At 34.9% G+C, this 71,421-nt stretch overlaps 7 protein-coding genes, 1 long non-coding RNA gene, 1 other non-coding gene and 1 pseudogene across 12 annotated transcripts; 5 read left to right on the top strand and 5 right to left on the bottom strand.

Moving 5' to 3' along the window:
• Positions 1-3,898: 3,898 nt before the first annotated feature.
• On the top strand, positions 3,899-5,498 carry LOC144560004 (uncharacterized). The gene is made up of 3 exons (XR_013513298.1): positions 3,899-4,363; positions 4,594-4,696; positions 5,177-5,498. It is a non-coding gene; the product is annotated as an uncharacterized LOC144560004 (long non-coding RNA).
• A 10,935-nt stretch (positions 5,499-16,433) lies between these two features.
• Positions 16,434-17,874, bottom strand: LOC144559522 (peroxidase P7-like). The gene is made up of 3 exons (XM_078308573.1): positions 17,543-17,874; positions 17,261-17,452; positions 16,434-17,165 (listed from the first exon to the last, which is right to left on the bottom strand). The coding sequence occupies exons 1-3, from the start codon at positions 17,750-17,752 to the stop codon at positions 16,614-16,616; spliced, it is 954 nt and encodes a 317-aa protein (XP_078164699.1). The 5' UTR covers positions 17,753-17,874; the 3' UTR covers positions 16,434-16,613.
• A 28,569-nt stretch (positions 17,875-46,443) lies between these two features.
• On the top strand, positions 46,444-47,533 carry LOC144559350 (enoyl-CoA delta isomerase 1, peroxisomal-like). Its single transcript, XM_078308368.1, has 2 exons — positions 46,444-47,053; positions 47,268-47,533. Exons 1-2 carry the CDS (start codon positions 46,507-46,509, stop codon positions 47,414-47,416), a joined length of 696 nt encoding a protein of 231 aa, XP_078164494.1. The 5' UTR covers positions 46,444-46,506; the 3' UTR covers positions 47,417-47,533.
• A 698-nt stretch (positions 47,534-48,231) lies between these two features.
• On the top strand, positions 48,232-49,378 carry LOC144559427 (enoyl-CoA delta isomerase 1, peroxisomal-like; annotated as a pseudogene). Its single transcript, XR_013513137.1, has 2 exons — positions 48,232-48,804; positions 49,121-49,378. The product of XR_013513137.1 is annotated as an enoyl-CoA delta isomerase 1, peroxisomal-like (transcript).
• Positions 49,379-51,154: 1,776 nt separating this feature from the next.
• LOC144559277 (large ribosomal subunit protein uL5) lies at positions 51,155-53,416 on the bottom strand. The gene is made up of 5 exons (XM_078308294.1): positions 53,259-53,416; positions 53,058-53,165; positions 52,668-52,710; positions 52,141-52,336; positions 51,155-51,676 (listed from the first exon to the last, which is right to left on the bottom strand). Exons 1-5 carry the CDS (start codon positions 53,259-53,261, stop codon positions 51,478-51,480), a joined length of 549 nt encoding a protein of 182 aa, XP_078164420.1. The 5' UTR covers positions 53,262-53,416; the 3' UTR covers positions 51,155-51,477.
• Positions 53,417-53,432: 16 nt separating this feature from the next.
• Positions 53,433-53,505, bottom strand: TRNAE-CUC (transfer RNA glutamic acid (anticodon CUC)). The gene has a single exon. It is a non-coding gene; the product is annotated as a tRNA-Glu (tRNA).
• Positions 53,506-54,945: 1,440 nt separating this feature from the next.
• LOC144559426 (uncharacterized) lies at positions 54,946-59,519 on the bottom strand. Of its 3 annotated transcripts, none has more exons than XM_078308446.1 (4): positions 59,301-59,519; positions 58,718-58,984; positions 58,170-58,238; positions 54,946-56,211 (listed from the first exon to the last, which is right to left on the bottom strand). In XM_078308446.1, the coding sequence occupies exons 1-4, from the start codon at positions 59,413-59,415 to the stop codon at positions 55,142-55,144; spliced, it is 1,521 nt and encodes a 506-aa protein (XP_078164572.1). In that variant the 5' UTR covers positions 59,416-59,519; the 3' UTR covers positions 54,946-55,141. The 3 variants fall into 3 exon arrangements, with proteins under 3 accessions (XP_078164572.1, XP_078164573.1, XP_078164574.1); XM_078308447.1 differs by having other exon boundaries at positions 58,718-59,000; positions 59,301-59,516; XM_078308448.1 differs by lacking the exon at positions 58,170-58,238 and having other exon boundaries at positions 59,301-59,518.
• A 2,365-nt stretch (positions 59,520-61,884) lies between these two features.
• LOC144559953 (putative invertase inhibitor) lies at positions 61,885-62,442 on the top strand. Its single transcript, XM_078309120.1, has one exon. The coding sequence runs from the start codon at positions 61,885-61,887 to the stop codon at positions 62,440-62,442; it is 558 nt and encodes a 185-aa protein (XP_078165246.1).
• Positions 62,443-63,151: 709 nt separating this feature from the next.
• DOT4 (Pentatricopeptide repeat (PPR) superfamily protein) lies at positions 63,152-66,198 on the top strand. The gene has a single exon (XM_078308323.1). The coding sequence runs from the start codon at positions 63,228-63,230 to the stop codon at positions 65,841-65,843; it is 2,616 nt and encodes an 871-aa protein (XP_078164449.1). The 5' UTR covers positions 63,152-63,227; the 3' UTR covers positions 65,844-66,198.
• A 1,637-nt stretch (positions 66,199-67,835) lies between these two features.
• On the bottom strand, positions 67,836-70,538 carry LOC144559311 (G-type lectin S-receptor-like serine/threonine-protein kinase SD2-5). Its single transcript, XM_078308322.1, has one exon. The coding sequence runs from the start codon at positions 70,514-70,516 to the stop codon at positions 68,057-68,059; it is 2,460 nt and encodes an 819-aa protein (XP_078164448.1). The 5' UTR covers positions 70,517-70,538; the 3' UTR covers positions 67,836-68,056.
• Between the last annotated feature and the right edge of the window lie 883 nt (positions 70,539-71,421).

Genomic DNA, 71,421 nt, shown 5'->3' with positions numbered 1-71,421 from the left:
TATTAATTCACATAAAAATAAAATTAAATGTGATAAATTTTTATTAGCACGTAGGGAAAATAACATAGATTACATCTAACGGTTTTATTTTAACTTTTAAGTTTTAAATTTTAAGTTATTAGAGTTTTTAAAAATAGAGGCATGCATGGTGGAGGTATTTGAACCCTCCTCTTCTTTCAAATAGCCCAAATGTTTTCGAATTCGTCTGCATTAACTCAAAAAAGAATCTTTTGAATTAATGAACCTGGACCGTCCAATCTGCTTTAAAATTCGTGAGTACTAATATTAAAGGATTGCTGAATTATAGTATCGCAGTATGTTACAAACCCCTTGTAAATCTATAGTATCGCAGTATAAATATAGATATATATCGATCTAAAATCTAAATCCATCCCGATCCTTACTGGAGATTAACTTAATTTTGATGTCAGGTTAGATGCCAGAGAGCAGACAACACAGTAATGATGAATGATGATATTGTTATTAAATGGCGAGGGTCCCCACATGTTAGGAATTAATTATCACATTAATTAAATCAGTAATTAATTAATTAATTTGTATGGGTAGTTACGAACGAGAGCCGCCGACGCTAACGACATATATATATATCGAGAATCATAAACTATGACTTCCTTCACATGTAATAAACACATTAAATAATAAAGCACAGCATAGATTATAATCGAGCATGCATGTACTGTGCGGTTCTTATCTTTAATTAAAATGGAAAGTAAATCGGTGTTTAGATCTGGATCTGCCTACTTATGGTTGTGTTAGTTAATTTCAATTAGTAAAGTTAATTATAATGAATTCACTAATGTATAAATATTTATATTGTGTCCAAATTACACTTTTTTCTATCCGGTCCGTTCGATCTGGATCCATATCATCCCAGATATCTGACTCAACACAATTGAAACAGACGGCCCAGATTTACTCTCAGACTCTCAGCCAATATATGCTTGCTCGGGATGGCACAGGGGCAGTATTATTTGTGCTTTGAGATACGTGCCAAATTAAAAAGAGCAATTTTGGACCGTCCGATTCAATTGTACTCAGTCCGATAACCTGAGGAGATGTGAATTCGTTCAATTTAAACTGCTTCGTGCTATCAATATTTAGTATTCAAAATTTTACTACTACTACTTTTACTCAAACAAAAAAACTTACTCAAATTTTTTTTACTACTATATTTATTTTTATAATTTTTTATTTTGTAAGGTCGTTTTTGATACGCAATCTTTTTTTACTATTTTAAGATAAGCTAAAATGAAGGAAAATAGTACTAATATTATAAAAATGGTAAATGTTTTGTATGCAATAAAATTTGGATATGTAAATCATATTGAAATACTTAAATCCAGCGGTCAGTTATAAAAAAAAAATTCAAATTATTAATTTTTGGCCGAGATACAAATATTTAATTATGCATTACCCTAACTAATTTGACTAGAAAAAATCACATGACACGAGGCCAAAATCTGTATCTAGACTACATTCAAAGTATGATAGTGTGTGCTCGCTTCCTTATTTGACTTTGGTTTTTAAAACAAATGTTTATTTAACGGTCTATTCTTTTGCTTCTCTTAATTTTCTTTATTTTTCATGATAGTTTCATCGGTTGTCTAATTTATATTTCGACTCTTGTTCTACAACATTTTTCCATAATATTGTAAGAAAAATATACTACTTTAAACTTTTTTATAAAAGTTATGAAAAACTGAAATTAATTGTTTGCGTAGTGTTATTTCGTTAGTTTGCTCTTTCTTTTAATTTACCTTTGTATCTCGATTCTCAGGTATAGTAACCAATTTTGCTAGTCATATGTTCTGTGTAATTTTTTTTCTGCGATTCTTGAAAGCGTAGGTCCGGCTAGAGTAGAAAAATCGTACCGTTGTGTTGTATTGTGCTGTATCGTATCTTGCCATGTTGTAACAAATATGTTGTGATTTTAATCTTGTACCGTATCGTGTCGTGATTAAGTTAATTTTTTACGTGATGTGTTGTGTTGTGACCAAAATATCAGTTACGGTATGTGAATGGTCACGTCATGTGAGTCATGTTGTGTCCAAACGTGCAAGACTCGTGTGACCATTCGATTATAATTTAAGTTAATTTATTCAATATTTACTATTTGATCAATATCTAATGATCATAATTACACGTGACTTGCGTGATCACGTGCCGTGTCATGCTGTGACTAGATCTTTCACATGTTGTACCGTGCCAAAGTTTCAAAAGATAGTCACGGAACGCGAATGATCACATCATAGGACACACGAATCACGACATATAACTGACAAGCGTATCGTGTCATTCCATATCGTATCCGTACCATTCCATTTCGTACCGTAACCATACCATTCTATAATGGTGCTGGCTCCGTCATACTATTTTTTCTACTCTTGGTCCGACAACGGCGAAAGTGGAGATTTTCTAAATAATGTTTCTTAATCAAAACTAACAAATAAAAGAATTGATTTCATAATTTAATTACAAATCAATCGTTCATTTGGGAATTATGCCAGCCATAGCCCCAAAACGCAATAAAACTAGCTTTGTCCAAGGCCCACAAAAAGTTACATCTGTTGTGTCAGCCCATTATAGACCCAATACAGAATTTTCCTAAATAACTAATAAAAATGACATCTGCAGCATGTCTTTCGATCAAAACAAAAGCAATGAACCGATGATTTGACAATTCTTTACTTAACCAATTTTAAAAATAAATTTGAAATTCAATATTTTGTCTATGAAAAATTATGATATTGAAGCCATTGAAGCTATGGCAACTCAGAAACCTAAACAACTTCCACGGAACCCACAAAATTATGGATATTGACCCATCAATCAATCCCTCATTGTTGCCACCATTTTTCTCCTTTCTTAGCTCTGCTGCCATTTTTTTTGGAATCATCTATTTTTTTGGTCCACCATGTAGTATGATTGGTCCCCGCAGATATTTATGATGCGAGTACATTTGAGAGATTTGATTAGAGAGACATAAAAATTGTTAATCTCATATGTATAAATATTTCCGTACATAGATAAAAATACTTCATTACATAAAATTAATATTGTAGAATAAAAAAATTAGTACTGGAGTATTTGCATCCCCCCTTAAATAGTTGTGATAGTTATGATGCATATACAATGCGGATAATGTAGCGCGAGTATCTCTCTATAAATAAGCCCTATTTGCTATAAGAGCAAGGCCTCAGCAAAAACTAAAACGGGCCGAGATTGGAAGGCCTTTACAGGCCGAGCAAAACTAAAATATTATATCCAGCTTTTCGATTTCATAATTTTAATTACTGCGTGAACTATTTTAAGATTTTGGGATCACTCACAAGTCAAACATGTTATATAGGGCAAAATTATTGTGTCACATGAGTTCTTTAGTGGTCCAGAAGTTGTCTCGTTGCGTCGTTTCATTTCTCAATAATTTAATACATTCCGGCTATTTCCGACTTGAACCGACAAAAAACAGAGTCCAAATTCTCTTTTAAAGGGTGGAATTTTAAAATTTAAATAGAAGCTATGGAATATAACAAAATAACAATATCATCAAAAGGTGTACAATAATTCATTCAATAGTATATTTCATGCATCTTTTAATGCATTGTAGAATGAAGTAGACCCTACAGATTGATATATTCTAGGGTGGCAATCAGCTGGCTCGTCACGAGCTAAGTTCATTAGTGGAGAATGTACTTTTAGTATCGGCACATCAGTGTTGGACAAGACAAAAACATGATACAAATATATATCAGGAACGGACAAACTTATAAACGACCGTTCCTGATTTTTTTTCTCTTAATTAGCCACTCCTCTCCTCCTCTCCTTATTTTGTCTCCTCCATATTTTCCAACTCCCGTCTGGGATTTTTTCATCTCCTGCGCAGTCAATCTCGCTTCCCCTCTTTCAGCACCCTCGTTATTCCTTTCTTTCTTTGAAATCCGTTTCTTTAACCCTAGCCGCTTCTCTTTAGACCCTAATTGCACATGCCAAAACTCGTCAAATCCTTTAGATCCTTCGTAGCCATGAGACCACTTGATGACAACAAGACGACGCTAGTGTTCGAAAAGCTGTTCAAGTTTGTTGGACCGATAGATCTCGTCAAAACTCGTCAAGTTTGTCACCATGAGACCACTTGACAATGAGACAAGAAAAAAAAACCGTCTGATTTCTTTGGTGATTTTCAGGTTCTAATGATTGTTTTTTCGTGTTTAATTTGTATGATTATGTTTCTTCAATTGATAGTTTGTAACTAATATATTTTCTGTTGAGGGCACTCGAGAAATCAAAAGAAAAGGGTGAGACGGATGGCGATTCAGAATTAAATGAAGTTCTTGCTTCTTAGGTAATATTTATTTTTTGAGATAGATTTCTCATAGAATAAGTGGTCTTGTTAGTTCTATCATTAATTGTTTTATTATTCCTAAAGTTCTACTCTTTTCCTCAATTTACGCTTATGAGTTGATTGTATAGACCTTAAATTAATTGGTTTGTGTTGAATTGATCGAGCACCAAGTTTATAAGATAACCCTCTTGTATGACAAATTTTCAAAATCACTGGATTCAAATTTGCAGGGTGCTAGTTATAAAATTGTTGCGAGCTTTGAGGGAAATTTTCCAAACATAATCAAGCAGCTTTTCCTCTTGACCGCCACTTTGAGCTCAACAATGTCAAAGGGTACAAATGTTTCCTTTATATTTTTAAGACAACTTTAAATTAGCTTTCTAAATCTTCTAATTAATTCATTCCCAAATGTTTACTTAGTGCAATTTATTCCTACAAAAATAGAAAAATAATTCATTCCCAAATTCCCTAAAATATGTCTAGTACATAAGCAGTTTTGTGCAAGGAAGAAGTTTGCACTGGGCTTATTTCAGAAAAATAATACACAAGTAGTGTTGTAGGCATGAGGAGATGTAAATAACTTTTTTTTTAAAAAATAATACCAACGTTAAAGGATTTTGCCTTTAACCTTCAGAAAAAAAAAAAAAATTGGCATATTCTATTATGTGACACAAAGTGTTTGTTGAATTGTCCATTTTTAATTTGTCTATAGAGATCTAACAAAAGTAATCTACACAAGTTTCATATCAGCATTAAGATTAGATTATTCCATTATTTTCTTATTTTTATAATTTTCTATTTGACTTTGTACAGGTTATGGGAGAAAGAACAATAGAATAAATTGGAAGCAAGTAAGCATAAATTGTTTTATCTCTGAATTACTACTTCTATGTTTCATATTATTTAAGATTTCTATGATGATTGGCAAGAGGAGCTGTACCAAAAGGTATATGCATACATATATTTTGTCTGCTTCAATTTTATTTGATAGAGAGATAACTGTATTTGGAAATATATTGTATGCCCTTGTATACCCTTGAACTTATTTAATTTTGTAGGATATGTTAGAGGAAAAAAAGTAAAACAATTTAGAATATGTTATTTTGTAATAATTTAGAATTATTGTAATTTGGTGAAATGCACTTGTTGAATTTTAAGTATGTGTTATTTTGTAATAATTTAGGATGTGTTATTTTGTTACATTTCATATTTCATATATTATTGCTTGTTTCATATAGGCCAGTGCAAAAAAGAAAAAAGCAACATGAAAGGTTGTTTATTAAAAAAAAACCGTTCCTATAAAAAAAAAAAAAGAACAACAAGAACGGTTGTTTAATAAAGAACCGTTCCTGATTGTATAAACAGGAACGACTGTTTAAATGACCGTTCTTGTTTGTACAATCAAGAAAGGCTATTGAACCATTCTTGATTAGAGGTACAATCAATAACCGCTGGGTCAAGAACGGACATAGGTCCGTTCCTGTTATGTGTTTTTGACTGTTCCTAATTGCTGGTTCTCGACTAGTGGTTCGACTTGAATTCGTTACAAGCTGGCTCGTCCGAGTCACGAGCAAGCTAACTTTAGGAGTTCAAGGTGAAATCTCTGCTTGAAATCGTCACGAGTTGGATCGAACTAGCTTGCGAGCTGACGAGCTCGCTCACGGGGTCTGGCTGGATCTTGGTTTAAGAAGAAAATAAATTCCACAAATGTTTTGGACCGAGCTGAACAGTATAAAATGCACACAAATTCATACAAATTCACAAATTACTGTCTAACTGAGCTAGCTCGCGAGCTAGTGAGCAAACTAGACTCTAGCTTGAACTCGTTAATTTTGGACGGCGCTAATAGTGAACTGACCCATTAACAGCTTTATCCAATAATCGAACTATTAGCAAGCGAGTCAAATGCAAATCACGAGCTACGTGTTTTTTTGCCGCCTCCTAATTCTGATAATATCTAATGATTAATATAATCTAACAACTAAAATTACTTGCATGACGTAGGATCCACAAACAAACACTCCAAATAGGCGATTGAATAATGAAAAAGTGTGTTGCTGGTCCACAGGTGACACGTGAAGAGTATGTACAAATAAATTGTACAAAAGAGAGATCAGTGCTACCAGTTGGTTGGTAGAACATGGAGAGATCAAGAATACTTACATGGTAAATGCCGAAAAACAAGTTTGGAGTCATGGAGACAGACAATATCTTCATACTAAAAGCCAAATAATTAATATTGTCATACTCGTATTTGGCGTTCTTTAATTTATAATATCATTTTTATGCTCATTAAACTTATTTGTAGTACTAACGGAGATTAAAGAACAGACTGGTAACAATTAATTAAGAGGCAGGCTTTATTTTAAATTTTGTTAAGGCCAATCTAAACATTTTTATGTGCGTGGCAGATCTGTACTCAACATTTATAGATAGCTGATTTTTATATTATTTAACTTTTATCATTTTTTGGATTATAGGACAAAGCGAAATTGAACCGTTCAAGATTATCAAAATTATGATTTTCTCACATATTATAAAATAGTTGAAATTTTCAAAATAATAATATTTGATTTTCTACAAAATTTTGGGATTTAGAACCTTTTTAGCAGCTCAGATCGGCTTCAAAATCAGGAACTGTAACACTGGCAGATCTAGAGGTGTCAATGGCACCTTTTTTATCTATTTATCCGACCTATATCGTATCCGATAAAATGGGCACGGGTGAGATTTTTTTTTAATAAACTTATCAGGTATGTGTACCGGTAATTTTTTTTTTCATTATCGAAATGGAAAAAGGTACAGATAAAGTCTATTTCGTACATGTTACTTGATCAGGTAATTACAAAAAAAATTATATATGTTATATATATTAATAAGCATTGAAAATAGTACTTTAATTGGTTTATTTGCGCTTAGTGTGATTAGAATTTTTTTTCAATAAAGTATTATACATGTGTGAAATTAATGTATATATTTTATTGTTTTATTTAATAAATAATAAAAATAATTATTATATTAGTATTATACATTATTTATCTGCTACCATTTTGTTATGCGACAACTATAACGGATAAGAGTAAGATATGGGTAATATAATTTATAGCATATAATAAGGGTAAGGTACGGATAAGAACAATTTCCAACGGGTATGAATATGAAAATGCTTCCATCCGATATCCGTTGACATTCCTAGGCAGATCAGTATTGTGCATAGTACCGTATAATTTATCGGAAATAATTAAGGGCTATTATGGATTAATCTTTAATTTTTAATATCCAGCCGGTCCCTCCAATTATATGCTAGCTAGGTACAAATTTATTTATTTTTCTCCAAATATTGGCTTGCTAAAATATATAACACGCAAATAACAAGTCAATAATTCACTAATAGTGCAACAAATTAATGAAGTAGTTCATTGGTCTCAATTGGGTGGGTGAGCAAGAGTCCACTAATTTCAACTGAGAATTTAATATTGGAGAGATGATTTTGATATGTATTTTTAATGCCTAATAGCATTTTTATTTAAAAAGAAAATAGTTTGCTCTAATTATATATACCCGGCAAACATTTTGGATTTGCTCAATAATTGAAATGCTTCATCCATATATAATTTCATATATATACTTGAGAATCAATTTTTGGTTTAGTGACAAAAGATAATGTTGTATGTTTAGAAAGTCGCAGATTCATAATTCAAATAGATATTATTTGTGAATATTAAATAGTTAAATAGCTTGACCTCCAACCTTTATTTTAAAAAATATATATATATATATATATAGTTATATATATAGCTCTACAAATGAAATTCGGATCCCATAAATAACTCTTTTTTTTGAAATTGCCAGGCAAAGGCTGCCAGGGTTTGTATTTAATAATCATAAAACACGGGTTACAACTTAAAAGGCCAAGGCTCGGTTACTTTGCTACCACGGCATGCAAAATTATGCACATGTCTCAGCAAAGCACACTCTAACTAGCATCCATTACAGCCAACAAAAGGAAAACAAAACATGCGAAATTTATGTTTGAGCTGTTGACTTCTTTCCTTTTAGCAACTTCCACAGAGATGCTTCTCTGATCACCCATTCTGCCACCATGTCTGCCGATGCCTTTTTTCCATCGAAGATCTGTGAGTTCCTTTGCCTCCAAATAGACCAGAAAGTTGATGCAAAGAGCCTCTGCCAATGTGTCAATACTGACGGCCTATTTTCAAATCTTTTAGCCGATTCCCTCCAAGTTTCCTTGACTGTATTTCTACGAAAGAGAATCTGATAGCCAGTCAGCCATTCCACTCTGCTCCAAACTCTTCTTGCATAGGGGCAGTTGAGATACAACTGTTCTGCCGATTCTGTTTGCTGTAACTGACAGAGCACACAACTTAAATCTTGACAATTGAACTTTCGTCTGGCCATCACCTCCTTGGTCAACAGTTTGTTTTTAAGGAGCAGATACCCAAAAATCTTGACAGACGGGGGTATTGTGTATTTCCAAATTGAGGCAAATTCCCATCTTACCTTTCCCACTCTAACCAAGACCTTGTAGGCTGATGCCGCGCTGTATTGAGCATTTGCTTGTAAAGTCCAGATTAAATTGTCCGGTTGTTCATTCAGTGTTGGAAATTGTAGTGGTAAGATGGTGTTTGACTGCATGGCTTGACTGAGGGACCACGCATGATTGGATTGTCTCGCCCCCGTCTCAGCCATAGTTGAAGGCCCCCAGTTGTCATACCAGAAGGAAATGGAATCTCCATTGCCTACAATCCAAGCGGTGGCTGATGAGAAAATGTGTTTTATAGCAATGAGTTGGGTCCAAAAAAAGGATCCCCTTTTCGACCACAGTAATGGTCCCTGCGAATGCGCACCCTGCCATCTAATTACTGTGACCATTGATGCCCACATAGAGTCACGTTCCTTGTAACATTTCCACCACCAACGAAGTAGCAATGAAATGTTCCTGAATTGCAAGTCAGGCAACCCCATACCACCATCCTGTTTCGGCCTACAGACCATCTCCCAGTTGCATAAGGATATTGCCCGGGTTGTGTTATGTGACTTTCCCCACAGAAATATACGCCTTGCCTTGTCAATTCTGGTAATAACCCATTTTGGCAGCAAGAAGCAGATCATCCAGTATGTGGGGATGGTTGATAGCACAGATTGAACTAATTCTAGGCGACCACCTCTGCTCAATAGTTTTGATTGCCATGTCGCCAACCTGTTTTCAATTCTTTCAACCAGGGGAAGGTACATCTCCTTTGTAGGCTTGCGCACCGTGAGTGGCATGCCTAGATAAGTTACCGGGAAGTCAGTTTCCGTGCATCCCATGATTGCTCTGACCCAACTTCTATCTTCCAGGTTGATATTCAAAGGTATGAATGTGCTCTTATTGAAGTTGACTTGTAGACCTGAAGCTTTGGTGAATAGCCTCAAGGTTAATTTAAAGGAGATCAAGGTGGTTATGTCTGCCCCAGCAATAACGGCCGTGTCATCGGGGTATTGCAAAGCAATAATCGAATCCTCAATCTTGTTTGATAAGGGGATCTGCAGGATCGTATTGGTTGCTTGCACCATACGTTGGTATACATCAGCCGCCACAATAAAGAGCATGGGTGAGAGGGGGTCTCCCTGTCGGAGCCCCCTCCTGTGTATGAATTTCTGACCCATTTCTCCGTTGATACAAATGCTTGAAGTCGAAGTTGACCAGATTGTTAACATCCACTGCAACCATTTTTCTGGGAAATTCCTTGCCCTCATGACCCGAATTAAGAAGTCCCATTCAACCGAGTCAAAAGCTTTCTTGAAATCTATTTTAGCAAAAATTGCCGGTTTCCCTTTCCCAACAATATGGTGCAACAATTCTCTGGTTGTGACAAAGTTTTCAGAAATTTGGCGGCCATGCACGAATGCCGTTTGGTTTGTTGAAATCAGTTCCGGCAAGAATGCTCTTAGCCTGTTGGATAATATCTTGGATATTAGCTTAGGGATAAGGTTGAGCACGCTTATGGGTCTGAAGTCAGAGGTGTTTTTTGGGGAATCAATTTTGGGTATCAGAACAATCGTGGCTTCATTGTAAGGTTTCAGGTTGAGTGTGTTGGCATGGAACATATGCAACATTTGAATAACATCATGCTTGATTTCCTCCCAATAAATCTTCATGAATTCATTTGGGAGGCCGTCGGGACCCGAAGCCTTGTTGTTGGCTAGTTGTTTAACCGCACCTTCAATTTCAACCAGTGTGAATTGGTCCTGTAGACCATGAAGGCATGGGTTGATCGGGTATAGTGATTCCACCTTAAAAGGAAGCACTGCTGTGCATGTTCCCAGCACCTCTTCCATGGATGTTGAGAAAATTTCTCTGATCCGATTACCATCCATCACCACTTCTCCATTGTACTCTATCTCTGACACAAAGTTCCTTCTAGGCCTAGATGATGCAAAGGAGTGAAAAAACTTTGTATTACGATCACCTTGTGTCACCCACCGACATCTTGAGCGTTGCTTCCATTTGAGTTCAATGTTAGATGCAAGATCATATGCTCTTTCCCTGATTTTTAGTCTCAAACTGAACTCATGACGGAGTAGAGGTCTGTGCTCTTCTATACGGTCAAAAAATAATATGGACTGCTTGCAATACTCCAGCTGGCTTTCAGCGTTGCCAAACTCCTGCGAGTTCCACAACTTTAGGGCTCTATGTAACAGGTGGGTCTTGTCGTGAAACCCCCTTATCGGATCTTCCTGGGGTTGACCGTGAGACCACAAGTTCTGAACCATGGCCTTTGGCTGTCGATATTTGAACCAGAAAAGTTCAAGTTTGAATCGCTTCCTTTGTTGTTCTCTGCCTTTGCATGTTAATAGCAAAGGTGCATGGTCCGACACAATGACCTCCTTTGCTTCTAACGTGATTATTGGGTATGCGGCTGACCAATCCGGTGAAGCAAGGATCCTATCCAGTTTGGTGAAAATTGGGTTTGGGCGTTTACTTGACCAAGTAAACGATCTGTTGCGTAAAGGGAATTCAATAATGCCTAGGTCTGAGATTAGCCTGTTGAACAATTCCATCAGTTGGAAGTTGTAGCTGCCAGTGGACCTATCTGTTATCCACCTTGTAAGGTTGAAGTCCCCAGCAAGGAGCCATGGTTGACCAGCAATGCTGGCTGTGTGTCGTAGCTCTTCAACAAACATTGGTTTTTGGTTATCATCTATGGGACCGTAGGCATTGGTGATCCACAAAAGGTTACCCGATTGGATATGTAGCAATTGCACAGTTACGGAATGTCTGGTTGACCATGATCGGATTAGTCCGAACGACTTCTTCCAAGCTATAATTGTACCACCTGCCGAATGGATAGCAAGGTTATATGCAACATCCAAAGAAAAAAAAGAAGGCAAAAAACGAACAACGTAATTAAAATCCAATTTGTTGCATTTTGTTTCTTGTAAAAGAACTACATGACATCTTGCGTTTTTTATGACATTGCGAACAATATTGCACTTGTCATCTCCACCCATCCCTCTAACATTCCAAGAAAGTAATTTAAATTGTTTGTATAACATTGATAACTAATAAGACATCTACTTCGCAACATCAGCGGAGACCGGACTTAATCCGAGTCCTCCTCAGACCCAAGGTCGTCCGAGTCGACACTGAGGTCCAGCCTCTCTGGGTCCTGACTTATGCCTTCCATTAGATCAAGGTCCACATCTTTCCCTTTACGGGCCTGTTCCATGTTGGTTTGGCGCATAGAATTGTCTTCCCGTAGGGTTGCTAAAACCTCATCAAGTTTGAAGCCACAGCCTGCTCCAATCTCAGCACACAGCCCATATTGGACACTCACCTCATAAAACCCTTCTGAATTAAGGTGAACTTCAGCCCGCCTACTTATGGTCTTGTCCTTGATCACTTTGGGCTTGGACTGATTCTGAGTGGCCCTTTTTTTGAAGGTGACTTGTCTTATTGGGCCTTTGTTAGGCTTTTGCTGGGCCCGTTTCCCTGCGGCAATTAGGTCTCTCTTATTCTGTATTGGAACCGAGGCATGACATGACTTCCTTTTGGAAGTTTCTGGCCTGTCATTTTGTGTGAGGTGTCCCATTTCAGATGTACGGTTGGTCTGACTTCTGACCTCTGCACTCTGAGCGTCCGAACCTTCTCGTACGGAGGTTTCAGAACCTTCTCGTACGGAGGATCCCATAAATAACTCAATGTTTCAGTTTGAATTTCGATCGTCAGATCACAACAGTTCAAATCCAAACTAAATTTTTGAGTTACTCTAGGGATTCACCAAAGGCGGAGGTAAAGAGAAATTATGGAGTCAATTCATCTCTATTTTTGTTTAAATTTTTTATATTTATATATAATTTTATATATAATTTAGAGTAAAACGTTAAGAAACTATAAAATGGCTCTCTTTCTATACAAAAAAAAATTATTTGATAGACATCATATATATTTAACCTCCATAGTTCAAAAGTCTGATTCCGTAACTGATCCGAACCCTCCAGATGGGTGTAAAGTAATTGTCCAGGTCCACAAATTCATTAAAGAGTCCTAAAAATATCAATCGTGCTATCAGCCTATCTGGATCGGCTATATGAAACAATTGATCCTAATAACTATCTAGATCGGTTTTCTTAAAAAAATCGATCTTAAAAACTATTCAGATCGGTTTTTCTAAACAACCGATCCTAATAAATGAACTATTATAATCGGTTGTTTGTTAGAACCGATCCAGATACTATCAGGATCGGTTTTTACAAACAACCGATCTCATTAATTAGGATCGGTTGTTTGTAAAAACCGATCCTAATACTATCAGGATCGGTTGTTTCGAAATAATTGATCCTTATTTTCATTCCGCGCCTCTCATTTTCAACTTAGCGAAAATCAAACCCGCCTCTCAACTCCTCCGTCTCTCTCTCTGTCTCAGTCTCTCCCTCTTCTAAGGTTCTTATTTTCATTTCGTGCCTCTCATTTTCAACTTAGCAAAAATCAAATCCGCCTCTCAACTCCTCTGTCTCTCTCTCTGTCTCCGGCGCCTCTCAACTTAGCGATCTCTATCTCTTTCTATGTTGATCATGTCAAAAAAAGGCGAAGAAGATGAAAACTGACAAGGATGTGCCATCCATCTCTTCCAAGTTCATGGAATGAGATGAATGATGATGCCCCGGCTTATGCCCTTAAATTATACTTAAGGTACATACTGTTTATTTCCTCAAATCTCTTATGTACATTTGAGCATCTTTTGTATTTTTAATTTACACTAAATTGCAGTATTACAATTCGTGGTTTCAATTTATTTATTTATTTTTTCATTTGAGCAAGGCCTTTTGAGATTATTCCATCGGCGATGAAGAGGTACACTTTGAGGTATGCTAGCTAGGTTTTCCTTGTCTTTCAATTTAAATAATACATGTATCGAAGATGCACAAGCAAGCAATTAATGATATAAATATTTGTTCAGATTTTGAAATTTGCACTAGTGGAGACGATAAAAGAGGGAGTGCCATACATGTGGCTGAATTTTATTTTGCTATTGGACCAAATTTCTTCAACTATTGTATTTTTTTTGTGTTTCATGAATTTTATTTTGTGTTCTGAATTGGTTTTGAGCTCCAATAAATCAATGGTAAATAAAAAATATATTTTATGTTGGCTAGGAAATATATAGGGAAGCTGGCCAAATAAAAAAAAATTTAGATCCAATATAACATCAGGATCGGTAATTTAACCGATCCAAATTAGTGTAGTATCAGTATCGCCTTCATCAAAATCGGTTGTATTCCGATACTAATATGCGTATATAACCGATACTGATTCCATATTTTCCACTAGAGTATTTTGATCCGATTATTTAATTAATTAATAAACGAGATGCATGATCGGATTAAAACAGCAGCAGCCTCCGTTTTTACGAAAACAGCAAAACTTAGACACCCTTGAAAATGTCAGTAGATTATTTTAAGAGTGAGTCTATGGTACTATGCATATTACGATTTGTTACCGTGCTACGGTTCTATATTCGAGTTTTAAAATCCTAATGGTCAATCCGAACCGTTCATCTTGTTCTCCATATTAATATGTGTCTGGAGACCAAATTTTACATTTTTTGAAATTTTTTTACTATTTTTTTAGATTTATTGAAAATCACTGTTTTTGGATGGTCCAGAATTTTCAGATCAAGTGATTTTCTAAATATCTAAAAAAATAGTAAAAAATTTTCAAAAAATATAAAATTTGGTCTCCAAACACATATTAATATGGAGAACAAGATGAACGGTTCAAATCAACCGTTAGGATTTGAAAACTCGAATATAGAACCGTAGCACCGTAACAACCCGTGATATGCATAGTACCATAGACTCACTCTTATTTTAAATGCAATTATGCCATTACCATTTGTAATTGGTTGCAAGTTGCAACAGCATCTTTCCATTGATCATATCTGTTATTCCTTCTGTCATTCCATTGATCATTTTTTTTTTTTTTTTTTTGAGATACTGATCATAGTAGCTATCAGTTTAGGAATTCCATTGATCATAATTAATGGAATCCGCTACTATATATGGATCATTATTTCTTTAAGAGACATTAGCTTTTAATTATTTTGCAATTATTTAATTGGCGCCTGACCCCGTCTACTATATATGGATTTTAATTTAATTTATGAGGTAATTCTAGCATAAATTTAACTTTCATGATATACATTTAATATATTAGAAAATAAATAAGAAATATGTGTCCGTATTTTTCAGTAATTAAATCGAACGTGTAATTAATGTCTATATATTTCATGTATGGATGACCAATTAATGTTAAATATTCTTAAAGTTGATGGCCGATCACATCCACAATTTAATTTATTTAATTTGAATAATATATTTCAAGAAAATAAATACATGTACGATAAAAAAAAAAAGTTGGATTCGAGATGGAATTATCCTTATTTAAATTGTAAACTAATTAAAGGATTACTTTCAAATTTTCAAATACAGTATTTCACTTGTGTTATCTAAGTTATATATACCAATATTGACTATATAATTTATCGTATTTGTCAAAGATTTAAATAGTGTTTATCGCGCTATAACAGAACAGCTAAAAAAATAACGCTATGTCCATATACGTCGTTATATAGTACGCTATAGCGCTGATAGTATGTACTATAACTTTTATTGTTCAAAAACACTATAGCACCGCTATAGTACACTATTTAGAATGCTGGTATTTGCTTTATTAACTAAATATTCATAACGAGAAATTAAATCCAATTGCAAATGCGACATGTTACGTTAATAAGGTTTGGAGCACAATAATTTCAAAGCTACTCATTACAAATGTGAGCTTGCTTCAGACAAAAGTTTAACCAATAATAAACGAGTCTACTTTAATTAGATGACAAGCTGTAAGCCTACGCTTAATGTCGGCACCAGATTAATATTCTTCTTCGTAGAGAAAAATCATAAAACAAAAGTTGCAGCAAAATTACAAAGTGTGTTATCCAATCTTATTTTTGAAGAGGAGGGTTCAAATGCCTCCATGTTTTTGTGCCTCCATCATGCCTCCATCTCTCTCTATCATTTTCAAAGTTCAAACAGTCGATCCGAACCGCTCAACCTAACCTCCATACTAAAATATGTTTGGAGACCAAATTTTATATTTTTAGGAATTTTTTTACTATTTTTTTAGATATGTACAAAAATACTGTTTTTAGATGGTTCAGATTTACTGATTTTGTACCTATCTAAAAAAATAGTAAAAAAATTCCTAAAAATATAAAATTTGGTCTCCAAACATATTTTAGTATGGAGGTTAGGTTGAGCAGTTCGGATCGACTGTTTGAACTTTGAAAATGATGGAAAAAGATGGAGGCATGATGGAGGCACAAAAACATGGAGGCATTTGAACCCTCCTCATTTTTGAAATACCGGGCAGTGGCTGCCAGGTTGTGTGTTATCCAATCTTGTCTCACTCAATTCCAAACCACATTTTATAGGTTCTCCTGTAGTGTAGACCTTGGTTCATAAGATCCACCTCTCTCTCCACTTTCTTTCAACATGAAAATTATAATTACAATTACAATTACAATTGTTCATTAATAACGTCGAGGGAAGAAGATTACAATTCAAGCCTTAATTGCTATTTAATTATGTTTATTCACTTGTCATATGCCAAATTACATGCATATTCTTATTCATTGATTCTAATGGAACATAACATAACAAATGGACCTTAATTTCAAATGCAATCTTAATTTATCTTCCGGCAGTTTAGTCTAATCTCGCCATTTGTACCGGTTAACGGACTAATATTCCCCATTTTAACCATCGCATTCACGAAATCAGAAATGAATGTCGAAGCACTCGTGCTGTAAGTCGAAACAAGCGAATCTTGAGACCCGCCATTAAAGAGCTCTTGGTCGGAATGAAACAACCCGCGTTGCCCCACTAGATTTTGGTAGTAAGCATTGTCAAATCTAGTCGGGGTTTGTACGTCGATCGGTGCAAGATTGTTATCGCCACCGGATTGGGGGCATGTTTGCTTGCGTGTTGCTGCAAAAGCTGCATTTATGTTTGTGTCGCTGTAGATGTGGCTTCTGAAGGTGGTGCACCGTGCTTGTCCGATGGTGTGGGCCCCGGAGAGAGCCGTCATGTCCTTTGCTGTCAAACCCTTGTTACCAAACATGGTGATCAAGGTTTGAAGGCTAGAGCTTGGGCCAGGAAGGTTGTTGTTGGCTGCACTCTGGCTAGCTGTTTTTGCATCCCTTCGGCCGAGCAAGACTGTCCAAGTGGGACCACCAAGCTGCAATTTTGATTTCAATTATTGTTCTTGATAAGTGGTTTTGTGCTTCTGTGCTTCTTGCACATTGTTGAAATAATATTACAATTTTGATTTACCAAGTTAACACCATCACGTGCAGCGAGAGCGAGAATGTCGGCGCATGAAACCTTTGCCGGGCAAGACGCTTCAACTTGGCTCTTGATAGTATCAATGACGTTGAACCCACGTACGGAGTTTGCATTTGGGCCCGCATTCTTCTCTCCGGTGAAAGTTGAAGTATCATCCAGCAAGATTGAGCCGTCGCAACCCTATAAATAATTAGATAATGAAAGAAGGAACATTAGCAAAAATTCACACCTAAAACAAAAAAGTGAGGAATAATAAACAAAAATTATTACATTAACGAAGCAATCATGGAAGAATAAACGAAGAATAGAAGCGCCCATTCTCGCCTCCTGAGCGACTGCCCGAGCCATGGCAGATCGCACAATTGTTTGCAAATTGGGGCATGTAGTGCTATAAAATGTTGAGGATAATTGCCCATTAGCACCTAAAGCTATAATTGAAAGAGCCAAAAAGCAGAAAAGAGTATTAGAAGAAGAAGCCATGTCAGCAAGAACAAGAGCACTGTATAAGATATTACTAGGTTGTTCTCTGTGTTGTATGATTTGGTTTGCTAGCTATAAGTGGAGAACCCTTTATATAGTAATCTCGTTGCTTGCATAGTTGCATGGCGCATGTGGGATATATATTTGTATAAGTTGAATGAGAAGGAAGGGTCAAGGGGCTGTATTTTGCTGACCGGATAATGCTTAGTTTAATTTATAACAGAAAAATAGTTGTTGCATGTGAATTTGCCATCGATAGTGATAAGAAAGAGAGGAGAGGGGCCAGAGGAGTGATAAAATGGATGGATGAATAATTATGGATAAAAAGGCGAGATGATTGCTCAAATTTAAAACGGGATGCTTGCTAACTAATTGATGCTGACTGCGCAACATGTCTCGAGACCGATGTCTTGCTATGTATGCTGTGGCTCTCTTATTTGATGGGTGACATTAATTAAAAGAGGAGGGTTCAAATGCCTCCATGTTTTTGTGCCTCCATCATGCCTTCATCTCTCTCCCAGGGGCGGATTCACTGTAGCACAGGGGGGGTCAGCTGCCCCCCGCTGGATTTTCAAAAATAGTGCTAAAAATCTACTTTTCGGACCTCTGCCCCTCCCTGGATTTCAAATTGCCCCCCATAGCCCATTCTGGAATTCTAATAGACGGAACGGAGCCCATATAAACTCTGAGCGAAACAAATTAGCATAGCCCAAATAGGCGCTGATCCCAAATAGCGAAAATTAGTTGAACCAAAATTCCCTATAAATGTTGAATTGTTGATTTTTTTCAAGTAATTTTGGATTTTTATTATATTGATTGGTATTTTTTTTTGTTATGTTGAATTGTACCCGATAAGCTATTGGATTTGAACCCGATAAGTTATTTGCATCCGATTATTGCCCCGCCCTGACAAAAATCCTGCGTCCGCCCCTGCTCTCTCCATCATTTTCAAAGTTCAAACAGTCGATCCGAACCGCTCAATCTAACCTCCATACTAAAATATGTTTAGAGACCAAATTTTATATTTTTAGGAATTTTTTTACTATTTTTTTAGATAGGTACAAAATCAGTAAATCTGAACCATCTAAAAACAGAATTTTTGTACCTATCTAAAAAAATAGTAAAAAAATTCCTAAAAATATAAAATTTGGTCTCCAAACATATTTTAGAATGGAGGTTAGGTTGAGCGGTTCAAATCGACTGTTTGAACTTTGAAAATGATGGAGAGAGATGGAGGCATGATGGAGGCACAAAAACATGGAGGCATTTGAACCCTCCTCTATATATATATATATATATATATATATATATATATATATATAGGGCACGACTAAATTCCTACCGGCAGCATTTCAGCGAAGGTGCTGCCGGGGAAATTTCATAATTTGTGATGTACAAATAACAAATCCAAACCGTTAGATGTTTAATCTATACTATAATATACTTGGAGACCAAATTTTACATTTTTTGGAATTTTTTTACTATTTATTAAGCTGGTTTGAAAACCGCTGATTTCAATGCTGCAGAAATTTACTGAAATCAGCGGTTTTCAAACCAGCTTTATAAATAGTAAACAAATTCCAAAAAATGTAAAATTTGGTCTCCAAGTAGATTATAATATAGATTAAACATCTAACGGTTTGGATTTGTTGTTTGGACATCACAAAATAAAAAAAAGGGGTGGCAGCACCTCCGGCTAAAATGCTGCCGGCAGCAAATTAGCCGGACCCTATATATATATATATATAGAGGTTGGCTAAGATCAAAGTGGTAGTTCCTGAGCTTTGGTTCTACCAATTCGTTTTTTAATTTTCAAAGTTCAAAACATAGATCCGAACCGTTCAAGTTGTTCTCCATATTAAATTGTGCTAGGAGACCAAATTTTTTATTTTTCTGAATTTTTTTACTATTTATTAAGCCACTTTGAAAACAGCTGATCCAACGGTGGCTTCTGATTTTACTGTTTTGTTAAGCCAACGTTGGATCAGCTGTTTTCAAAGTTGCTTAATAAATAGTAAAAAAATTCAGAAAAATAAAAAATTTGGTCTCCTAGCACAATTTAATATGGAGAACAACTTGAACGGTTCGGATCGACGTTTTGAACTTTGAAAATTAAAAAACGAATTGGTAGAACCAAAGCTCAGGAACTACAACTTTGATCTTAGCCAACCTCTATATATATATATTTTTTCTCTCTATATAAAATTTCTAATAGCATAGTCAAAAAAAAAATTTCAACTGTTCCTTTTAATTTTGTAGTTTTTTTTTCTTTCTTTCTAAATTTATCAACTAAAAATCTTGAATTAAATTTCTCCAGCCTTGCTGTCATGCAATGAGAGTTCCAATTCCCAAGCATACAATAGGAAATGATGCTACTTATTTACATATAATGATTTAAATTAAAGTTTTAAAAAGCGCACTATAGCGTTTTCAGATCATAAAACCTATGACGTTATCTGCGCTATTCCGCACTATAACAACACTATATAAACATATTTCTATTTTTTTAACCATTTCGCTATAAACAATAAACGCTATTTAAACATTTGATCTAAATATATTAGCCAAGTCTTCCTCTGACTCTATATTTATGGGGAAAAACCTCTGTCTGTTTATTTTACTAATGTACCAGCACAATTATATTTTTAATTAATTACTAGAAGGCGCTTACCGTTTTTATAGCTGTGATCTAATTAAGGAAGTTTTCGTAAAAGAATTGGCAAAAGCACCTTTCAGTAGAAACTGTACATTAAATGAGTTGGTTTTGAAATATTATATATCTACTTGCCATTAGATAGCATCTAATAAGCACATGTCGATCTCTCTATCGCTCATGACTTTTCGTATAAAAACAAACTCTATAAACTATAATAAGCCAGCCATAGTGTATTAATAATACCCTTAACGGGTTACCCGTGCCCTGCCCGCCCGTACCCGATGCCCGGGGTACCCGTGCCCGAGCCCGGGTATAGGTCGGGTACGCGGGTACGGGCAAAAAACGGACCGGACCGGTTTTTTTGGACAAATACCCGATCATACCCTACCCGACTATACCCGTACCCGACCATACCCGTACCCGACCATACCCGTACCCGACTTTACCCTACCCGGATACCCTCCTACCCTTACCCGTACCCGTACCCGTACCCTTATACCCGACCCACTTTAATTCAAATTCAAACCCAAAATTTGATTTTCCCCCCACCCGGTTCAAAAAAAAAAAGAAAAAAAAAGAAAAAACAGAAAAAAGAAAACAGAAAAAGAAAAAAAAACAGAAAAAAGAAAGAAAAAAAACAGAAAAAAAAAAAACGGACCGGACCGGACCCCCCGTATCCGGACCGCCCTGCTCGTCAAGGGTACAACGGGCACGGGTATAGAACGGGCAGGGTACGGTTTTTGAAAAATATACCCAAGATACCCGTGCCCGTACCCTAGTACCCGTCATACCCGTACCCGAGGCGTACCCGTACCCGTGCCCGGATATGCCCGGACCGCCCGTGCCCGCCCGACCGTTAATACACTAGCCAGCCAGAACGAAACCAAGATTGCTTTTAATATTATTCTATTACTTTATATTCCTCAATATCTTAATATTCAATTATTATTTTTATAAATGTTGGAGTACAACTGTACAAGCCACACTATTATTTAATATCACGAGAAACTTTTCTGTTTGGATTTCGCATCTGCATGTACTTAATATTCAATTATTATTTTTCAATAATTGTTATTGCTAGATAATTTCTTTGAAGTTATTATCATCAGTTGTAACATGCTAGCTGTAAGTTTCTTTATGTAAAAGTCGGAGGTCAACCACCCAATTATTTAATATCGATAAAAAATTGTTTTTTTCGAATTTCGAACACACAATCCTCACACAAAACCAGTGTTTTAAAAATCGGTTTAGTTGGCTAAATATTCGTATTCGGTTGGAATCCGAATAGAAAGTAAGTATTTGGTCCAATATTCGGTTTCGAATATTCGGCCACATATTATCTATTCTGAATAGAGACTAAGAATCCGAATAAGTTATAATTTAATTTATTTAAGTTTTAACTTATGTTTTATTTATGCTTATTTGTAGTTTTGTAATTTGTACCGTGGGTTGTTAACTTGTTATAACTTACGTTATGTTTTATTTATGTTTATTTGTAATGTTTATCTATATTTATTAGAGTTAATTTCTATGATTTTTCATTTGAAAATCCGAATATGCGGCCGCATACCGTATATGCGGTATGCGGTGGCTTTTCGAATGCTGAATAAGAACCGATTATTAAAACACTGCACAGAACACATAGAGCATTGTATTTGTTACTAATTCAAATACCGGTTCTCAAAATTTACAAGTTAATTTATACAATAATAACGGAATGCATATAAAAAATAGCAATAATGCAATTTTAGTATGGAGGTTAGACTGAGCGGTTCGGATTTACTGATTTTGTACCTATCTAAAAAAATAGTAAAAAAATTCCTAAAAATATAAAATTTGGTCTCTAAACATATTTTAGTATGGAAGTTAGATTGAGCGGTTCGGATCGACTGTTTGAACTTTGAAAATGATGGAGAGAGATGGAGGCATGATGGAGGCACAAAAACATGGAGGCATTTGAACCCCCCTCATATATATATAGAGTAGAACTAGGGTGCTCCTAAGCTCACCAAAGTTTTGGTGAGCTTAACTCTAAAACTCATCAAATCGATTTCAAACGACGAATCCGAACCGTTGAAACCCGCCTACCTTACGTGTGATGCATCTATATGTAAAATTTTTAAACATTTGAATTAATTTAGTATAAAGTCAAGCGGTCAAAATTAAAAGATTAATAAATTAATTTTAGTGCATTCATTTTTTGAACGTTTTTGACCGCTTGACTTTATACTAAATTAATTTGAATGTTTAAAAATTTTACATGTAGATGCATCACACGTAAGGTAGGTGGGTTTCAACGGTTCGGATTCATCATTTGAAATCGATTTGATGAGTTTTAGAGTTAAGCTCACCAAAACTTTGGTGAGCTTAAGAGCACCCTAGTTCTACTCATATATATATATTATAAGAATCACTAATCCAGCAATTAAAATTAATTGTTAAAAAACAGTTATGAAAATTTTAGGAATTAATCTGTTGCATTGGTGCAATTAAATTAAAAAATTTTCTATGTCCACTTCAGCACATCTTTTTTTTATTATTATTATAAAGAGAGCACAGGAAAGATTTTGAACCAATCAATCATTGAACAAACATTTTCTTATAAAACAAATTTGTTAATTTAGCAATTGTAATAAATTACAGCATTTATGTTAGCAATTAACACATTAAATTAGCAATCTTAAAACAAATACCGTTATAGATGCTCTACGAATCTCAGATAATACATCATTTAAATATTATTAAATGTTGCGTTATTAGAAGTTCCTTTATAGTTTATATATTTTTTTTTATATATTAAATGTTGCATTATCAGAAGTTCCTTTATAGTTTATATATATATTTTTCATATGTTAAATGTTGCGTTATCAGAAGTTCCTTTATAGTTTATATATTTTTTCTCTATATAAAATTTCTAATCTCGAATGGTTTTTCTGAATTTAGAGTTTCATATTTGGGCCACTTCAAGTATCATAATCTCGGGCCATGAATTAATAAATTATATTAGGATTATACGGCCGTTCACGTTTTAAATTTTAAATCCAAACAGGGACCAAAGGAAAGGACAAAAGAGCCCATGCCATAACCGTAAAATTAGTTCAAATTTGTCTGGTCATATATTTTTAATTGCAACCTGATACCTTGGCAATATTTTCAATAGTAGAGATGTAGATGTACCATTTTTTTTAATTAAATACAGCTCATGAGTATGATATATACTAGTTATATGTAGGTTTTACACAATTTATAATTAAATACAGCTCATGAATATGATATATACTAGTTATCTGTAGGCTTTAGTATTTTCCGAAATTCTTTTAGTTACCACCTCAATAATTCAAAATTAAACACTCATCACTCTAGCTAAACTTCAAAATTGAATTTTTACCACCCACTTTAGTCCAGTTTACGCACCAATTTGGACAGGTGGGCTCTCTGGGCTTGTGCATCAAGAAATTTTTTTTTTTTGGCACGTCAGCTGGACTTGTGTACTAATATATATATATATATAGTGTGGCTAATTTGTTACCGGAAGCACTTCGACCGAAGTGCTTCCGGGGCTATATTAGCATATGTGATATTCAAACAACAAATCCAAACCGTTAGATGTTTAATCTATATTAAAATCTACTTGGAGACCAAATTTTATATTTTTTGGAATTTTTTACTATTTATTAAGATGGTTTGAAAGTTGTTATTTTTTATGGTGCAGAATTTTAATAAAAACAGCGATTTTCAAACTATCTTAATAAATAGTAAAAAAATTCCAAAAAATGTAAAATTTGGTCTCCAAGTAGATTTTAATATAGATTAAACATCTAACGGTTTGGATTTGTTGTTTGAACATCACATATGCTAATATAGTCCCGGAAGCACCTCGGTCGAAGTGTTTCTGGTAGCAAATTAGCCACACTATATATATATATATATAGAGTACGGCTAACGCGCTTCCTCTAGCATATGGGCCGAAATGTTTCCAGTGGAAATTTGAAATTTCAAAATCCAAAAAGTCGATATGAACCATTCATCTCCTTCTCCATATTAATATCTGCTTGGAGACCAAATTTTACATTTTTCTGAAATTTTTTACTATTTATTAAGCCACTTTGAAAATCACTGATCCAATGGTTTTACTGTTATGTTAAGCCACCGTTGGATCAGCGATTTTCAAAGTGGCTTAATAAATAGTAAAAAATTTCAGAAAAATGTAAAATTTGGTCTCCAAGCAGATATTAATATGGAGAAGGAGATGAACGGTTCAGATCGACTTTTTGGATTTTGAAATTTCAAATTTCCACCGGAAGCATTTCGGCCCATATGCTAGAGGAAGCGCGTTAGCCGTACTCATATATATATATATATTAAGGCTACTATGCTTTGCAAATTGAAGTGGATATTTTAATTTGCACTCATATTTCTAGTTTCGAAGTTCAAAACATCGATCCGAACCGTTCAAGTTGATATCCATATTAATATGTGCTTGGAGACCAAATTTACTATTTTTTGAAAAAAATTTACTATTTTTTTAGAATTTTTGAAAATCACTGTTTTTGATGGTCCAGAATTTTCTGAAAAACACTAATTTTGAAAATTTCTAAAAAATATCCAAAAAATATAAAATTTGGTCTCCAAGCACAATTTAATATAGATATCAACTTGAACGGTTCGGATCGACATTTTGAACTTTGAAACTAGAGATATGAGCGCAAATTAAAACACCCACTTTAATTTGCAAAGCATGGTAGCCTTACTCTCTCTCTCTCTCTATATATATATATATATATATATATATAGTTGGGTTATGGTGAGCTGCGAAGTAAGGATCTTGTTTTACTTCACACTCATATCTCCGTTTTCAAAGACCAAACGGTCAATCTGAACCGCTCAACACGATATCTATATTGAAATGTGCTTGGAGACTAAATTTTACATTTTTTGGAAATTTTTACTATTTGTTTAGAATATTTTAAAATCATTGTTTTTTATAGTCTAAAATCTGTCCAAAAACAACGGTTTTCTATCTATCTAAAACAATAGTAAAAAATTTCCAAAAATTTAAAATTTAATCTCCGAGCATATTTCAATATGGATATCGTGTTGAGCACTTCGGATCAACTGTTTGGTCTTTGAAAATGGAGATATGAGCGTGAAGTAAAACAAGATCATTGCTTCGTAACTCACCATAGCCCCCCCCCTCTCTCTCTCTCTCTCTCTCTCTCTCTCTCTCTCTATATATATATATATATAGGGATGGGCTACGGTGAGCCATGGAGTAAAACACGTTGGTGCTCCATGGCACTATATTTTTATTTTGAAAATCCAAACAACCGATACGAACCGCTCAACGGGATCTCCATATTGAAATGTGCTTGGAGACCAAATTTTATATTTTTTGGAATTTGTTTACTATTTATTAAGCATTTTTGAAAATTGCTGATCCGATGGTTCGAAAATTTTTACTGTTTTTACTATTCACAGCAAAACAGCAATTTTAAAAAATGCTTAATAAATAGTAAAAAAATTACAAAAAATGTAAACTTTAGTCTCCAAGCACATTTCAATATAGAGATCACATCTAACGGTTCAGATCGGTCGTTTGGATTTTTAAAATGAAAATACGGCGTGAAGTACCAACCCGTTTTACTCCATGGCTCACCGTAGCCCATCCCTATATATATATGTAGAGTGATGCTTCTATGGACATAAGGACCTATTTGTAAAATGAACATATTTTTATTTTCAAAGTTCAAACAGTCGATCCGAACCGTTCATCTTGTTCTCCATATTAATATGTGCTTGGAGACCAAATTTTATATTTTTCTGAATTTGTTTACTATTTATTAAGATGGGTACAAAAAAATATCAAATTCAGACCATTGAATTTGGTACCCATCTTAATAAATAGTAAAAAAATTCATAAAAATGTAAAATTTGGTCTCCAAGCACATTTTAATATGGAGAACAAGATGAACGGTTCGGATCGACTGTTTGAACTTTGAAAATAAAAATATGTTCATTTTACAAATAGGTCCTTATGTCCATAGAAGCCTTTGCCATATATGTATATGTTTATAAGTTCAAAACGTTTTTTCCTAGCTCCCGGAACAAACGACTTGATTTTTCAATTTTCAAAGTCCAAACAGTCAATCCAAACCGTTAGATGTTCTTGGAGACCAAATTTTACATTTTTTTTTTGGAATTTTTTTACTCTTTATTAAGATGGTTTGAAAATCATTATTTTTCAATGGTGAATATGAAAACTAAAAAATAAATGAATACTTGATTTTATTGTTTAATATCACTATTATCCGAATATAAATTAATCGAATTTGTACATGTTGGCTCTGGCATGGCCTAATATTCTTTTCCCATTCACACCAAAAGGCCGAAGTCCACAAACTTAGGTAGTTAAAACAAACCTTGATTGCTCACATAAGCCGAATTTATTAATTGTAGCTTGTACATATTCGCTAAGAAAACTACATGCACAAAGACTTTGTTTGAAAAATGCTTCAACCTTGCGCTTACTAAAAGTGCATTTCTTTGAACTGATAGCTTCAGTGTTTTGTTGTGACTTGTGAGTAAAGGATAGAGGTTTGCTAAACCCCTAACGGGTGGAGCCCGTTTTGCCCGGCCCGTACCCGTTACCCGTGGTACCCGTACCCGTTGCCCGGGTACAAACGGGTAGACGGGTAGACGGGTACGGGTAATAAACGGACCGGACACCCCTATTTTGAAATAAACCCATTGTACCCGTACCCGTCTACCCGCCAACCCGTACCCGCCTACCCGTACCCCTATACCCGCCTACCCGTACCCGTACCCCTTTACCCGTACCCGTATCCCTTTACCCGGTTGCCCGTACCCGTTACCCGTTACCCGTACCCGTTATCCGTTACCCGTACCCGATCCGTACCGCAAAATTCAAATTTTTTTGAATTTTCCGCCGGTTCAAGACGGGGCCCGGGCCAGGTCAAATCAAACCCGGCCGGACCCACCCGGGTCACCTCAACCGGTGGTTTTTTTTTTTTTTTTTTTTTTTTTTTTTTTTTTTTAATTTCAAATTTTATTCCCTCTCCAATTTTTTTCTTTAAATACACCCCTCTAATCCTCTTCCTCTCCACACTCAAATTTTCAATCTCTCAAACTCAATCTCAAATTCTCATTTTTCATTATTCTAAAATTTTAAATTTATTGTTTGAAAAACATATGGTTGTAATTTAATTCATTTTACAAATACGCAAACGGAATTAGAGGTTCGCTAAACCCGTGACGAAATTACGAAGGTATCGAAATTACAAAGTTGTGCACCTCCCGCAAGATTTCTCCGCGAAATTTAAAGGTTAGATTTATTTTATGTTAGATTAATTTATTTATGTAGAGTAATTTAAAATTTCATATTAGATTAATTAATTTTTGTAGAGTAATTTATTGTTGTAGATAAATGTATAATTTAAATTGAATGTTAGATTTAGTTTATGTTAGATTTGTTACATTTATTTAATTTATGTTAGATTTGTTAGATTTATTGAATGTTACATTTATTTAATTTATGTTAGATTTATTAGATGTGATTATGTGAACTTGTGAAATAATTAGATTTATTTTGAATATGTTAGATTTTATTTTTGAAATTCGGATTTATTTTTAATAGGTTAAAAAAATATGTTAGATTCATTTTTGTGAATATGTGAAATATTTTGAATATGTTAGATTTATTTTATGTTAGATTAATTGATTTTTGTAGAGTAATTTAAAATTTCATATTAGATTTATTGTTGTAGATAAATGTATAATTTAAATTGAATGTTAGATTTACTTTATGTTAGATTTGTTACATTTATTTAATTTATGTTAGATTTGTTAGATTTATTGAATGTTACATTTATTTAATTTATGTTAGATTTATTAGATGTGATTATGTGAACTTGTGAAATAATTAGATTTATTTTGAATATGTTAGATTTTATTTTTGAAATTCGGATTTATTTTTAATAGGTTAAAAAAATATGTTAGATTCATTTTTGTGAATATGTGAAATATTTTGAATATGTTAGATTTATTTTATGTTAGATTAATTGATTTTTGTAGAGTAATTTAAAATTTCATATTAGATTTATTGTTGTAGATAAATGTATAATTTAAATTGAATGTTAGATTTACTTTATGTTAGATTTGTTACATTTATTTAATTTATGTTAGATTTATTAGATGTGATTATGTGAACTTGTGAAATAATTAGATTTATTTTGAATATGTTAGATTTTATTTTTGAAATTCGGATTTATTTTTTATAGGTTAAAAAAATATGTTAGATTCATTTTTGTGAATATGTGAAATATTTTGAATATGTTAGATTTATTTTTGAAAATGATAGATTTATTTTGAATAAGTTATATTTTTTGAATATGTTAAGTAATTGTATTTATTTTTGAATATGTTAGATTTTTTTTAAAATAGATTAGATTTTATTTTTGTTTTTTCCGGATTTTTTTAATTTTATTTTTTTCTGTTTTTTTTAAAAGAAGTTGTATTTGAAATTCATTATATAACTAGGTTAGATTTATTTGTTGAATATGGTAAGTAATTGTATTTATTTTTGAATATGTTATATTTATTTTTAAATAGATTATATTTTTTTTCTGTTTTTTCCAGATTTTTTTAATTTTATTTTTTTCTGTTTTTTTTAAAAATAAGTTGTATTTGAAATTCATTTTATAACTAGGTTAGATTTATTTGTTGAATATGGTAAGTAATTGTATTTATTTTTGAATATGTTATATTTATTTTTAAATAGATTATATTTTTTTCTGTTTTTTTTTCTGTTTTTTCCAGATTTTTTTAATTTTATTTTTTTCTGTTTTTTTTAAAAGAAGTTGTATTTGAAATTCATTATATAACTAGGTTAGATTTATTTGTTGAATATGGTAAGTAATTGTATTTATTTTTGAATATGTTATATTTATTTTTAAATAGATTATATTTTTTTCTGTTTTTTTTTCTGTTTTTTCCAGATTTTTTTAATTTTATTTTTTTCTGTTTTTTTTAAAAGAAGTTGTATTTGAAATTCATTATATAACTAGGTTAGATTTATTTGTTGAATATGGTAAGTAATTGTATTTATTTTTGAATATGTTATATTTATTTTTAAATAGATTATATTTTTTTTTCTGTTTTTTCCAGATTTTTTTAATTTTATTTTTTTCTGTTTTTTTTTAAAATAAGTTGTATTTGAAATTCATTTTATAACTAGGTTAGATTTATTTGTTGAATATGGTAAGTAATTGTATTTATTTTTGAATATGTTATATTTATTTTTAAATAGATTATATTTTTTTCTGTTTTTTCCGGATTTTTTTAATTTTATTTTTTTCTGTTTTTTTTTAAAAGAAGTTGTATTTGAAATTCATTATATAACTAGGTTAGATTTATTTGTTGAATATGGTAAGTAATTGTATTTATTTTTGAATATGTTATATTTATTTTTAAATAGATTATATTTTTTTTTCTGTTTTTTCCAGATTTTTTTAATTTTTTTTTTTTCTGTTTTTTTTTAAAATAAGTTGTATTTGAAATTCATTTTATAACTAGGTTAGATTTATTTGTTGAATATGGTAAGTAATTGTATTTATTTTTGAATATGTTATATTTATTTTTAAATAGATTATATTTTTTTCTGTTTTTTCCGGATTTTTTTAATTTTATTTTTTTCTGTTTTTTTTTAAAAGAAGTTGTATTTGAAATTCATTATATAACTAGGTTAGATTTATTTGTTGAATATGGTAAGTAATTGTATTTATTTTTGAATATGTTATATTTATTTTTAAATAGTATATTTTTTTCTGTTTTTTCCAGATTTTTTTAATTTTATTTTTTTCTGTTTTTTTTAAAAGAAGTTGTATTTGAAATTCATTATATAACTAGGTTAGATTTATTTGTTGAATATGGTAAGTAATTGTATTTATTTTTGAATATGTTATATTTATTTTTAAATAGATTATATTTTTTTTCTGTTTTTTTTTTTAAATAAGTTGTATTTGAAATTCATTATATAACTAGGTTAGATTTATTTGTTGAATATGGTAAGTAATAAACCTTATTTTTGTGAATAGGTTTACATTTTTTAAAAATGTCATCTCATCGTGATTCGGTGCAAGAAGATATCGCGAGAATGTCGGCCGATATTTTTGGTCCCGAAATACCAACTACAAATTATCCACAAGATTATCCACAAGGACCACAACCTTATTTTGATAGTTCCTCTCAAATGCCGCCACCTAATTATCCACAACCTCCCCAAAATTATCAAAGAAGAGACCAAATGCTACAAACAAATTATCAACTCAACCCCCAAACGGGTGCACCGTATTATACTTCAAATGATCCAAACATATTCATTCCACAAGAATCACATCAACTACCACCACCGTATGCATATGGAGGCACTTCTTCTGTTGCATCGTCGAGTCAACTCAACCCCCCTATTTCAGGTACTCCTTCGACAAGTGTCACTGAAATTCAAGAAGAAACTCTCGCTCCTCCTCCGCCAATTGTCCCCCGCCCCCCACAACAACCAGCAGCAAAGAAGGCTAGAAGACCTCCCGAATACAACCAATATTGGTTTGAATGGTATGATGTGACCAAAGATGACGACGGTTACATGAAAACTCTTTATTGTAAGGTAGACCATTGCAAGAAACCTTATTTTGTTTATAAACAAGCTAGTGGTATGAGTAGCTTTAAAAGACATGTTGATGTGCATATTAGAAAGGGTGAAAACTATAACCCGAATACTACCGCGCAAATTCAAACTGAAATCACCCCGGATGGTACTTTAACCAACCCAAAATTTGATGAAAAAAGAATGCTTAGTGAATTGGCACGGTACATAACCCACAAAGAACAACCAATCAGTATGGGTGGTTGCACAGCCTTTGCCCGGTTGGTCATTCGGGGGTGTGCTCAACCAATGTACAAGAGGATGCATCATAGAAAGTTGGTTGGTGAAATAAAAAAACAGTTTACAACCATAAAAGATGACCTCAAAGGTACATTTGCATATCAATCCAATAAGGTCTCAATTACCTCCGATATATGGACTGCTGGTAAACATGGCCTTGGGTACTCTTGTATTACTGGGCATTGGATCGATGATCAGTGGATATTACAAAAGAGGATATTAAGTTTTCGAGTGTTAGATTCTCCGCACACCGCAAATGTAATTTTTAAATCTATTATTGAGGTTTTACAAGAGTATAACCTTAAGAGGGATATGGCTAACAAGGTTTTTTCTATATCTTTCGATAATGCTAGCAACAACATTGCTTCCATTGAAATTTTTAAACGGTCACTAAACCCGATTATGAATGGTGAAATGTTTCACCAAAAGTGTGCTTGTCATATACTTAACCTCGTCGTGAAGGCGGGACTTAAAACAGAAGCCATAAAATTATTGATAATTAAATTTAAGGATGCCCTCAACCACATTGTTTCAAACCATGAAAGAAGACAAGAGTTTGCGAAGTTGTGCGTAACCTATCGAGTAAGCAAGTTGAAAGTACCTTGGGATATAGATACCCGTTGGAACTCAACTTATAGGATGTTGAACCGATGCCTTCCTTACAAAGCTGTCATAGGGGAGTTTTTGAGGGGATCCACCCCTGAGGGAATGCAATTGGAACCCACCGGCAGGGAATGGGACCAACTAGAAAGGCTTTCAGCATTTCTAGGAACCTTTTTTGAAGCAACCGTCAAACTATCCTGCTCGTATTCACCGACGGCATTTGAGTTGTTGGGGCAAATCTATCAAATTTCCAAGATTTATCGTAATTTGGAACAAGCAGAAACTCACGATAAATCTCTCACACCGATTGTAGAGGCCATGAAACTAAAATTTCTAAAATATTGGGAAGATGTACCCCTCTTGGCCATTATTGCAAGTTGCCTCAACCCGGCATACAAGAAATATTACACGATAAAAATGGTTGAAGCGTACAAAGATAATCTACATTTAGTCGCAACCGGGGTCGAGGCATACGTGGATGCGAAGTTCGCTGAGATGTTTAACATATACAACTCAAGAATTAGTGGCAACCAGAACCCCTCTTCGTCCCGGGCTGGTCCTAGGTATGAATAAATATACATTATGCTTTTAATCTTTATTATTTATAATATCTACATTATTTGTCCACTAATTTTTTTTTATTTTTTAATAGTTCCACTTTCAGGAGCACTAGCAGTAGTGGATTGTTAGCAGATTTTCAATCAGATGGCGAACCGCACGCATCCACAAACGAGTTAGTGAGCTATTTGAATATGCGCAACGAAAATGAAAACGTTGACATCATGACGTGGTGGAAGAGGAATCAAAGGTCTTATCCAACACTGGCGATGATGGCCCGCGACGTCTTTGCCGTACCCGTGTCAACCGTCCCTTCAGAAAGTTGTTTTAGTTCGGCGAACAGGATCCTCTCCGACAAACGTAGTAAATTGGGTCCACATGTTTTTGAAAGACTTGTGTGCTTGAAAGATTGGATTAATGCTGACGAGCGCAACCAACATCAAGCTCAAGAATCATCTTCTGCAGCTGATACTGAAGAAAGCGTTACCGAGCCTCAGCCTCAACCTAATTCAGATTCAGACGGTGCGGAAGAAAACGAACAATGGTATATGAATCCAAACTACTAGATAGGTAGTGTCGGTATAATTTTCTAACCTCTTTTAATATTTATGGTTATTTTAAAAATTATAATTTCTAAACATTTCAATTAGTTTTTAAATTATTCATTTTAAAGAACAATTACTAACAAAAAAAAAAGTTAGAACTCCGCCTATGTTATTTTACATAGCCGGTCCCAAGCCCGGAATAAAGGAGGAGGGTAACTTTGATTTTTTAATCTATTGTTTTCAAATTATTCATAATTATTTTTAATGTAATAAATTAATTTAAGATATTATTATTTATATTTTATTGTTTTAATTATAATGAGAATTTGAAAATAAAATAAAATGACTTGCTTAAAGAAATAAATAAATAGATTTGTACTTAGCCGTATAAATATACAAATTTTCGTACGAATAATTTTTATATATAAGGTACAAATTTTATTCATTTATAAATTATAAAGACGCGAGTTGATAATTTCATGTATATATATACTCTATTTGATATCGAACTATTCATATTATAAAAATTGAATTATAAACACGTAATAATATTTATACGACACTGTAAAAAAAACAGAAAAAAAATATTTAAACAAAACAGAAAAAAAAAACAGAAACAAAGACAGAAAAAAAAAAAACGGAAAAACAAAACAGAAAAAAAAAAAAAAAAAAAAAAAAAAAAAAAAAAAACTGACAAAAAAAACAGACAAAAACCGGAAAGAAAAACAGAAAAAAAAAACGGAAAAAAAAACGGAAAGAAAAACAGAAAAAAAAAGGAAAAAACAGAAAAAAAAAAAAAAAAAAACCGGGCGGACCGGACCCGTACCCGGATACCCGGACCCGTACCCGCGGTACCCGTACCCGTCAACCCGCAACGGGTACGGGTAATAAACGGACCGGATATATGTTTTGGGAGTTTTACCCGTCTACCCGTTACGGGTTTTACCCGTACCCGTTGTACCCCTTTACCCGTCCTACCCGTTACCCGTAACGGGTTACCCGGAACGGGTCACGGGTAACCCGTTAGCAATTGTCTAGTAAAGGAGCCCAATGTTGACTGGCCCAGCCCCAAATTGACCTTTGAAAAGGAATGCTTTGGCGGCTGGAGCCCAGAGACCTCTAGTTAGTCAATGCATCATGACAAGAAGTTGAAGAGATGAAGTTTTTGGTTGAACTAGGCTACTAGCTATTGACTTGTCTATTCAATCTCTTTCACTGTTTTGTCACACATTCCCAAGTTGAGAGTTCAAAAACCTAACGGAAAAAAATAAAAAAAGGGGACTTTTCCAACGTGCGATGTTTTTCGACTTCTCCGTATTTCATTTTCAAGACAGCTGTTAATTAGCTGTGTCACTCATATATAGGTTCCGTACTCTGTCGGTAGAGTCTGCATCATCTGCATTAACTCGAAAGAGCGTTGTTTGAGTTAATGTATCTGGACCGTCTGATTTTAAATGGAGTCCATTTAGCCCTTGCCTATAACTTAGAGAGTTTTAATATTAGTGCAGATCTAATATGCACGAATTTTAAAGTTTATTGTACGGTCTAGATACAGCAACTCAAAAGATTCTTTTTTGAGTTAATGCAGAGGATCCAAATTCCATGTCGGACACGTATCGGATACCTATACGGCATCGATACATATCAAATACGCCAGCTGGCGTATCGAGTTACGTGACGTATCCATATTTTTTTGATACATTCTCTAATACAAGTTGACTAGCTGAGATACGCCTCAGACACGTCTGAATACGCCTAGTTCACTGTGCACCGTGCAAACAACCCTCAAAACGCATGGTCCACGGTGATCCGCGCCAAAATCAAATTTTTTTGGCGCTGAGAAGAATTGAACAGAAGCGTTGTGGCAACAAACCCATAGTACGTTACCACTGAGCCACTTGTGTTGTTAAAAAATAATAACTATTTTATATAATATATACTTAGAGGTGTTTTGAAACCTCTCCTATACTCATCAAGGCAGAAAGAAACTCTTGCCTGCACTTCTTTTTATTTAAAAAGAAAGACACCGTTAAGAAATCCAGATATCTATAGTTTTGTATTTTAATATTTAATTTATATAATAAGAATTAATAATATAATTAAAATTGTAAAAAGTAATATATATAATAGACGTATCGTATCCTTAATTCTTAAAAATTACCGTATCACCGTATCCGTATCGTATCTGATACGATACTCTTACCCGTATCCATGCAACATAGTTAATTAGTGACCTGTTCTGTTCGACATAACATTAAATTATTGTTAAACTAAAGTTGAGCTTAGCTAAATAAAGAGCATTTATTAGGTTACTGGTTAACAGATTTGAGTAAGCTAGCTGCTGGAAGTTGGTTATAACCCATTCACTTATGCTACCTAATATAAAAAATAAAACTGTTGCATTACTTGAAATCCCTACAATCTCGAATCCAGTCGTTGAATTTTTTTTCTAGAATGTAACTCGAAACAACTAGTTTTTTAGTGCATGTATCTCGAAACAATTCGATTACTGAATTCGGATTGCAAAAATTTCAAGGTCACTGTTCACTGGTCTTGGATTACATTAGTTTCGGATTCCCTAATATATCCATCTATGATATTAGTTGAAAGCTGGAAAGTATTTGTAAATTATTTTTTCATTTATTTAAATTTAGTATATATTTATTCAATCATTTTTATGGTAAATGCCATTGATGAGTTTTGCAATTATCATCAATTTTTCCATATAAAAAAAATTAATGTTGTAAATGTTCATTCTTTAACTGTTAGTTTTGCAATTAACAGATTGAGCAAGCTCCTGATTCCATTGAACTGGACACCAGTGGTGTCAAAATTACAAAAGTTGTAGAAAAAGAAAGAAAGAAAGAAAGAAGTTCATTAATTGAATTCCTAAGTCTTGTGTGTAGAAAACACCTTTGAAGGAATTACGAATTCCAGGTCGGATTTTCAATTCCGTGTTTTGACCAAAACATTGAATTTAGCTGACCATAATTTATAGCTATCCAACTGAAATTACGTAACAATGAAGCTGTTGACAATAAAGTTCAAATTCATCAAAATATAACGCCGTGCCAATAAATCAACTCTAGTAAAGACAAGCTAGATTATTTAACACGCCTGATGCATGCATGCTTTAACTCAAAAAACTGAAATTACGTAACATTTGACTTTTCCCCCAATTTTAAGGCAGTAGGGAGCCAACTATACATTTTATGTTTTGGTTTCTCTAACTAAATTTTCTAATTCTGCCCCTACTTATCTCAAAATTTTCTAATAATCATGTTATGTTTAGGTTTCCATCCCTTAAATTCATGCCTAGATTATGGTCTCATCTGAGTCTGACCTGACCTAGTCCAACATTAACCAAAAGCAATAACTATTTGCTCTTCTTTCGCAATCCTAAACGCCATATTGGATGCTACCAGAGGAGAAAAAATAAGGTGAGAAGAAAAAAAATCCAATTAGATATTCATCCAACCGGTTCCGGATCAGTCCTAGTTTAAACATAAAATAAAGAGAAATTTAGATACATACCCATCATAACTTCATCAATTAGATATTTCCCCATCAACATTTCAAAATTAGTTATTTACCCATCTAAACTTACCTAATTTATTAATATCCCCATTTTTTGATTTAATCACTTAAAAATAAATATTAATATTAATAAAAAACATTAAAATGACTGTTTTGTCCTTGCTGACAAAAGTAGGAAGCAAAAATTATTATCTTATACGTTCGTCAATGGATCTCAAGACGAAGGCTCTCAAGCCTACTTGCGATTATGACAGTAATATGCATGATTTCAACTTCTCATCCCCCCACCAGACATGCAAACAACACATGAGAATATGAGATAGTTAATAGAGAAGTTTTCGTTTAGTTAGACAAAAAGTGGTAGCATGTCAAATAAGTCCTTCCCTTTTTGGTTGAAAGATTAGTAAAAAGTGTGTACAGTGCTACGCCTTCTCTCCATCATAAAAAAGAAAGTAAGCAAATGCTCAGAAAGTGATTAAAATACAGAGAGTTTGTATCATTCGTACCAGATAAGACAGCGCAACAGTTTCCTAGTAATTGAAATGATACTAAACCCCCTCACACTCTCCAAATAAAGCACAACAAATGAATAACACAAAAGTACTCTAGCATGTCAATTTCCAAGTTATACTTGATTGCTCTCCTTGGCGCTCTCGTTTGCACCGCAACCGCAAGAGATCTCTCTACAACTAATTAATGACAAGCATGTGAATGTGAAAGGAGTCTCCACTGGTGGAGATGCTGCAGACTCAAAAATTCTAAGCCTAGATATTCCTGCAATTCCTGCAGACTCAAAATTGATGCAAGTGTTGGAACTCTAGGTCGAGGTACTCCGGGAACTCGGACTGGTCCAGGTGCTCCGGGTGCTCCGTGTCCTCAGGGTAGACAGACTGCTCCAACTACTACGACTGTTCCGACTATTCCGGGTAGGGGTACTCCAGGTACTCCGGGAACTCCAGGTACTCCGGGTACTGGGTGCTCCTCCGGATAGGTGCATCTGTGGGACCCACTGTGGCGCTATCTCCCGTGGTGGGCTAAATGTTTGAGATGGCATCAAATCTAGATGGTTCAGTATAATTAATTAGTTAGTTAGTGTATCTGTGATATGATGCCAGCTAGCTAGTATGTTTTATTTTGTGGCAATAAGGTGATTCCGATTCATCATCTGTATTATCAGTGTAACGCTGAGAATATGGTTGTATTGAATCATGTCTATTGCTGGTAGTCTGCCTAATTACTTGAGTTTACAGAGCTGTTACTGCTGATTACTGCCTAATTACTGTAGAGAGATCTCTTGCGGTTGCGGTACAAACGAGAGCGCCAAGGAGAACAATCAAGTATAACTTCGAAATTGTCATGCTAGACTTTTGTGTTATTCATTTGTTGTGCTTTATTTGGAGAGTGTGAGGGGGTTTATAACTTTAGTTTGCCCCCAAAAATTAAAGGAATTCTTACTAGAATAAGACAACGCTACTGTGAAATGATTATTCAAAAATTACTTTTTATAAAATAGAATTTACTCATTTTCTGTTTTTTAGTTGCCCCTATATCTAGGCTAGGCCAATTTGGGATTCATGTAACTTTGAATTAGATTGCAAAGTTTATAGCAAACGACATCTATGAATTTGAGAGGCATGGCTGAGAGCTGTTAGAAAAGGCTATTGTTTTCTAAAGAGGCCATCGAAGCAACAATCAATTAACCTCAATGCCTAGAAAATATGAAGCTTAAAGCATATCTCAGTTAATGGGAAGTGACAAATTATTTGAGGTTGGAGAAAGAGAAGAGGGAGAGGTTAGTAACACTGTATTTTTAAGCAAGGATAAACCAGTCATTTTAATGTTTTATTAATATAATTAATTTTTATTTTTAAGTGATTAAATTAAAAAATTGGGATATTAATAAATTAGATAAGTTTAGATGGGTAAATAACTAATTTTAAAATGTTGATGGGGAAATATCTAATTGATAAAATTATGATGGGTATATATCTAAATTTCTCTAAAATAAAAGGTATACTAATCGAAATTTAGGACTTGAATATTTTAGGATAAGGATCATGCATCGATCCTACCTGTCTTGATAGAACCTCCATCAGCAACATGTTGAATATTTTGTTTTTCTTAATTTCATAACAAAATAATATTCAACTATCTTTGTTTTCGATCTATATTTGAAGAATCTCAAAATCAGTCATTTCGAATCGGTTCAGGTGACTTTGATCTTTTGAAATATTGGGTCGGGTCGGGTATGATTTGGGCCTGTCAAGTTTTGCAGCTATATATAGAGATGGTAATTCGGGTACGATAGACGATTGCGATCCTGTGAAAAAAAGACCCTTTGTTATTTCTGTAGGCAATATATATTTAACGAGGATGGTTCAAATGCCTCCATGTTTTTGTGCCTCTATCTCTCTCCATCATTTTCAAAGTTCAAACAGTCGATCCGAACCGCTCAACCTAACCTTCATACTAAAATATGTTTGAAGACCAAATTTTATATTTTTAGGAATTTTTTTACTATTTTTTTAGATAGATACAAAAATACTGTTTTTAGATGGTTCAGATTTACTAATTTTGTACCTATCTAAAAAAATAATAAAAAAATTCCTAAAAATATAAAATTTGATCTCCAAACATATTTTAGTATGGAGGTTAGGTTGAGCGGTTCGGATCGACTGTTTGAACTTTGAAAATGATAGAGAGAGATGGAGGCATGATGGAGACACAAAAACATGAAGGCATTTGAACCCTCCTCATATTTAATTCCTGCACAAAATTTTGTGTATAAAAGCTTTTTGCAGTAATCGAAAGTTGTAGTAGTGTTAACAAAAAGCGAAGAGGCCTGAACACAATAATTGGATTTGTTCAATACTCCAATAACAAGTATTTTCTTGTAATAATACTGAATAATTAAAGATTCAGCATAAAAGGGCCAAAAATAAATATATCTCTTTATGGAGTTAGGCTAATATGACACTAGTGTTATATCAAACTAAATAACACCACATCTTAAACCCTTAGATCTGCTTTAAGATTCGTACAAAATGAAGTGCTTGAACAGTAAAAGCGGATAGTACGAATCTTAAAGCAGATCTAAGGGTTTAAGATGTGGTGTTATTTAGTTTGATATAACACTAGGAGTGAGTCTATGGTACTATGCATATTACGATTTGGCACCGTGCTACGGCTCTATATTTGAGTTTTCAAATTCTAACGGTCGATCCGAACCGTTCATCTTGTTCTCCATATTAATATGTGTCTGGAAACCAAATTTTATATTTTTTTAAATTTTTTTACTATTTTTTTAGATTTATTGAAAATCACTGTTTTTGGATGGTCCAGAATTTTCAGATCAAGTGATTTTCTAAATATCTAAAAAAATAGTAAAAAAATTTCAAAAAATATAAAATTTGGTCTCCAAACACATATTAATATGGAGAACAAGATGAACGGTTCAGATCAACCGTTAGAATTTGAAAACTCAAATATAGAGCCGTAGCACGGTAACAACCCGTGATATGCATAGTACCATAGACTCACTCTAACACTAGTGTCATATTAGCCTAACTCTTCTTTATGTGGATGCAGCGAGTTGTTGAGAATTTTTTATTCATAAAAGATATTATAAAATAACAGAAAAGAGAGATAGAGAGAGAATACTGTGTAATTTCGAACTATATATGGTTGGAGAAACTTTTTTCCTATTCAAAATTTGAAAATAAAATATTAATCCCCATTCAAAGATTTTTTTTTTTTTAATATTTTGTCCCGTGACCACATTCTCCTCATTATTATTTGGAATTACATGCAGTGATCTTCTGTGGCCACTTTCGTATATCCTTTTGTACATAATGGATGTTTATTAAAAATAATCTTTTATAATATAAATTCTGACAGTGTCAAATTTCTCGAACATGACAAATTATTCTAGTATGTATATGGATGCACCCACACAAAATCACTGCGTGTGATTCCAAACAATAATAAAAGAGAGTATTATTTTGGGAATGAGGCTATGGTATTTGTATACAGTGTATATTGGTTTGTACTATAAATTAAATTATTAATTTGGAAATGAGGCTATGGTATTGTATACAATCACTGCGTGTATTGTATATAGTGTATATTAGTCTGTATTATAAAATTAAATTTTTAATTTAAAATTTTTAATAGTTAATTTGAACTGTTTAACATAATCTTTATATAAATATATATATATTTTTAATTAAATTTTATATTTTATCTTTTTACTAACTTTAGATGAGTAGAATCAATTAATCTGAACCATCTAAAAACATAAAAACAGTGGTTTTCTATCCATTTACTAAAATGGTAAAAAAAGCTTAAAAAAATATATAAAATTTAGTTTACAAGTACATATCTAATTTATATGGACACCATGTTGAACTATTAGAATTTACTGTTAAAATTTTGAAAAAAAATATATTGATTTATATAATACCATAGTCTCACTCTTATTTTGGATAAGTAGGAATATATCCGGTCCAAAGTTTCTTCCATTCATTTATAATTCAAAATTCCATAATACTCTCTCTTTATCTCTATCATTTTATAATATTTCTATAAATAAAAAATTCTCCAAGCTGTTGACTCAGGAGTCAGGACAGTTTCTGCAAGGAACTCATGCTAAAAAAGTTTCTTTTGGTGTTATTTAATTAGGAAGCATATTGGGCTGTTGGAACTAGCTGAGCCTCTTTAGCTAACTTCATATAGGCCCTGAATTACATCGTTTAAAAAATGTTTCTTGAAGCAAAGAAAAGAAGCCCAGGCCCTCGTTTACCTCTGCGTCTTGTGATTATTGTAGGCCTGACATCTACATCTAGCTCCACTTCACTCTTGTTATATTAGATTATGCAGGAATATTTGAGTTTGCCAGGGGTGATAGAAATAAATAATCTAAATTTTAATGGAGCGAAGAGAGACAAGTTGAATTTGTAATTTTTTTATGCAAACTATATTTTTTTTCTCTTATACATATAAAATAAACCTAAAATAACCTTTAAGCTTCCCAACAATACACTAAATGACCATTAAACCCAACTTTTCCAAAGCACTACATTCAAATACGAATATCATATTTTTGTAAATTCCAAGACATCTCTGTTATATAAAAGCCAAAAAAACTTCCAGGACTCTAAATTAAATTATCATTTTGTTGATCATACATAATTCTAATAATTAATTTTATAATTTAACATGGGGTGTGTGTGTGTGTGTGTGTGTGTGTATACACACACCGTAATACAGTATCTTATATGTATCGTAAAACCATGGATTTGAAAATCAGAAGATTCCGAGTTGACTTGGCCAAGTCAGAGCGGAATTAACCAGAGGTAATGTTACACTTCAAAATTAATGTATTAAATTATTTATGCCATGCAGATTGAGTAACGAAAATTGGTGGATCAACCAGAATATGGAAACAAACTCATATAATCATCATAAACATAAGTGAATAGTTGAATGTATAATATTATACTAATCCTTTTTCATTTGGTATCTCTAGAAATGACTGAAAAACTATTAAGATGGAAGCCGTTACTAGCACGAATGCCAGATAACGGTGGGAGTACCCCCCTTCACTTCGCTGCTTCATACAATTATAATATAATCACTGAAGTTTTATTGAAGTGTGATCATTCGCTAGCATACCTCTACGACTCCAATGGATCTTTTCCCGTGCACGTTGCTGCAAAAATGGGCCAAGTTGGGGTAATTAGAGCAATCATGGGTCATTGCCCTGATTCTGATGAGCTTCTAGACGCTGAAGGAAGAAACTTTCTTCATGTCGCGGCCCAAGAGGGGCGCTCTCTTGTAGTCTGGTTGATTTGTCGCATTACTTCAAAGCATAAAAGCATGAAGAATGCTAGAGACAATAATGGAAATACTCCACTACATTTAGCAATGGATGCTGGGGATGATTGGAGTACTGTATACTATCTAATGAAAGACAAGGAAGTGTCCTTAGATATATGCAACAAGAAGGGCTTGACTCTTCGGGATAAATCGGCACTTGCTACTTTTACTGACAAAGCAATTTATCCGAAATATCAGGTGAAATAGTGTACAGCTAACTAGAAATGATCCTAATGAATGTTACTGTGTATAATTAAATTACTGTAAAATGATTATTCAGCAACTTCAACTAAATAAAAGTATATGGTGGCCAATTACATCACTTTTTAATATGAAAATGTATTGTATTTCATGTACAGCTGTTCGATTAGCTGAGAGGCATTATGGAGAAGTTAAATACTCAATTGAGCAAATTATAATATTGCCCTTAATCGCAAACTTAATTTCTATTTCAATTATAATAATCCGATGAAATCAATATTGGTTATTTTTTTTAAGGTACTAGAGCAGCAACTATTCAATCATACCTGTATTTTGTAGTCTTTCGTTTATGATTATTATTTTCTTTCTACAATTTTTTCATTACTGTTTGAAAACATAGTCGCACATTTTTGACACCCAAATCATGTCTAGCATTTTTCTCAAAAAAAAAAAAAATCATACGTCTAACATTTGACCTTTCAGAGAGTAAACTTCTGGATAGAGAAGTCTACAGAAATGTTAGGAGCTTATTATGGTGCACGGCGTGGGACCAGTTCATTGCTGATCATAACACTACAAAAGATGAAGAAAAGGAGAATGAAAAACTGACAAGTGCAATCCAAACCATTGGTTTAGGCTCGGTACTCATTGCTACTGCAACATTCGCTGCTGCATTTACCTTGCCAGGAGGTTATCGAGCTGACGATCACCTCGAAGCTGGCTCCCCGCCTACTCTAGCAGACAAATATGCTTTCAAAGCATTTCTTGTCTCAGATGCGCTAGCCTTTTATTTTGCCTTTCATAGCACAATGATACTCCTCTTCCGCGGAGTAACTTCATCCAAGCCTCATTTGAAGAAGGATTTTGTGTCTTTGGCTCTACAATTTATTATTTGGGCATCCAGGTGCACTGCTATATCATTTGGACTTGCAATTTATGTGGTCCTAGGTCCCAGCAACACATTGCTTGGAATTCTTCTTGTTATTGGTGGATGTGTGATTCAATATAATGGAGTTGGTCGAGATGTAAGATTAGCTCGTAGGGTAATATCTGGAAGGCACGGTTGGAAGCAACTGTTTCAAAATAAGCTACCAGAGGCTACACTTGGGGGGTATCAGCTGGAAGCAGGTCTCCGATATACACGCTTCTATAGTTCTATATAATGTATAAGTCCGAATTATTGTTGCTTGCTGTGGTTACGGCTGTGACTCCCCCAATACTAGACCTGGTTCTCCTATTAATTAGTCGTGTTTGGGACATTGGTATAGCTGCTGGCTGCCTCATATATCGGCTGATACAACTAGATTTGTTTCCTGGAATTTCGTATTTTATCTATTAGCTAGGCAGTTATTTGTATTTCCTTTCATTTTATTCTAAACCCACACAGCCCTATATGGCTATATGAGTTGGCTGGGTGTATCTATTTAGGCAATTATTTGTATTTCCTTATATTTTGAACACTACAGCCCTATATGAGGTGGTTGGATGTATCTTTTCAGATTATCTAAGAATCAAAGAAAATTTGTTTCTCTCTTTTGAGTTGCTTGCATAAACAGTTATTCTTGCTACTCGCTGTGTGGCCTTTCGTATATAATATTGTGTTGTAATGGGAGAAAAGTGTGCCTATTTCATAATATCAATTCCGAATTGTAATATAGATCTGAACTACACAATTTATAAATTAGTCAAATTTGTGTCTCAAGTAATGCAGTTTCTAAGAACTCTAGTAAATAAAAAGAAATTTATAATTTTTTATGCATAAATAGAGACAATATTTGTAAAATTGAAGAAGAAAAGTTGGTTTCGTTCCCAAAGAAAACAAAGCTAAGATTGCAACAAATAAAACTGTACCATGCTTAGGCAATTTGTCCAGAAGCTGATGTTGAGTCTTTGATGACTTAATTATTTCTTCATCAGGAAGCATTATGTTTTTCCTTTTTCCATTAAAAGACAATGTCGGATAATTGAATGATATGGTATTTAAATTCGATCTAGAAATAAATCTGCTGTTCTTTGTTTTCGACCTATCTTTGAAGAATCTCAAAATCAGTCATGTTGGAGGTTATCAGGTTGGGTTAGATTTAACGTTGTCCGATTCAGGCTCGTATTGGCTTTCGAGTCGTTTCTAGTTGGTTCAGGTGACTTTGATCTTTTGAAATATTGGGTCGGGTCTGGTACGATTTGGGCCTGTCAAGTTTTGCCAATAGAGATGGTAATCGGACGGGTCTAGTGAGGTTCGGATTGTATTCTGGAGTTGGGTCGGGTTGAGTTTCATATCGTGCGGTTCTAGATGGTGTTGGGTAGGAGTAGAGTATTAATACTGGGGCGGGTACGGGTACGTCTCGGGTACGGGTAGGTCGGGTAGGACAGGTATATGGGTACAGGTATCTCGGGTATATTTTTCAAAAACCATACCCTACACGTCCTATACCCGTACCCGTGTACCCTTGACGGGTAGGGCGGGTACGGATATTTTTTTTTTCTTTTTTTTTCTTTTCTTTTTTTTTTCTGGTTTTTTTGTTTCTGTTTTTTTATCTGTTTTTTTTTTTTTTTTTTGCAGTTTTTTTTTTCTGGTTGGTTTTTTGTTGGTTTTTTCTGTTTTTTTTCTGGGAGGGAAAAACAGAATTTTTGAATTTTGAATTCGGATGAACAGTACTCGGGTACGGGTACTAGGGTACGGGTATAGTCGGGTACGGGTAAACTCGGGTAGGATATGGTCGGGTATTGGTCTAAAAAAACGGGTCTGGTCCGGTTTATGCCCGTACCCGCGTACCCGAGTACCCGACCCATACCCGGGCTCGGGCACGGGTACCCCGGGCGGCGGGCACGGGCGGGTATGGTCGGGTATACCCGACCCAGGTATTGTTAATCCACTAGGTAGGAGTCATCTTGGATCAAGTTCGAATGAATTTAATTAGGTCGAATCGCGCTCAAATATGCACGAAAATAAAATAAAAACTCGGAGTCCGTTTTCTGTTTCATTTGTTATTAATTAAAATAGATTTATGGCTTCTCTTTATTATTTTTTGGAATTACATGCAGTGATCTTCTGTGGCCACTTCCATATATCCTTTATTACATAATGGATTGTTATAGAAAATAATATTTTATAATATAAATTCTAACAAAGTGACAAATTTCTCGAACAAATTATTATAGTATATATGGATGTATCCACACAAAATCACTGCATGTGATTCCAAACAATAATAAAAGAGAGACTGTATTATTTTGGGAGTGAGGTTATAATATTGAAAATAGTGTAAATTAATCCGTACTATAAAATTAAAATTTTAATTAAAAAATTATAATAGTTAATTTGAACTTATTTAACATGGTATGTATATAAATATGTATTTGTAAATTAAATTTTATAGTTTTTCTTTTCTTTTTTGCTAACTTTAGATGAGTAGAATCAATTAATGTGAAAATTCTGGACCATCTAAAAAAATATTATGCAAGTGTAACACCGTTATGTAACACCATGATGTCTTATTTTTTTTTTTTTTAAATATTAATAAACAAGAAGACTTTGATACGAATATCCTCTCTGATCTCTGAAATGTACTTGTAGTTTACTAAATTGATCTGCTTGTACTTCCATAATTTTTCCAACCAAAGTTCTTGGCTTCTGATTTGACGGACACAGGCGAACATGGAAACGGCAAAATAAACTACTTTCAAAGTCACACTTGCATTACCTACCCAACTGCCTCTCACAAAACACAAAGTCCCAACGGCAACGGCAACGGCAACGGCAGCTCCTACCTGAGGAAGTCAAATTGTCAAAACCTTCATTCCGATCCATTCAATCAAAATGTGCACAATAGAGAAGCGCGGGAACATCTACTTCCTAACCCTCACCGGCGCCGGCGAGCACCGTCTCAACCCCTCCCTCCTCTCCTCCCTCCGCTCCGCTATCTCCCCTCTCCTCTCCTCCTCTCACGCTCCCAACTCCGCTCTCATCACCTGCGCCCAAGGTAAATTCTTCTCCAACGGCTTTGACCAATCCTGGGTCCGCTCCGCTCCTCCCAGTCAACACCACGGCTTGTCAGATCTCCTCCGTGGTCTTATCTCCGATCTCCTCTCTCTCCCCATGCCGACCATCTGTGCTATTACCGGCCACGCGGCTGCTGCCGGGTGTGCACTTGTGCTTGCCCATGATTATGTCGTGATGAGAGGAGACAGAGGCTTCTTTTACATGAGCGAGCTCGATGCTGGACTCAAGTTTGTCAAGTATTTTGAGGTGTTGTTCAATGAGAAGATCCCCGATTCGCAGACTAGACGTGATGTGCTGTTAAGGTCGGCGAAGTTGACAGCTCAGGAGGCTGTGAACAGGAGAATAGTTGATCGCGTGGCTGACGGTATGGCCATTAATTATGTCACCTGATTGATTTTGAATTGATTGTCATTTTGCAATTGCATTTTAGGTATTTCAATGTTGGATTGATCAACTGAACTTGAATTTTATAATTAGATGAAAATCTAGGGTGCAAAAAGAAAAAAAAAACAGAGAGAAAGGAAGATTGTGCTAAGGTAATATGGGAGTTAACAGTATGTTTTGTTTACTGGTCACAGGTATTGAGGGTACAGTGGAGGAGGCAACAAGACTGGCTCTGGAACTTGCAGCAACTGTTTCAACTGGTGCGAAATTAGCTGAAAAACGAAAGCTTATGTTGCCTGAAACATGGAGGCATGTTAGTACCAGTGCAGGATCGAAGCTATGAGATCAAATGTTTTTTTTTTGTCATTTAATCCTTTTTACTACAGGTGATAAATGACTTCATAGGAAGTCTTAACAATATATTAATTAGATTCTGGCAGGGGTCGTTTGTAGTGAAAGATTGCACAAGGGAATATTGATGTTTAGATGGCACCAATGAGATCCGACTGATTTTATAATGTCATGTGCTCTCAAATTATATTTTTAGCTAATCGAATATTTTGTGTTTGCCATCGATTGATATGAAGTGATACAAAAGCACATGCCATCAAGTACAAAAAAACAATTGCATTTGAAACTTGAGATTTTGAGAACTGAGATTAACTGATACTGAATGGTACATTGATACCGAATAGTCAGTCGGTATCCTTTTCTGTAAATTTTTTGTTCTAACAAAGTAGTTATGGAAGGATCAAGGATAGATACCGGGTTATATCATTTTTTGGAAACAAGTTTTTTGGATTTGATCAGATAGAAAGAGGCGCACTTGGAAACGAGACCGAATCGTCTGGTCCCAGAGTCTCTGTGGATGGGGCCCATTTAAAAACAGTAACAATAGTTAAACCCTTAAACAGTAACCGGTTCCACCCCGCAGAGACTCTGGGAGCAGGAATTTTCTGCCCCCGGGGGCAGACGATTTGGTTTCCTTGGAAACGTCAAAATAAAGTACTTGTCAAAGTCACACTTGCATTTCCCTTGCACTAGTGGATCCGGACCGTTCTTTTTAACTTTGCACGAATCTCAAAGCCAAACAATACTGCCCCTGCGCCAACCGGAAGGATACGGATGCGTGCCCAACTGAGGAAGTCGAAACCCTCGTTCCGACCCACTCAATCCAAAATGTGCACAATAGAGAAGCGCGGGAACATATACATCCTAACCCTCACCGGCTCCGGCGAGCACCGCCTCAACCCCTCACTCATCTCCTCCCTCCGCTCCGCTCTCTCCCCTCTCCTCTCCTCCTCCCACCCTCCCACCCTCCCAACTCCGCGCTCATCACCTGCGCCCAAGGCAAGTTCTTTTCCAACGGCTTCGATCTCGCCTGGGTCCGTTCCGTCCCTTTCAGTCAACGCCACCGCTTGTCAGACCTCCGCAACCTCATCTCCGATCTCCTCTCTCTCCCTATGCCGACCATCTGTGCCGTCACGGGCCACGCATCTGCGGCGGGGTGTGCACTGGTCCTGGCTCATGATTATGTTGTGATGAGGGGAGACAGGGGCTTCTTTTACATGAGCGAGCTTGATGTTGGACTCAAGTTTGTCAAGTATTTTGAGGTGTTGTTCAATGAGAAGATACCTGATTCGCAAACAAGGCGGGATGTGTTGTTAAGGTCGGCGAAATTGACGGCTCGGGAGGCCCTGGCTAGGAGAATAGTTGATCGTGTGGCTGACAGTATGGTCATTAATTATGTCACCTGATTGATTTGAATTTATTGTCATTTTGCACTTGCATCTTAGGTATTTCAATGTTGGATTTAAGCAGATTGTAGAATAAATGTTCAATAGATATCTGGACCAGGCCTGACTAATACACTGTCAAACTGGTATGAACTTAGTAGAATCTTACAAGTATATTTCAACTGATCCTGAATTTTACATTTAAATGAAAAACTAGGGCGCAAAAAGAAAAAAAGAAAAAAAGAGAGACAAAGGAAGATTGTGCTAAGGTAATATAGGAAATAACAGTATGATTTATAAACCGGTCACAGGTATTGAGGGTACAGTGGAGGAGGCAATGAGACTGGCTGAGGAAGTTGCAGCAACTGTTTCAAATGGTGCAAAATTAGTTGAAAAACGGAAGCTTATGCTACCTGAAACATGGAGACATGTTAGTACCGGTCCAAGCTCGAAGCTATGAGGTCAAATTTTTGTTGTAATTTAATCCTTTTTACTACAGGTGTTGGATGACTTTATAAGATGTCCCCAAAATGGGATAAATTGCATTTACATGTGTAGGTTTTTTGTTTGTGCTTCTAATTTTTCTCCTCCATGTTGATTTAGAAAAGTTTTCCATTTTTTTTTTGCCCTGCATAAAGCACCCAATGTCTGCCCCCATTTGAAAAAAAAAATACTTCATTTAAATGTAAAATGATTAATTTAACTTTTTTTAAGAGAAATTTTGCAAAGAAAAAGGGGACGGGAACTATATAAGAAGGCAAATAAAATTAGTCGTGAAAATCATTTTCTTGGGGGCACCTGAATGAGCTTTGAATTAGCTATAGTTGTTGCATTATGGGATTCAAGTAAAAAAGTTGTCATTTCTTTGTTTTTATACTAGTTTCTAGCACAGGATTGTGTTTATTGTGTTGTTAATTTTGCTGAAGTAATTGTGCTCAAGTTTGCTGAAGTAATTGTGCTAAAGTTTGCTTTATGGTAGAGCTTGATCATGTTCTTTAAGGGACTGTTATACACACAAGCAAATTGGCTCAAAGATCGGCCTTTCTTAAATAGAAAACAAAACAGTTACTTTCGGGGAGGGGAATTGAATCAATAAATTCAACATATATTCACTGTTCAGGACCAGTACATTGTGGTTCATTCTGTTGGCTTATTATTATACAGCTTTAACATAATTCTTCTCATTGAATGTCAATGGCAGGAGCATTGTTCAAGTATCAGAAAGATTACTGATGGTTCAATCTAGTACTGTTATTATCCCGGAACCCTAGTGTCTGTTATTCATGTCATGCCATGCCGTGTAAGCACATGATATGGGTTGCAAGTTCAGTGTCATGCTAAGAAGCTTGGAAACCAGGCATGACACATCTAAGCCGAGTTTTTTTGATGAATTGTAATTATGGGCAACTTGGCTCGAGCAAAAAAAATACTTTTATTGGTTGAAAAAAATGTGCGATGTACTATAATCTGTGGATTTCGCGTGACACACATCACTGAACATATTGAATAGTGAAGTGGAAGAAGAGATGGCAAATATCGTTTCCCCTTATTCAACTAAAGAATGAATGGGAACTCGCGTGACTTTACAATTCTCAACTCCTTTTTTAATTACAAACATTCACAGATATGTGATTCGTTTGGGAAGTTGAGGGGTTAGCAACACTGCAAGGTAAATGCAAAATTATTATTATATTAGTATCTACCTTGACTTTGTGATGCGTCTATCCTAACTTGTCGGTAGTGATCAGCACACTCTCCTTAGAGTTTCCTAAGAGGCTAAGAAGTTTTAAGCTTGCCTGCTCATTTATAAAGCTTAAAACAACTTTTTTAAGACTTATTTGTCCACATTTTTAAACTTGTTCATATTTTTATGGAGCCATTCTATATGACTTAAGAATTTGAAGCTTCTCAAAAAAGCTAAACATGCACTTTCTTAACTTTTTGTATTGGCAAACCACCTTTTTCTTAACAAAGCTTAAAATTTAATCCTACCCACATTGCCAAACACTACCGTTGAGACTAAAGGGTTGTTGTCTCTTGTTGTCATAATTTATTATTGTTATTAAACTGTATTTTCAAGTTATTGTATTAATAAATGAGGATATTTATAAGTTGAGTTTAGATGGAGAAATATATAATTTAAAAAACGTGATAGGGAAATATTTAAATCATGTAGTGATGGACGAGATTTACCAGCTTGGATTCTAGTTTTGCATTATAGAAAAATTATTTCCACTAGAGTTGTTTATCTTTCACTACGAAATATTGTCGAAATTCATTTTGATAACCATATTGTACACAATAATACAAGGGAACAACATAACGCACCGAGAGGAACGGAGTTTAACATGAGCAAATTGGTTTCGATTTAGCCTTAAAATAAGAAAAACTAAAGCATTGATTAATAACAGAGCAACTGGATAAATATTGAGATAAAACCATCAGACATTTGACTCTAAAGACCCCTCACATGTCAACATATAAACCTAACATAAACAATTAAACAAAATAAGAAATTTTGGACATTTAACTGATAATTAATGCTAAATAAATGTCACCTTGTAAACAATACCAAAGAACAAAAATCCTGGGATACGTCAAAATGAAACCTTAAACTCAAAAGAAAATCACTAGAAATTCTAGAAATTGGGCCTTGTTGAGAAGTTTTTTAGGAAGTGTTAGCCTGGGCCTTGTTGAGGATTACTCCCTCGTATTTGACCTGGAACCACTTCATTGCATCATCCTTAGTCACCCTGTGCTGAATCCCAACACGGGCCTTGCACCGGCGTCGACGTGCTACACGGTAGCCTGCACGCTCCAGCACCACAAAGAAGTCCATACCATATATACCCGTCGACGGATCATACCTACCAACGAAGAAAAGTTACTTACAAAGGCACTTCAAAATTCTCAAATCTTTTCCAGGAAACCCCCATGATCTTTATTATGTATTTCCAAGAAATTTTTTCATAAATGGCCGAATACTTTAATACATAATACTTTGCTTTAGAGCAGTTATTGGACAAATGTGGAATTACATTACCTTTCAATAAAAATCAACACAAGCTCCAATATTCCTGCTCACATGTTAGCATTTTCACAAAAGGAGAAATAGGCCCAATATGAGATAAAATCAAATTAAACCGTGTTTGCAAACATATTGAATTCAGAGCAAGGGAGCCCTCTTTAGTTTATTTTCTAGTACCCTATATCAGAGCAAAGAGGTCCTCTATTCAAAATGCATGGATATCTTCTGAAATACCTATAAAAATGTATTGTGAAACCAAATCACAAAACATCATCAAAGAAAAAAGTGGTTATTGATTATTACTTGATGCCGAGATCGATATGTTCTTGGATGCCAAAACCGAAGCATCCGGTATCACTGAAGTTGCGTCGGAGCAACTCGTACTCCTTCACCTTCAATCCACTCTCTAGTAACTGCATCGCCTTCTCTCCTCTCACTGTCACATAGCATGCTATTTTCTCATTCCTCCTTATGCCGAATGATCTCACCGTGTACCGAGCTGCATTCCCCATTTATACACATTGTCATATAACATAATATTATGGTAGTAATACAGGGATACACTTGTCCTTTATTTATTTATTTCAACTTTTTCTGGCTAGGTTGGATTTTTGTTGCACTATTGAGGGTAACTGAAGGTTAAATCAGTTTAGCTTGAAATTCATTGGGATAATTTTGACTCAATTAACACCTTGGAGTTGAAATTTAATTATGAATAAGCTATCTTCTTCGCTAGTGTTTTTAAATTGACAGCAAACTACCAATGAAATGCCGGAAAGATAAATTCTAACAAGGGGTTATGTAAGCCTCCACACGTGACAAAAGAGTACCTTTGGAGAAAACAGGGGATTGGCCACTCAATTGTTCCAGCACCTAAAATCCATGTAAACAAAGAATGAGCTCAAAAACCATTCAATCAGAAAAAAAAATAAACAGGCATGTAATTAATTAGCAACCAATTTCGACAACATCATTCCACAACTATCATGTGTACCTCGCTGGTTAATCAATTTATAATTCTATTATGGGGCCTCACAAATACAATTGTATATAATCAAAGCTTGCTGTTCCTTTAATATGACTAGCCATTCATAGGTTCTCAGTTCAAGAACATAAACCCGAAAGGATCCTTATTTTTCTGGTAAAATCTGGAATTTCCAGAATTCAAGTAAACTGTTGCAACATATTCATTACTGAAAGATAAAACTATCTAAACTAACCTTAGCAGCGCGAGTGAGACGATCGCCGCTCTCACCGACGGAGATATTAAGCACCAGCTTTTGAACCTTAATCTCCCTCATCGGGTTGGACAGCTTCTTCTCCGACGCCTACACGATACATTTTGTCAGATAAAAATTGATATCCAATACAAAAAACGAGAAAAATTTCAAGAAAAAAAAAAAGTTGGTTCAAAATCTCACCATCTGGATTTGTGGGATGCTCTCTGTTCTTGCTCGAGCGGCGTAGGGAAAGTAGGATGCAGCCGGGCAGGTCTCAAAGGACAAAAATAAACAGAACCCTAACCCATGAGCGGAGTTCGATATGCAATGACGAAAATAACCCTGGATCTTGTAGACTTCAAAACAATTAAAAAATTCCGTTGCCGGGACTCGAACCCGGGTCTCTCGGGTGAGAGCCGAGTATCCTAACCAGCTAGACTACAACGGATAATTGCTAGGAAAGGAAATTTTCGTTACATATAAAACTTATTTTATTTGATGTTATAACACCTGCCAATGTATATGACGTTATTTGATGAGCCCTACGTTCCAAACATTCTCCATATTGTATTCTAAATTGCGGTTTGGAAAATACAATTTAGATCATCATATAAGAAAATTGGTGCCTACCTTTTAGCTTCATTGAATATAGCTGTGATGTTTGTCTGTTCTGATCGACTACGATGTTTGCTTGTATAATGGCAGATGAAGATTTGTTATGAGCTCGGTTAGAGATTTCAATTGAATAAATTTAGGTTATATTTTGTCGAACAGAAGGGTTAGGAATTCAATCATTTATGGTATCAGAATAAAATTACACGAATAAGAGAATGCAGTATTTGATAATAAATAAATCCCAACTATTCGTCTAATTTATATGTCATGCCATCAAAATTTAGCAGATAGCGTTAGAACACCGAAATAAGTTTTTGAGTGACTGCCAACCTGAAATTTTATTGAAACGAAGAGGGAATATTTACAACAGCCCCAAAAGGAGGGGATCCCATCATACTTTTACAAGTGCACTTGCATCCCCTCAATCTAAAGCTATTTACAACAATCTAAACTCTTTATCTGCAATTTCTCAGCCATAGCCATCCTGTCTGTATCACAGTTTCATGTTCATCCATTCCGCTACAATTTCTCGTGGTACCAGTAAACCTCTGAAAATGAAATTGTTGCGTTGTAGCCAAAGGTGCCAGCAGAGGCACATAAACCATAGCTAATAGTGCATTTTAATCCTACTCATATAAAATATAGAAGTGGCTAACTTCCTCACATGAATCACTTTTTATTTAATAAGTTCAAAATCACAAGTTTATGAGACAAAATGAAATGGAAATTTCAAGCAATTATTCAAGTATCGGATACAGGTTTGGGATGTACAAGAGAACTGGATTCATGTGTATTGTTCACACACCGAATAGTTCTCCAGAAATGATTCCTGATGCATCGCATCTTATATTTGTTTTGCTGCACAAATAAAAAAACAGCTTTTACATTGTTGTTTGCAAAAATATAAATAATGATATTCATAACATAAACTGTTATGTGCAAATTTGAGATCTCCCAATATCAGGAACTAAATTGCACTAGATGAATTACGCACAAAAACCATATATCCAGTACGGAATCTTAATTTTTACATAACTATAGCTTGAGCTAGGTTACGCTATCCTAGAAGAATTTCAAATATGACAATGACCATGTTGTCATTAAGAAAATGACAATTTTGTCCATATCACATTGATATAGTTGCATACCTTTCGTATTGTAACCATAATATGAAGGAAATTCTCGTAATCAATGAATAAAATGGAGCTGTTTATGCAACCTTTGGTTAATGCAACAATCGAAGCAGGCAACTACTATAGTAGTTGAAACAATATCCTAGAAAGCTTGAATATTGATTAAGAAGTTCTGAGAACAATTGAAACAATGAAATAACAAAAGAAAATTACAAACTCTAAAAGGTAACAGGATTGGAAAAAGAGAAAAAAAAAAAAAAAAAGTTAGAAGATCCCCCTTCTCATCTCTCTCTTTCAAGCCATAGTACTTGAGAGAACTAATTTTGTTCATCAAAATCAGAGGGAGGTTCCTTTCAAAATTTCCACTAACTGGGCCTTCTTAATCCTTGTGTACCTTTTCAACCCTCGAGCCTTCGCTATGTCTCTCAACTCAGAGACTGTCATCGCCTCCAATTCTGGTTCCTTCGGTATATCTCTCAACTGGGATATGGTCACTGCCTCCAATTCTGAATTTGGTTTCAATTCTGGTTCAGCCTGTGGTATATCTCCCAACTCGGATATTTTAACTGCCTCCAGTTCTGAATTTGATTCCAATTCTGATTCAGCCTCTGGTATGTCCCTCAACTCGGATATTGTCATAGCCTCCAAATCCGAATTTGGTTCCAGTTCTAGTTCAGCCTTTGGTACGTCTCTCAGCTTGGACTTTATCATTGCCTCCAATTCTGAATTTGGTTTCAATTTTGGCCCAGCCTTCATTTTGTTTCTCAACTTGGATTTTGTCTTCACCTTCAACATAGAAATTCGGTCCAATTTCAGTTCTGGTTTCAAATCCCTCGGTTTTTCCCATATAGCCCGCATGTTATCTGCTATTGACACTATTTGTTTTAAGGATTCTTCCTGTTTTGCTGGGCTTGAAATTGGGATAGGTTTTAAGGATTCTTCCTGTTTTGCTGGGCTTGAAATTGGGATAGGTGACCTGCGCACGAATCTTGAGGGAGGTCTTGGCGGCTTATAATCGTTGAGAAGTGCGACAGCATTGTCACCATTATCTCTTATCAATTTATCAAAATTTGATGGAGGACTTGAAGATTTTATATCATTACGTAGGGGTGTAACAGCATTGTTACCGTTATCTCTTATCATTTTATCAGAATATGATGGAGGCACTGAAGATTTCATATCATTATGTGGGGGTACAACAGCATTGCTACTGTTATCTCTTTTCATTTTATCAGAATATGATAAAGGCCCCAAAGATTTTATATGTGGGGTTGCAACGACCTTTTTGCCACCAGTTGTGTCATTCAATATGCCAAAAATTTTCTCAAACCCTGCAGGTGCAACAGCCTTGTAGCCACCATCATTTTTCAGTATCTCAGGAGGCGGCCCTGTATATTCCGTATGATCTGCAATGACAACGACAGTGCATGTTTATCTAAGGATATACTGAAAGAATCGTGTCCAAAATAATAATTTTAAAAGATGTTAATATCAGCAAATGAAATAATGAGCTTATCGGAAATAATTTTGAAGTACAAATCTCTATGATTTTATGGTTGGCAACAGATTTATCAATATTAGGAAGTTGTAAACCAGACGATCTTTGCTTGTCTTGTTCTTAATGCCACTGTTATTAGCAGTGTTTTTAAACGCAGTCTATGTGGCCGCATATGCATTTGCAGTCCCCTGCCGCATATAAACTGTCTATGCAGACCATATACTTGTAGTCCATTAAAATATTTTATTTATTAAAAAAAGATCCGAATAACTTGGATCCAAATATTTTATTAATAGAAATAGGTTGGATTTCCAGTAATAACCGAAACCCAATCCAAATTCCCATCCGGACGGAGGAGTCCAGTTGAGTGATTTTCCAGATTGTCCCAGCTGCTTTTATAGATCTTTGAGAGGTTTCTTATTTTTGTTTTGATGGTGTGGGACTAAAGAACCAGTATACCGAACATAAAGCGCCGTGGCACTTTGAATTCATTTCGCTAGGACCTCTCTCTTTGAATTAAAGAGACAGCTTTAAATTCATTCCCCTGGGGCCCACCCATGTGACTTAAACTTTGGTCATTTGCCACGATTTCTCACAAAAGAAAAAAAAGAATTGTTTTTTCTGTGGCGGGCTGGCCCATCTAAATTGTCAGGAGCAATTTTAGTTGAATGATTTCGGACCTAAGGATATTGGATCAGTTTATAATGTACCCACTAATTATTTTTGAACTTCGAAAGTTTTATTAAATTTTTGTATTTCGGCCTAGTAGCTCATAATAACTTAATTATCCGAAATTTGATATGTTATCATTTTTAGAGTTAATATTTGTTGTCATATTAACTCAATTATACAAAACAACTATTTGTTTTGTATCCATATTTGTATCCGTATTAGTAGATTATTCTCAATTAAAATCCGCATATATAAGTCCGCATGAAAATCCGCATATGCGGTATGCAGTAGCCTTCCGCATACCGCATGAAAACCGCATTTAAAAACATTGGTTAGTAGGTATATCATTTTCTGCTTCAGTGCATCGTTGCTTTAATTCAGACAAAAGTACATAAATCCATCCCAACTATCCAATTTTTTTATATATTACTCAAGAAGGTATTGAAATCGAATTGCAAGCATAGCAACATATGCATAATGCTGCTACTGGTGAAGCTCGCGACGACAACATCCCGATGTTTATGGTGCACTGCACTTTAACAGAATTTTTAGATTGTTTGTTTAGATATTTGCTTTTTATTATCATGTTTATCCTCAATTGATGTGGACCATACTTTCAGCCTAGGAAAATATTTCCATGACCTCCCAAATCATTTTAGTTAGGAAACCCCCCTCAGACCCCCTTACTCCCCATCCACGCCTCCTCACAAATAAATAAATAAGAGGACAATAAGAAAATGAAAATTTGACAACCACCAACTGAACAATCCCCAAACACCAAACATTACATTTCCTTGGATAATTTTTTTGGTGTTTGTGGGTGGGGTGGGGGGGCGGGGTTGATGTAATCTTCCAATTCATAGAGGTGGCCTGGCCCCACCCTGCCCCTGAAGACAACTTGATGGTGGTGACAACCTAAAACTTTACTGTACCTTTTCAAGAGACTAATTTCTTCCAGATTCCACTCAACTTGAGTTTGTTAGTTTAATATTTGTATCATTTAATGGTGCAAACTAGGCAAAATTAAACTTGAACTAATTGTTTGCTAAATGTCATCAACAGAAGATTGGCAAGGGCTTAATTGGTAATAATCAACCTCATCAAAAGATATTTAGGGCTAGTTGGTTTGCTATAGTTGTTTCATACTGTGCCAATAAAAAAATAACCAAAAAGGTTGAAAAATTGAATACTAACCAAAAGACATCTTTTTGTCTTCAGATTTGGGCTCCAAAGATTGCTTCTTTTGTCCACCGATGCTTCTTTCTGCAACAGATGAATCTTTTTAATGGAATCTTTTTAATGGAATTTTTTCTTGAAATGCCGTATATATAAGGTCAGGAGTGGGTTCTGTGCTGAAGAAAAGGGCTGAGCTGTATCGCATAAGAGAATTTGAAGCAAGAATGGGGAGCATTAAATTTAAAAGCTGGCATCGGAGACCCGTATCTCATCCGTGTCCATAAGCAAATCCGTATCCGTGACTTTTAATAGAATATCGGAGACTGTATCTTCTAAGTAAGGACACACCAGTTGGCGTGTCGGATACGTATTGGTTCCGTATCGGGCGCGTATCGGTATCGGATACGTGTCCGATACAGGTACGAAGCCCAATCCGAAGTATCCAAGTAACATAGGTAATAATCAGCCTCATCAAAAGATATTTAGGGTTAGTTGGTTTGCTATAGTCATTTCATACTGTGCCAATAAAAAAAAATACCAAAAAGGTTGAAAAAATGAATACTAACCAAAAGACGTCTTTTTGTCTTCAGATTTGGGCTCCAAAGGTTGCTTCTTTTGTCCACTGATGCTACTTTCTGCAACAGATGAACCTTTTTTAATGGAAGCTTCTATTTTCCGAAGAAAACTTACAAGTTGCTCTCGAGAATCAGCTTCATCTGTACTAGTTTCCGAAATCAAATTCAAATTGAGCTCTAATTTTGACTTGGAATTCCTTTGGGATTGCGCCCCCTTATTTGCTTCTAACCTAATGGCCAAGCACCTTTGAACGCCATCTGTCAATTTGAATAACTGCATCAAGAAATTATCTCAGCATTTTCTCCTAAAGCTTCCTTCTTGCTTTCCATATTATATTGATTTTGTTTGATTTTTTCCTTTGCTATATTCAATTGTATCAAAATTTTCTTCTAAAGCTCAATTGTGAAAATAAGGCAAATTTGGGGCTTAAATTGTCCTAATTTCATCATATGTATAAAATTTACCAGTCATTGCCTGATAATTCTAAATACTGGAAAGTTGAAAGTATAAACCCTAAAATAAGAGAAGAGAACCCAGTGTACAATCAAAAGAGGAGATAAACTTCGAATTTACCTCTCCTGTAGGCGCAAAAGCTGGAGAGGCCAGTTCTAGGTCTGAGCGGAGACGTTGGCTGAGCACGGAACCGGATTCCATGGCTAGCGTTGAAGAGAAGAGCGGCGCCCCCCATCGATTCTAGAATGTTACTTTCAGTCGCTCTCTACTCTGGTTCGCTGTTTAAGATTTTATCTGGACCTTGAAGAATTCTATTTAGCCTCTTTGCTCTGGCCTCGTGCTTCAACCGTGCTTCAAGACTGATGCAAGCTCTCGTTGCTTGACAATGGGCCGTACGGGCCTTTAAAAAGCCTAATAAATTAGATTAGATGCAAGAAGCATATCATATGAAACACAGACCACAAATCGGAATGTAGTTCATGTTTTAAATTTTGTTTGGTTGAATTTATAGTTTAATTTAATTTGTTTATAGAAGTAAGATGTTAGAAAATGAATCTTTGTTTATCACAGTGAGATCCACAAACAGAGTAACTATGGAATAAACTAATCTACTTAGAAATGTGAAATGACTTATTCTGAATTAACTCATTTTTTACTTCATTTTACTCCTCTTTTACTTTTATCTTAAGAGTAAGAAGTTTACTCCATCTCTAACTCCACAATCAAGACATAACCGGGCCTTGCATGAAAAGAAAATTAATTTTTGTTTTAGTAATATGAATTATAATTGAATTATTTGAAAATTTAAAATCAAATCCATATCTAAATGATACATATAAAACAAATAATTGATTAATATGAATTCTGATATGGAATTGAAATGGATATATAATTAGTGAAAATTACAAATGAATATGCACGTAATGAAATAGGTATTTTAGATTAATAAATTAAATTAGTTACTATCATGTATGTATTAATTAATATTCCAAGTAGATAACAAAATAAATTACACGAATCCAAAATATGAGGATGTTTCCATAAAATATTTTATAATTTGGGATGGGCAAATAAAAATAGGAAAGTCCAAATATTTTTATAAATAGATATGATCTATTGGTATATTAATAAAAAATATATATATCTTCAGGACCAATCCTGAATCAATATGAGTCAAGCATAAGTTTGAACTTAAGGGTTTCACTGACGGAAATAAATCTACTACGATTCCAACAAGAATTGTAGGACCCATCTTTTTCAAATCTAACCATTAATATTTTAGAATGCATGAATTCCAAAAACAATTAATTTTTATGCACGAATCTCTAAATAAATGAGTGATTGGATTTGGAAAAGCAGGTTTCTACATTGACAGCCCTAGTACTAGCCCAGCTACAATGCTATATATATAGCGCTGAAATAAGTTTAAATGCACTTACGGACCATCTACTTCCTCTCTTAATTACAATGCAATATAGAAGTTAATTTCATTACGTTAATATATGTAATTTTATAACGAAGAGGGATCCAATTACACTTTTTTTTGGTGATACCGAATTACACTCTATATTTTCAAAGTTTAAACAGTCGATTCAAACTGTTCAACATGATGGATATGTTAAAATGTGCCTGCAGATCAAATTTTATATTTTTTTTGAATTTTTTTACTATTTATTAAGATGGGTAAATTTTAATAAATAGTAAAAAAATTCCAAAAAATGTAAAATTTAATCTGCAAGTACATTTTAATACATCCATTATGTTGAACGGTTTGGATCGGCTATTTGAACTTTCAAAACTTTGAAAATCGAGAGTGTAATTCGGTGTCACCAAAAAAGGTATAATTGGATCCCTCCTATTTTATAAATAGGAGGGTTTGAATGCTTTTATTTTTTGTGTCTCCACCATGCTTCCATTTTTAAAACATTCATAACACAAAATTTAAATCATAAATGTCATAATAAAACCGTTAGTATGATTTATGTTATTTTATCTATGTGCTCATAAAAAATTAACACATTTTGTTTTTTTATGTGAATCAGTAAGTTGAAAAATCAACGTCTAAAAATTATCAACGTTATTACAAGCTCTTGATGACAACCAAAACAAAGTTGAAATATCATAATTTTTTACACGTGCATAGATAAAATGATGTTGATCATATCCAACTGTTTTATTTTGACTTTTAAGTTTTAAATTTTGAGTTATTAAAGTTTTTAAAAATAGAGGCATGATGGACCAAAATTTTTATTAATATCCAAAAAAATATGAAATTTCAGAAACTATCCAGATTTTCGTGTTATTTTGAAATCTACCCAAACTGGAAAATTAACTTGATATACTAGGATCAATCTACTAAATATGAAATTATACAATTTATTTGTTAATATGTTATGACAGTACACATTAGATTTTTTTTTTTTTGTACCAACTAATTAAGAATATATCGTGCTAACCTTCCTGATGGCAACAAATAATTATTATATGGTTTGTTATTTTGTATAAATTGAATATTTTCTTTTAGAAATTTTTGTGTAATACGGAAAGCACGATCAAGTTTCCCTAAAAGAAATATCTCCAAATTGATAAAATCTTTTATCAATTAACAAGGAAATCCTAAGAAATTAGCATACCAATTAATCTTCACTCTATAAATAAGCAATCAATCAACCCCCCTCTCTCACACACCCTATACACAGTTGCCATGGAAATCTCTCTTTTCTCTTTCTCCTCTGTCATCCTCCTCATCTCATCTTACCCCCTCTCTAACTTTGCTGCCCCTTCCAATCTCGACCAGCTATGCAACTTGCTTGGTGCCTCATATATTAGCCCACAACTCTGCCACTCTATCATGGATTCTGACCCTCGAAGCTTCACCGCCGACCTAAATGGCCTGGGTATCATTGCATCTAATATAGCGGCCAGAAATGCAACAGTAATAGCAGCAGACATACAACTGTTGCTGTCGAATTCCTCGTCATCAGATATCAACCGAGAAAAGGTCCTGAAAACCTGCCTGAAGTTGTACACAGATGTCGTCCCGATGCTGAACAGTGCGGCCAAGTCGATAAAAGTTAAGAATTACAGCGGCGCTGAGACCATGTTGAATGTGGCCACGAAGGTACCAGCAAATTGTGATAATGCAGCAATAGAAGAGACTTCCTTATGGAGTTTGCTTAATCATTATGATGCGGGGTTTACATATGTGGTGTATGTTGCTCATGCAATTGCTGCATACATAGAAAGATATGCTGGTAATTGATGAGTTTGATTTTATATGCTATTGGGGGAATATTAATTGATTGATGGTTTGTTCTCTTAAGGCTGCATCATTATTAATGCAATAATAAATCATTCTGTTCAGATAACATTTTCTTTTAATTAACTGGCCAAATGCCAACTAACTGACCATCTAAGATTTAATGCAATCTAATTGTACCAGAAAAAAAGAAGATAAGTTATTTGACCTTATTATTCACTAACGAATTAATACATATCCTCTGAAGTAACATAATATTAATTTTTAGATCCGGACCGTCCGATGAGTTCAATCACCGTTCAATTTATTTTAAAATGTATGCGACCCACTTTAAACTTCATGTGTACATAACTTATATCTTATAGTGGATCGGACGGTTTTGAAATTTATTGGACCTTAGGTCTGATCGTAAAAACGGATTGCACAGATCCGAAATCCATCGGTCGGACCCATTAGTAGTAATCTGATGGTAAAAACTAAAAACAAAGGAAAATTAACCAGCGACTTGGAATTCGATCCAACAGAATTCGAGAAAACGCCCGATCTAGCTTTAACCCAAAGTCGGAACAAATCCGAACCAATCCATCCGTAGCTCCTGGTGTGCACGGACTAGAATAACCATTAACCAACGTGTGCCCATCTTGACCCGTTATCTGAACAATTAAACCCACTTAATAGAATCCGGAGCCGAATTAAGATCCAATACTTTCTACCTGTAGCATTTCCAAAGAAATTCGAAAATTCTCGAATCAGACCACGCTTCTCTCTCTCGCCAGGCTGCTCCTTCAATGGCTTCAGCAGCAATTTTTTACTTAACTCCTCTCCATCTCTCTCTTTCAACTGGCACCAATCACCGTAAATTTAAATTGCACAAACACACAAAGACCCTTCTTTCTCCCTTCTCTTCAAAATCACAGCTTGCACTTTTACACTCCAGTCCTCCTCTCCATCATACGAGAAGTCTCGATCTCAACACTGAAGTTCTTAGAAATTGCAGCTTGGCGAAACTAACAGAGGCCATGAAAATTATCACGAGCTCTGGTTGTGACACCACCAGTATTAGTCCAGATGCTTACTGCTCCATTCTTCAGCTATGTGGTGAATTACAATCTTTGGATTATGGGAAGAAAACCCATTTGATAATTACCACTTCTGGTTCTGAAATTGACACCATATTGGGCCAGAAGCTTGTTTTCATGTATGTGAAATGCGGTGACCTGAAAGGAGCAAGAAGGGTGCTTGATGAGATTCCACATAAAGCTAATATCTTAACATGGTATTTATTGCTAAATGAGTATGTCAAGAAAGGGTGGTTCCAAGAAAGCTTATTACTTTTCAAACATATGCACAGTTTGGGGATTAAGCCCGATTCCTTCACTTTCACTTGCATTTTAAAATGCTTTGCCACTTTGCTGAGTGCTGAAGAAGGTGTGATGGTTCATGGCTATGTGATTAAACTTGGATTTGGGTCTCACACTGCTGTTGGAAACGCTCTTGTGTTGTTCTATTCTAAACTGAGGAGAATTGAAACCGCAATCAACCTGTTTGACAAAATGCCACACAAAGACGTGATATCTTGGAACACTGTTATAAGCAGTTGTATGTCGAATGGATTATCCAGGAAAGCTATTGAACTATTTGTTGATATGTTATTAGAAGGAGTCATTATAGATTTAGCCACATGTGTAAGTGTTCTTCCTGCATGTGCTGAACTGGGTTATATCTCAATTGGAAGAGCAATTCACGCATATTCTATAAAATCTGGACTAATTATTGAACTTCAGCTGTGCAATTCTCTAATTGATATGTACTCCAAGTGTTCAAATGTGGATAACTCAATTCGGATTTTTAAGAGCATGAAGGAAAGAAGTGTTGTGTCATGGACTGCCATGATCATGGTCTATACACGAGCAGAGCACTATGACCAAGCAATAAATTTATTCTTAGATATGGAGCAAGAAGGCTGTAAACCTGACGAGTTTGCTATCACAAGTGTTTTACATGCTTGCACAGCTAAAGGCTCAAGCAAAGATGGTGAACGTATTCACGACTATGCAGTGAGGAATGGTATGGTTCGAAACACTTCTGTAGCAAATGCATTGATGGACATGTATTCAAAATGTGGTAATATGGAAGAGGCTAGGTCAATATTCGACAGCACTTTAAACAAAAATATTATTTCATGGAATACTTTAATTGGTGGTTATTCAAAAAATGGACTCCCAAACAATGCGCTCAACCTGTTCAGTGAAATTCCTCAGAGAATCAAACCCAATGCCGTCACCATGGCATGTTTACTCCCAGCTGTAGCAGGCCTTTCATGCCTAGAAAGAGGTAGAGAAATCCATGGATATGTAATAAGGTCAGGGTTTGTCAGAAACCACCAAGTGGAGAATGCCTTAGTGGACATGTATGTGAAATGCGGTGCACTTATTCTGGCCCGTGTGCTTTTTGACAGAATTTACGAAAAGAACCTTATTACATGGACGGTCATGATAGCTGGGTATGGAATGCACAGCCATGGCAACGATGCCATTTCTCTTTTCAAACGTATGAGAAAGGAAGGAATGAAACCTGATGAAGTCTCTTTTGCTGCCATACTATATGCTTGTAGTCACTCAGGATTAATACATGAAGGATGGTACTTTTTCAACATGATGAGAAATGAGTACCAAATTGAGCCAAAACTGGAGCACTATGAGTGTATGGTGGATCTGCTCAGCCGTGCTGGACGCCTCATAAAGGCATATGAGTTCATTAAATCAATGCCGATCAAGCCAGATTCAACTGTTTGGGGTGCATTGCTTTGCGGTTGTAGGGTTTATAGAGACGTAAAACTTGCCGAGAAAGTTGCTGAGAAAATTTTCGAGTTGGAACCTGACAACACAGGATTTTATGTGCTACTCGCAAATATATACACTGAAGCAGAGAAATGGGAAGAGGTAAAGAAGTTGAAGGAAAGAATAGTTGGTCGTGGGCTTAAGAAATCCCCTGGTTGTAGTTGGATAGAAACCAGAGGAAAGGTTCAAGTGTTTGTTTCTGGCAAAAACTCGCATCCCCAGAAAGAGAAAATAAATAAATTTATAGAGGATATCATGGAAAGGATGAAAGAAGAGCAGCAGTATGTTCCAAATAAGAGGTATGCATTGATGGTTAATGCTGAGAATCGAATGGAGGAGGAGGTGCTTTGTGGGCACAGCGAGAAGCTTGCCATCGCATTTGGTGTTTTGAATTCAGCAAATGGGAGGCCAATTCGCGTTGCTAAAGACTTGAGAGTATGTGGGGACTGCCATGAGTTTGCAAAAATTGTTTCTAAAGTGACTGGGAGGGAGATTGTGCTGAGAGACTCGAACCGGTTTCATAAATTTGAGGAGGGAAGATGCTCATGTAGAGGTTATTGGTAGCATTGAAGGAAGAAGATATTGTGGTTTGGTGGCTATAGCTAGGAAGCTTTTTTTTTATTATTATTATAATCTTTTTAGGTTGGTTAAATTACACAATAATTTTTTAAATTACACAATTGGTCTCAAGTATAACATATGTCCATATTGTCCTCAAAGTAACGTAATTGCTAACTTTATTTTTCTTCCATGAACTTTGCAATCTATAGCCATGTAGAATTAGTTATGTTTTTACCTTTTTGCAACTTGCTGGGTTTGGTCAGGATTTCCCGACATAATATCTACTGTTTTTAAGTGTTGCTTTTTTAATATAATTCGAGGAACCAAAATATTCTTCTGCCAATAAGGAAAAAAAGAGTTTCTGTTCTAACTGAAAGACGATTATATATTTTTTAAATGGAATATATTACTAGTATTTTTATTTTTTTTGAAAAACAAAGTGAGGCATAAGCCCATTTTCTTGGCTGAAATTGGTTTTAATTACAAAAACTGTCGATTTGTATGATTTTCCAACATGGAAACCACATCGACTAAATGATTATTACTAGTATCTTTTATTCACGAAACAACCTCTACAACAGTATCATTGTACCTATACCAGTATACCAGCATCATCAACTCTTTTACCCAAATTTAACACCACAAAGAACCTAATTCTGCTACATAGATTGGGAAGAAGGGAGAAACATTCACCATCCAACTAAGACATTGATTTAAATTTTCGTTTCAGTTTCTATTACAACTGGGTCCAAGGTGCTTAATTGTGCCCAGTTTAGTTTTGCCTGTTAAATAGGAATTCTGAATTATTTTGCATAAAATTGTGAACTGTGTAATATTTGCAACCTCTACAAACTCTGCTTTGTTACCTTTTGGCTTCTGCAGAAACAATAAAACTCATGGTATCTATCCACCAGATTGCCTACATGAATTGGGACTAAAATTTTACCTAACTTAGCGGCAACAACCAGGATTTGTATACGAAAGAAGGTTTCTAAAAATCCCAGAATAAAAGCAACTTTTTTTAAGGTCAGAATTGAAATGACGCTTATATAAGCATACACCCCAATATCACCGTATAAGCGTTAGAAACAGAGAAATTGAACAGAAATTAGTTCAAGTAAAAAACATAAACATTGATGTTCTCCTCAATTAATCCTTCAGAGTTATATGTCTATGTTTCAATGCAAAATCATTGATGTTTATGTAATAAGCTAATAGAATTGCATCTTAAATAATAATGAAAAAAAAGACGACTGCTAGCATTTTCAGAACTTGTCTGTTTTTTAAGAAAAACGCTGGAAAAATAAGCGGTTGGGATAGTTTAAAAAAAATGAATTCGAAGGCATATTTGTAATTTTTTTTTTCCTGAGGATATGCATAAAATTTCCGGCTCCATATATCTCAAAGAATTGTCTATAAAAGTTACTGTGTTCTTATTATTAAAGAAATAAAATTTCATGTATACTCCTTCAGAGCTGAAATTTACATATTTAACCTTCTAAAACTGAAATTATCACATTTACCCATTTAAAACTAAAATCTCAGTAATTTATGCATTGAGAACTTAACAATTTGAAGGAGGCAATTCACTTGTGGAGTTTTAGTTACTAGTTAGGTGGTTATAGTCTTATAGATACCATGATGTTTCAGTGTTCACATATGGTTCTCGTATCGTTAATAAACCCAGCAGGTTTTGTTATTTTGCAAAGAATTTCATTGCTGACAATAATTTGTTCAAGTCTTCCTATGCAAAAAAAAAAATTGTACTGATGGGCTATAATTTTTTTCATTATTATTTTTCTTCTCATATTTTCAGTACAACCTGACTGTTACCAACGACAATTAGCCAGATAACAGGGATTACTGGATGGAAGGAGAATGCACATAGGCAACTTAAGACAAAATATTATTTTCTCTTAGGAAAAAGTTCTCAATATTTCCCTTTTCTTTTGGAAGAAATAAATCAACTGTTATTTTCTAAGCATTGAACGCAACTGGATAGTAACATGATATAAATAGTTTCACAATAATAGAACAGAATTAGCTCCAATTTTACACATTGTTATTCCATAACTAATAAAACTAAATCTGCCTTGTACACACCGCACACTGTGAAGAAACTCTAGAAGTACTTGGTCGAGCTTGGTAATGAACTTTAAATTAAACTACCCACAATGCATCTTCAGCTCCTAATGCCATAAAGTATTGCTAAAATATCATCGAGGGCTTGACAACACCGAAGCTAGAATGGGAGCAGACTCGTCCACTTGTTCCACTGCATTCGGGATCATTGGCATTAAAGAAACAAAGTTATAATTTAAAGATGTTTCCACCTCCATTGCTCCCTCTAAAATCTTAATCACTAGTGACATTGTAGGTCTTCTACTACTATCCCATTGCAAGCACCACATTGCAAGTTCCATTACTTTCATAATTTCTTTTTCATATAATTTGACATCACTGAGATTTTTGTCAATCAAATCAAATACTTGATTGCTCTTGCATTTTTCCTCTAACAGTGCAATTAGATGGGAACACTCTTCATTCTCGGAATAATCAAGGTTTTTTCTCCCGCATAGAATCTCCAATACCACCACACCGAAACTATAAACATCAACCTTCTCATTGACCATTGCTGTCAGCCACTCGGGCGCTAAATATCCAGGAGTTCCCCGCATTCCAGTCATTACTCTACTCTTGGCCCTATCGATTAGCTTCGATAGCCCAAAATCAGAAATTTTTGCATTGAAGTTTTCATCTAAAAGGATATTTGCTGGTTTGATATCTAAATGCAAAATTCTTTGCCTGCATTCCTCATGAAGATAACATAAACCCTTTGTTATGTCAGTTATAATTTTGTATCTGGTAGGCCAATCTAAAGGAGCACTCTCATTGCTGCCATAGATCCACTTGTCCAAAGATCCGTTACACATATACTCGTAAACTAACAGCCTATTCGACTTGTCAGCACAGAAACCAATCAGCCGTACAAGATTGATGTGATGGGTATTGCCAATACTCTCCACCTCCGTCAAGAAATCTTTCTTTTTATGTCCAACATTATCCAAACGTTTTACTGCTATTCTCTCATCACGAGAATATCCTTCAAAAACAGTACCAAATCCACCTTCTCCTAACTTTCTAGCAAAGTTTTCAGTGGCTACTTGTAGCTCTTTGAAAGTGAAGCGTGTTGGCATTCCTGGTAATTGATCAATGCCTTCCTCCTCTTGCTCCTCTCCACTTCTTCTCAACCACATTATGAACAAACCAATAATCAAGCTCAAGAGCACAAGAACTGCACCTCCCAATGTAAAACCTAGGAATACTCTCGACCTATTAGGGTGTGATGGAGTAAGTTGCACCTTAAGGTATGCAGAGGAGTTATAATGCGTCATATCAGGCTGATTATTCTCAAGAGAAAATACCTCCCCTGGCAAATAACAAAAGCCGTCTGATGAATTTGAACCATAATACTGAAAAAAGGCAGCTTTGCAAGTGCAATTACTTAAACATAACTGCTTGCAACTCTCCTCGTCGATATGACTAAATGATATTGAACTGCTATCAATATAATTGAAGTAGGAAATGTCATCCAAGGCTATTAGCTCATGGTTTTTCATATTTCCACAAGAGATAGGTGTCACCAGCATGCAACCCTTGTTGCCTTGTCGAATATCTACTGGCTTGAAATTTTCAGAGGGGCAGGTGCAAGATTGTTTATCAGAACAAATTCCATAATCTCCACAGACGGTTGGGTAAGCACAGTTGTCTGGATAAACATACAGCAAATCAGCTACTATGTTCCAAGAACTATCATTGAAATCATAGAGCCGGAGGTGACCATCCCACTCCAATCTCATGAACTGAACAGATGAAGCATTAGGCATTGTAATTAAATTTTCCTGAGAGTTTGAAAACACCACAAAACTGCCATTCTTGAATTCCATGTAAGCAGACTTGTTTCCCTTATTATTTATAGATATTTGAGATTGAAAATACATTTGAGGGGGGTTTGAATGAACAAATGCATACAACCCATTTGCAAGGAGAGTCAGGTACAGCCGGCTTTCAGTCCAATTAGTGACGGCAATATTGGCAGTAAGCCTCATGCCTTGTGGCAATTTTTGCCCCAACACTAGTGAATCAGTAGGGTGGTCAAAAGATTGCCAAATTGAAGAATTATTTACATCAAAGAGCACCAGATTACCAGATTCCGTGACATTAATTCCAGCCACAGAGCGATTCACCCCACTAGTGGACCAAACTAGGGAACCATCAAAGTCATGGAGAGTTAGACCACTATGAGATGTCAGTTGAAGTGTGGCTTTTTCGCTAACAGGGTTAGCCCGATTTGCTGACCAGATGACTTGTGGATGAGAGGCGTATACTATGCCTCCACCACTATTTGCCTTAACTATGAATACAGAGAGGAAAAAGCTCTTACAGGGATCGAAACAGTAAAAGCCAGCAGCAAAGGATGGCCCCAAATGAGCAGGATTTAGCCGAAGGACGAGGGATCGAACTGTTGACCCATCTGAGGTGGGTACGGTGTGTGGGAGAGAAGGTGAGTTGATCCAGTTTGTCGGGGCTGCCGCAGTCGGGTAGTCATAAGGTTGTGCATTAACAAAGAAAGAGAAGGATAGGAGTAGGGGAAGGAATGCAAATGAAGAAACCATTTGGTATAGGGGTGTTTTTTCAGTGTAGAGAAGCAATTTTAAATTGATAAATAACACTAGATGTACTAGTCCACTTGAAAACCAAGTGGGCATGCAGGTCGCTCTAAGTCAATATGAAACCAAAGTAATTGCTTGGTCATAAGGTTTATTATTCCGACTCACTGTTGAGAGATCGGAATATTTTAGTGTGATGAGTTGCACAGACTTCAGGAAATGTCCTTGATGAACGCAATGACAGTGATCCGCCACAAGATATGATGTTTTTTAGGCTGCTATGAGTTCCAAGAGGGCTTTAGTGGGTGCAGCCGCGTCAAGGAAAATAAATCTGTTGTGATTGGTTGGAATCTCAGGACTCTGCTTTTTCAAAATCAAACCATTCATTAAAAATGAATGGTTTTGATTTGGAAAAGGAGAGTCCCTGCAATTCTAAAGAATCACAGCAGATTTATTTCCAGCGTCAAGTGGCTAGCCACTCAAAATAGACTTTTCCCCTTGCAACCTACTAGACGTCTACATATGGTTATGGACTTGTGGCTCCAATAATATTACAATATTTTTCTATTCTATTATTCGTTGTTTACGACCAAGATACGGAATTTGTTCAAAATTAATAGCCTTAAAAACGGTGTAAATACTAGTGTTAAAATAAATAATTTGGTTTTCCTACAAAATTTTTTAAATAGCGGTTGCAAATCTGCAGAATTTATATTATGTTAAGGACTTATTTGCTTATTACATCCTCAAATGATCCTCGTCAAAAATGAAAAATTGACGGACACTTTTGGTATTGAATTTTTGTTAACTTTATTTGATTCATAAAATTTTCTTGGACCTTTAAACGAAGATCTTTTTTATTCTACGAAATGAGAGCATACCCTCAAGAGGAAAAGGCCGAGATTTTTATA

Source organism: Carex rostrata, chromosome 9 (genome assembly GCF_964058835.1).
Source record: "Carex rostrata chromosome 9, lpCarRost1.2, whole genome shotgun sequence".
Taxonomy (NCBI): Eukaryota; Viridiplantae; Streptophyta; class Magnoliopsida; order Poales; family Cyperaceae; genus Carex; species Carex rostrata.
The sequence above is the reverse complement of the archived record's forward strand: the minus strand, read 5'-3'. Positions and strand labels throughout refer to the sequence as shown.

What these genes read in the sequence shown, in the direction of transcription:
- LOC144559522 (XM_078308573.1), bottom strand. Translation starts at nt 17,752, where the DNA reads ATGGCTTCTTCTTCTAATACTCTTTTCTGCTTTTTGGCTCTTTCAATT. An exon ending in TCCATGATTGCTTCGTTAAT is followed by an intron (nt 17,453 to 17,542) that starts GTAATAATTTTT and finishes AATTATTTATAG; the next exon opens with GGTTGCGACGGCTCAATCTT. An exon ending in CACGTGATGGTGTTAACTTG is followed by an intron (nt 17,166 to 17,260) that starts GTAAATCAAAAT and finishes TCAAAATTGCAG; the next exon opens with CTTGGTGGTCCCACTTGGAC.
- LOC144559350 (XM_078308368.1), top strand. Translation starts at nt 46,507, where the DNA reads ATGTGCACAATAGAGAAGCGCGGGAACATCTACTTCCTAACCCTCACC. An exon ending in AGTTGATCGCGTGGCTGACG is followed by an intron (nt 47,054 to 47,267) that starts GTATGGCCATTA and finishes TACTGGTCACAG; the next exon opens with GTATTGAGGGTACAGTGGAG.
- LOC144559277 (XM_078308294.1), bottom strand. An exon ending in GTCTCACTCGCGCTGCTAAG is followed by an intron (nt 52,711 to 53,057) that starts GTTAGTTTAGAT and finishes CATGGATTTTAG; the next exon opens with GTGCTGGAACAATTGAGTGG. An exon ending in CATATCGATCTCGGCATCAA is followed by an intron (nt 51,677 to 52,140) that starts GTAATAATCAAT and finishes CTTCGTTGGTAG; the next exon opens with GTATGATCCGTCGACGGGTA.
- LOC144559426 (XM_078308446.1), bottom strand. Translation starts at nt 59,415, where the DNA reads ATGGGGGGCGCCGCTCTTCTCTTCAACGCTAGCCATGGAATCCGGTTC. An exon ending in CTTTTGCGCCTACAGGAGAG is followed by an intron (nt 58,985 to 59,300) that starts GTAAATTCGAAG and finishes TCAAATTGACAG; the next exon opens with ATGGCGTTCAAAGGTGCTTG. An exon ending in AGACAAAAAGACGTCTTTTG is followed by an intron (nt 58,239 to 58,717) that starts GTTAGTATTCAT and finishes CATCTGTTGCAG; the next exon opens with AAAGAAGCATCGGTGGACAA.
- LOC144559953 (XM_078309120.1), top strand. Translation starts at nt 61,885, where the DNA reads ATGGAAATCTCTCTTTTCTCTTTCTCCTCTGTCATCCTCCTCATCTCA.
- DOT4 (XM_078308323.1), top strand. Translation starts at nt 63,228, where the DNA reads ATGGCTTCAGCAGCAATTTTTTACTTAACTCCTCTCCATCTCTCTCTT.
- LOC144559311 (XM_078308322.1), bottom strand. Translation starts at nt 70,516, where the DNA reads ATGGTTTCTTCATTTGCATTCCTTCCCCTACTCCTATCCTTCTCTTTC.